Source organism: Perna viridis, chromosome 10 (assembly GCF_037379345.1).
Source record: "Perna viridis isolate PV_CMFRI_1.1 ecotype Kerala chromosome 10, ASM3737934v1, whole genome shotgun sequence".
NCBI lineage: Eukaryota > Metazoa > Mollusca > Bivalvia > Mytilida > Mytilidae > Perna > Perna viridis.
The window spans coordinates 2,860,269-2,932,357 of NC_142454.1; the positions used below are offsets into that span (position 1 = coordinate 2,860,269).

The window sequence follows — 72,089 nt, forward strand, 5'->3', positions numbered from 1 at the left end:
CAAAGGAAATAAGGCCCCTTTAAAATGTACATTTTTTTACATTAGTTGCATCATATTATGTGTATTTGATGCAATGAAGTTCAGTTTACTCAAGTTCAAGCAGCTTTAAGGCCAAAAATTGGATTTTTATACATGCAGCCATGGTCAATACACTTTAAGACCATGTATAGGGGTACACATATGAAAACTCATTTTTTGATGCTGACAATAACTTAAATTGATCTCAACATAAAACATAAAGTGGTCTACACATATCAAATGTACACTGAAAACAATAAGAAGTGGATTCAAAGCTAAAACTGTCACTCCAGATCAATTTAAACCAGACCTGTACAGAGCTTGTTCAAGTGTGATTGTGTCCGATATTCAAAGTTAGCCTTTGTTTGTGTTTTGAATTCTAAAAAAACTGAAACAAATGTAAAATAATATAAGGTTCTAACCTTATCAGGTACGTAAGCAGACAGTCAGCTGTATTTTTCCAGTTTTTCTACAAAAATTTTTTTTTCGAAAACCTTACAGTGTATGCGTTACTCTAAAATTAGGCGTTTTTAAGACATCACAAGGTATATACATGTAGTGACTTACACCAAATTCATTTCCAAAGTGCTTTAGACACATTATATGTACTTTAAAAACAACCAGAGGTTGTCTTTTAGAGTAAACTATCAGATGAGGTAATTAAAATCAAGCCAGGATCAGGGTTGTAAAACTGTGGGTTTTGGTAAATATGCCATTTGCACTAATATTTCACCACTACAGCCACAAAATAGTGAATTTTTTTTTTAAATGCATGTTTTGATGCTTATGTAGTACATATGAATTCAACTGGATGTTTCTTTATCATATCAGGTCAGATTTTTTTTCTTTTTTGCTTTGAGGCTATTAAGTGTATGACTGGCTCCAAAATAACTGTTTTTATCTACTCTGCAGGGCTTTTAGTGGCACATTTATTGAAAATATATGTAAAAGAATGGGAAATCATGATTTTTTTTACATTTTAAAGACCTTTTTCTCTCATTTTTCAGAATGTCATACCAATGCAGTGAAAGGGAGTATTCCAAGAGGTTGAGACAATTGACATACACCGTATTTTTGCCAAATGACCTTTGCCGCAGATGAATGGTGTTTATTTGCCGTTATGATGACACTATGTGTGCAATAATCTCAAAATGAGAAAGTAATTAGTTCATTCGCCCAATTTTACCTTGATGCCATAAGCAAAATTTCATGAGTTTTACATTGAAAATCCCATAGACACCCATTTTTGCACTAAAATGAAAGAAAAATTAGAAAAGAAATAAGTATTTTTGCCACATTTCATGTTCATTTTATGAACTCTGAGAAATAAACCCCCTGAACATATTAAAATAGCATGTTTTACAAAAATGTGACCTCCCTTATAGGTACAAGAACACAATTAATTTTGTAGTGCATTCCAGCAGACCCATTTTGACATATAAAACAAATTTCAACCTCTTCAAACTCAATAAAACTTCACCAATATGGAAATATGTATAGAAGCAGGTATCTATAAGAGTGCCAGAAAAATTCAACATCATTTTTTTAAATTTTTAGCCCCATGCTTTGAAGACCTTGTGGACATAAAATGTGACCACTGCCAAATGTCCTTAATTTTGACCTTCTTCCATAGGACCAAATCACAACTTTCACATAAAATTACAGAATGAAAATTTTTACATTGTTGCAGCAAATACTAAGCAATAAAGTTTAGGACAGAAAAGAAAAAAAAACAGGAAGAAACACACTAAAATTAAAGGAACTATATTCGTATACAACAAAAATGCAAGGGGAATTAATTGTTATCTCATACCATCAGATGGCTGATTTTCAAAATACTTTATTTCGCATAAAATTTTGAAACTAGAATGAATCGAAAAAGGTCTTATTATTTTTACTTTTTTTCTACCTATTCTGTACGTGCTTTTATGCATTGGTAGTGTCTAAGTGCCTGATATTTTATATAACATAGTATTTGGCTGTTAGTTTTGGAAAGGCACCCTTGCTTACTCAGTAGTATTTTTTTCAATATGTTACCATGGCTACTGGATTTTATAACAATAATCACTAAATTACTTATAAATGACTTGAACCTCCACACACCAAGGATTTTAAAAACATGCGCTTTTTTATAACAAAACTCTAGAAATTTCTTTGCGGACTGCCTCAAAACAGCTTTATTTCAACAAAATTTAACCAAATTTCAGAAAAAATACCTAACTGTATTGCAATAACTTATGGCAAGTTTTCAAGAACCCTACAAAACAGGATTTTCATCATAGAAACCACAATTACAATTCGTTGTGTAGGCATTGTAGGCTAAGGTGAACAGAGTAAAAAAAAGTAGTTTGTGTTAAGAAATTCAATTGTTTAATGCAAATTAATTCTTAGAAACCAAATTTTCTGAAGTTTCATCATTTCAAATGTGACGTCATAGAAGATATTCTTGTATCGTCTTGCGATATGTGCTCTTCTAACCTTTTTTAAGTAAAAAAAATGTTAGTTCTTTAGCTTATGATAAGTAAAATGGATAACCAAACCAAACTTTGTCTGTGCAATTAAGTATTGCAATGCTGAAAAGAAAGTCAAAACAAGCCTTTTGATACTTAGTCCTAAGTTTTTGTAAAACTCTATGATTTTCTATACTTTCATCCTTATATGTTATTTTTGGGGTATGAAAACCAATGATGAGATCATAAACCTCAAATAAAAACTGTTTTAGTGCCCAGAGTGTGAAAACAATCTGTGTCTTACTGTGTTTTCTCATTTTTGCCATGTTTACAGCTTTTTTCATTATGTGAATGCATGTAGCAGAAAACAAGACAGAATTATCCCCAATATGGGGGGGGGGGCAGACCAAATATTAGATTTGCTATAGAATCAATATAAACACACACATATTCAATATATAAACCGGAAGCGAATGTCAAACGAATATCGAACAGAAAAGGATAACCGTTTGATATTCATTTTGATATTGAAAAGTTTGAAAGTCGAACATCGAACATCGAATATCCAACATACTTGATCTCGGTATTGACAGTTGTTTAATCTTGTTCTGGATGATTGAAACCTTTCGGGTCTTAACGGTTACGAAAGAGTACGCAATAATATTGAGGGAACCAAGATTGAATTTATGTATGTATACATATATAAATATAATCAATAATTTTACTTCATTTTTTTTCGTACACCCAGTGGCAAAATGAGTAAAACTGTCACTCAATTTTTGAAGGACGATTACTCTTTTAAATGAAAATATTTCTAGATTAGTTTATATATAGAACGACTATGGGTAGCTCTTCTATATCAGCGTATAAACTACATGTAGTACATAAAACTCATCTGGCAATCGTTTCACGAATCCTCGTAAACTACTTGCGGCCGAAAAGTCCTTACATATACTTTATGTACCAACTTTAACCGTTTCACAAAACCAACGACCAAGCTCAAGCTAGCGAACAAGAAAGCCAGCGAACAATAAGCCCGATCAAGCCAGCGAACAATAAAGAAGCGCGGGGAAACTCCAATATCTAAAACCCATAGAACATAACAAACCCACAACGGACTTAGCCATTTTATGACATATTGATTGGATATTTCGTTATAAAATTTTTGACAGTATTTTGTTTATGCACGCACTTTTAATGCATTTCAAATTGCTTTATTGAAACTGAGTTTGAAAACTTTTTAAATAAATATTTAAATGCTTTTTATATACGCAAGATAATAGTTTGCATACTGATATGATTAATTAACTAATTTTGGACCCTGGTCTTGGCCCGATTTGTAAATATCTGGCAAATTAAATTGTATAACTCAATTCAGTTAAACAGAAACATAATAATGTTAAAAATAAAAAACAAATTATGTCCCACAACTGTTAAATTTCACTCCTCCTCGAAAAAGTAATTATATAAATAGTCAATTCGTAACAAGAATGAAAAAAATATAATGTGTTGCGGGATTCTGATTTGGGAGAACGATCCATATGCACAACCTAGAAATTTGATGATTAACTAACCAATATATTGGGAACTCAGCCTTTAATTGTTCTTTAAAGTGCATGTACCTTCCCTTACCAAATCATTTGATCGCCAAAAAATAAACTGAAGCATTTTTTTGTATTTTGTGGGCACTTTTTGTACGTCGTAGAGGCAAAAATCCATTTTTTTTTTTATTCTTTTAAGTTCTACTTTCTTCAGAACGAAGGACATTTTGTCAGACAGCTAAATAGATTAACTTTTAATTGCTTTCAATTGGTACCAAAATGTTGCAATTAAAAAAATTATGTACCCCTACCCCATCGAAAAATCGCTTAAATTGACACATTTTTTTCAATGATATTAAACCCATAGAGTATTTATGCTTCAGTAAAAAAAATGGCTTATTTACTATTTTCTGTTAAGTATTATCATATTCAATACTTCTGGAGTTCTTTTTATAACTTGTGTTGATTTTCAAAGTCAAAATTGATGAAAAATTGTAAAAAATGGGATTTTCGATTTTTTGGACTATATGTAACCTATTGCTTCTAGATATTTCTTACACCAGAGACAATGAATATCATAAATACAAAGTACATATGTAAAACCATCATATGCGTGGCGGACACCGATTTATACCAAAGGGGAGCCTAGGGTGTCCCAAAATGACGTAAAAATGGGACAATGACTGTAATGACCGGGTTCACCGGAAACGTTAAAAAAAGCATCAAGTCGGTAAACAGGAATTAGAAGCGCGACTGACCTGAACTCGCATTCCAGGATATGCAAATCGAATATGTAGTGGCTGTGATTTATAGTCGCTAAGACAAATGTTACGAAAATATTCTGATCGAAAATTGCCAAACACCATTTTATAAGCCATTTTGCACGAGTTCAACCCTGCCAAAATATACGCGTAATAATGTATTTTATAATACATGTAAAGGTCCCCTTACACTATAACGAATTAAGGTAACGAAGGTCTAACGGATTGAAAAAAAAATTGAAAGGTCAGCTGTCAATCACCTATCAAATGAAGAGTTATTGTTTTGAACGAGATAAAAATGAATATACAACTAGTATACCGCATTCAGAACAATTTCTAATGATTGAAGAACGAACATGAAAGCGAAAATGGATTTGTATACGCATCATTAACGATCTAAACGCATTGAAAACGGGTAGCTAACAAATGGAATGAACGCATAGCGGAAGGATAACGAATGTAATTGATTTCATTAAATTTTGGAATGATAGAATACATAAAAATTAGTACGTTAAAAAATTGAAGCAGTATAAAAGGACGGAAAGAGCAACACTTTTATTTTCTTAAAAAATGTGAATAAGGTAATGGAAGTTGCAGGACCGTCAATGCATGTCGCGCGAAATCTTGTTGTATGTAGAACTCGATTGCGGGAGTTTTAATTGATACTTTGGCTTTAATCTCTTACAATGATATTATCGTTACAACTCTACCATATTAGACACTTACATACATGTACATCAGTGTTAAAAAAAACAGAAGTATATAATTACTCTTTCTTTCTCGAGTTCCGATAAATCTTGATTCTCCAACATTAATTTGTGCGTACACTACTTAGTTGATATATTTCAATTTTATGCATTGTTTCCTTCATATATTTGAAAAATGAAATGGTAAATCAAAGGGAATCGGCCATACTAACCAAACTTTAATTTGAAGTCAATCTATCATGAAGTTCGATAGTCTCACCAAAGTGGTAAAGAGGTAAGTAAGTTTCATTGATTTCTTTTTTCGTTCTGCTGAATTTTAAAATTCAAGATCTCTAATAATATCATGAGAGATCTGCAGATAACCATAGTCAAAATCAGCTTTTATTGAAATTTTGTGGTTGCTTTCGATTATATCAAAATAAAAATACCAAAATATGCGTCTACTTGAATTGAAATTTGTTAAAGGCTTACACATACCTTGAACGAAAAAAAGCCCATTTCAGTGGTAAAGGTTTTTTTATATCAAAATAAAGATACTGAAATTAACCCATATATTTCTAAAGTAAATTTTTGTTTGTTTGTTTGTTGGGATTTAACGTCCGAACAGCAATATTTCAGCTATATTCAGACGATGAACATGAAAATGATAAAATGAACATGAAATGATAATGAAATGAAAAAAAAAGGATGGGATACAAGGATAATATGGTCGACAAATTCTGATTGTTACCAGAAAAAGAGGGGATGGGTAAGGTCGGGTAATTTAGCCTCCTGTGGCGGAGATCAAAGATTCCTACTCCTATCGAATACCACAGCAGAGGTTCTTTAACGTGCGAGGAACGTGACATCTTTCCCAACACGGTGCACCACTGTGGTTGCGGTCAGGTTTTCCGTATTATAGTCTGACAACCCCAACAAATAACATGCCAGGGGTACCCCATTCCACCACCTGGGGCACACATCCCAGTTGCTCTGTGGGCAGAGTGCCTAGCCCCGGCTAGGTTTCTGAACACTATTTAGTCGCCTTTTACGACAAGCTAAGCGCTGCTGCAGGCCTATTCTTTTAACACCCGGACCTGCACGGCAAAGTAAATTTTAAAGATGGAAACGAATGTTAACCGTACAGAAAGCGCTCTGAAAAAAAAAGGTTTGATAATTGCAAAACGGTCACTGAACGTTCTCAAACGAAAAACAGCGAATAAGAGCAAATGCAAAATGAATCGAATGCTAAACGAGCGTTTAACAAAATTGCAGTTCGTTCCCATTTCGTTAACCAATTCAAGCACCTTAACGAACTTGCATTAATGTTTGTCGAACTTTACTGCTGTTTAAAACTGTTTCAATATATAAATTAAAGAACACACCAATAAATCAAAATACTCATGTACTGAATAAATTTATATCCATAGTTTGAAATTTTACGCCTCAAATAATAAGAACAGGGGTCGAATTCAAACGTATCTAAACACAAGATTATTGTTTTAATGTTTTGAATACACCATTCTGATTACAAAGGACATTACAAAAAAAAAACAAAAAAAAACGAACACTCAAATTCATGATACATGGTAGCGGTGCGCCAAATTTACGTGATATTCATGTTCGATGTCGGTAAAACAAGAAACAGTTAATTATAAATTATTAACCTGCTGTCTTTGCCGACACTTAAATCTGCATGACTACGAAGTTCTTTTTGGTGGAATATTTGAAAAATATGGAAATTTATAACAAAATGTTCAGGGTTCCTTAAGGTTTAGTAGAGTTTGGAATTTGTCTCATCACAAAAGAAGTGACTGAGGATCAGCCGTTAGTCGTTATCTATTCTATAACTTTCACAACCTTGTTATGAACTACGTTGGTGTCTAGTTAGTAAAAATATGGCAGATGATATCGATTCTAGATGGTGAGCATAACGATATCTCGTTACAGCCCAGTAAGAACTGGTTAAAAGTTGAGTTTTGTCCTCGCATCGAAACGGAACTACAAGACCATTACTTCTAGTAAAAAATCTAAACAAAGCGCCAAGTTTAATGCATATAAAGGGAAATCAAGGAAGCCAGGATTCGAACGGCGACGAAGAAACATCAATGAGGGACAAGAAATTAAAAAAATATCCACTTCTCACAAGAATCGTCCAACCTGGAAATTTGTATAGGAAGTACATCTATTTATTTGCAATTGATTGATACAAAGTTCGAAAAAAAATCCTCTTACATAATGAATATTTAAAAGAGATATGTCCCCTAACCGTCTTAATTGTTCCACCTGGCAATTGATATGCATTGTATCTACTTGCGAAACAATATCTTTGTATTGCATGTATCACATGAATTTGATCCACGTAAAATTCACTGAACGGAAATGTTGATGAAGGGTTGGCTAAGAATATTTCTATGTTTCAAGAGCACGTTATCAAGAAATATGTCGTTCAGTTATTATAGTCCATGGGCTGGGAGGGTCCTCAGTGCACCCCACCCCACTCATCAACTTCATGGTGATTTTTAGATACCTTTATACCTCCCATTACCGAATCTGTCGCCAAAGAATAAGCCTATATTCGTACCCCACTGGGTCAAAAAGCCAAGATTTTTGTGACTCTATTGTTTGACCATCTAAGTCTTCCTGGGATAGCATGTGTAAACAAACTAAACATATGTAGGTATTATAATGTAGTCCAATGTCTCAGCTTTAAATGATACCAAACAATTGCGGCAGCACTCAGAGTTCAGAGGTAAACTGAAAATAGTGTACCCCTACCCCGCCGATAAATCGCTTAAATTGGCATATTTTTCAATGCCAAAACCGCTCGAGTATTTATGCTTCAGTAAAAGAAGGCTTATTTGGTATTTTCTGTTTAGTATTATCACAATTTATGATTCGGGGTTCTTTTGAAGGATTTTGCCGATTTTCGTTGTTAGATTTTATCCAAAAGTGCAAAAAATGGGATTTTCGAACTTTCTGTAGAAGTCAGATAAATTCTACTAGATACAAGTTATTGCTCAACTGAAACGTCAAAAATTAGGTATCATTCGATAGATAATTTTATTTTCTACATAAATAAACCACAAAAAAACTAATTTTCAAGATATATTTTTCAAAAAATGGTATAAATATTATCCCTACCCCTAGAAAACTGGTCACAGTATCAAACAGAATTCTCATTCACGTCATACCAACAGAGTTGAACTCATATTTTTAGCATTCATTATTAAGATAAAGGTATATAAAACATATCTGATAAATTCATGGACTCATTGTTTTCCTTTTAGGGTGACAATTACTATGAAATCGGAAGAATGGGAAATTTCAGAATTTTCTTCTATATCACCCGTTATTTTTCTTTTTTTCAAAATTCCGTAGTTTTTACAAGCTTTAATGTGGTACAGCACATTAAAATTATGTCTAAGTTTCAAAATTAATCTAAGCAATAAATATTTGAACTTTTTTCATGTTATGTTAGGTGGGAAAATGCCACCCTTACCCATGAAAAAAAAATGCCTCAACGTGAATTTAAATGTTAATTTTTGGCAAATAAAGGGTGTACAATAGACATGTTGGATTCTTTTGTTAAAATTAGCGATGTATCTAACATACCCTCTCATTTCAGTTTCAATGTAACAATAATGAGTTCTTCATAAAAAGAGGAATTTTCGGAATTCAATATTTTCCTCAATTTTACCAATAATTGTCAGTTTTTTTTTTCAAATACTGTACTTCAAACAAGCTTTTGTATATTCAGACACAATTAAATATTGTCTTAGCTTTTTTGAACAACTTGAACAACTTTATTCAGAAAAACACTCAGCCGTAGTTCATGCTACGGAACAGGAGCGAATATATATATACAGTTTACAATGAACTATAAGTCTATAAGTTTACGATAGAAATACGGATCAAATTGATACAGGGAAGATAACGTAAACTTATAGAAGGGTCTGAAAAATTCCCAACGATGTTAGAACTGTCAAATTTGCGATGCAAATTTTTGGTCGTTCCCTCCGCCAGACTCGAACTCGTACCGCTGTGACATCTATGTCAACACCGCCTGCACTAAATCCAGCGCCCTAGACCACTCGGGCATCGCAAATTTGACAGTTCTAACATCGTTGGGAATTTTTCAGACCCTTCTTTAAGTTTACGTTATCTTCCCTATATCAATTTGATCCGATGGAGCAGTGTAGCGAATAGAGTCGTCACATTCTGAGACGTTGTATATTATTGATTTGTTGTGACATGCATCATTAATTTGATCCTCTATCTTACATAATAACACCTAGATGAACTGTCCCGTACTACCATACATCGTGTACTAAGTTACAGCCCTAGATTAATCCTACGAGAAGGAATGACCCGGCCAGCGAAAGCTATATTTTTATACAGCCTAGCTGGCCGAGTGGTCTAGGGCGCTGGATTTAGTGCAGGCGGTGTTGCCATAAATGCCACAGCGGTACGAGTTCGAGTCCTGCGGAGGGAACGACCAAAAGTTTGCATCGCAAATTTGACAGTTATAACATCGATGGGAATTTTTCAGACCCTTCTTTAAGTTTACGTTATCTTCCCTGTATCAATTTGATCCGATGGAGCAGTGTAGCGAATAGAGTCGTCACATTCTGAGACGTGGTATATATATATAAACTTCGTAGAGTCAAAATACTCAAAAAAATTATTTTTGCCTCAACGAGGTATAAAAGAGTAATCAAGGGAACAAGGTTATAGCGGTAACCAAAGGAATGTAATCCAGGAACAAAGACCAGACATGGAAAATAGACATACACAACAAAGAACATGAAGTAACTAAAATCTATCAGTGGCCGTTTATGTCAAAATAGGGATATTTCTATCGGCTTACATATTTCTATCGGCTTACTTTCAACAAGTACCGGCTTACTTTTCAAAAGTATCGGCTTACTTGTTAAAAGTATCGGCATACTTTTCAAAAGTAAGCCGGTACAAAAACTTTATGCATAGTGAAAAAAGTATCGGCATACTTTTCAAAAGTATCGGCTTACTTTTCAAAAGTAACGGCTTACATTTTGTTTTAGATATTAACCAATCCAATGTTCCGTTACATCTGAGCATTTTCTCACCTAAACCACGCGATAGCTTGAACGCCAGGGATCTGCCTATAAACTATGTCTGTCCCATCAGGAGGTCATTAATGATGCTTAGTGAAGACTTTAAAATTAGTAGCGTTTCCTTTGATTAAATAAACAATCTCTCTATATATTGTACATAAAATCGCTTGCCCACTTTGGGCATGTGACAGTTAAAAATTCAGCTATAAATAATTAAAAAGATCAAATTAAAGAAGCAATAGCAAACAATAAACAATTAATTGTATAATTATGAATCAGTCAAGTAAGGCTGACATATAATAATTAACTCATTTTATTAGTAGCAATAACGGCTATAATAATTGGTGCCTACATGTAGGATGTATTGCACTAATTCAATTAACCATAATGGTATAAAATCTTGTCTCCTTTATTTAATCTATTATCCTGATTATATCCTTATCCAAAAGTCTTAACATAGTCACCGCAAATTTCTTCTTTCTCTGAAAACCAACACAAATGATCTATGTGAGGCTTTCGTTCAAATTCAAGTAGCAAAGATGACGACGATAGGACTTTAAAGACCTGTATATACCCCAGTGACTCTGTATGGTCGACCCTTTATCCCGCTTTAATATTGTAATTTATAGTTTAAATATATTATATAATTTAGAAGATTGAAATTGATAACCTAACAAAATAAAGAAAGAAAAAAATATATATACTAATGAAACTATAACGAACTAAGTGATAATACAAAATATACAAAAATCATAAAAAAGTTAAAGAAAAATAAATGTTCAGCGTACGAGGAAAAGCACTGATAAAAATCATACATACAAAAAAACAAAAGCAAATGAGCAACTAGCCGAAAAATGCTTCAGTGAAATTTTTTTGGCGACTAGGGGTATAAGGGTACCTGAAAGTCATATTTTGGTTGATGAGTGTGGGGTGCATGAACTTTACAAATATCAAAACAGGAAGATAACGAGGTATAGAAAGAAAATAGCAGCAAAATAATCATTATGTAAGAATAAATAAGTAGGCGATGAATCGAAAGTTCTTCGGTCCTCTCTCGGGGAAAACCATCTCTAAAATCATTGCAATACCTTCAAAGATGTCAACAAAAAAGCCATTTGTTCTTCATAACCTTTTTGATTTGATAATATTGACAACTTTCCTCTTTTCTACTTAATTTGTCGGTTTGATACAGTAAAATAAGATCATAGGGATGTTTCCTGGTTGCAGAAGCAACTACTGAATTTAGACTTATGCAGAAGCTCTTTCCTATCAACTAATACCACCTTTTTCATTGCTAAGTTTAATTATGACAGGAATGAAAAAAAGTACCGGCTTACTTTTCAAAAGTAAGCCGGTACTTTTGAAAAGTAAACTCATACTTTTGAAAATTAAGCCGATAGAAATGTCCCTATTATGACATGAACCGCCACTGATAGATTGTACTGGTTGTGCATGTCTAACAATGTATTCAATATCGATTCTACATCAGCGATTTTGAAAAGGTAACGAATGCTTTACAAAGCAATCAAATGTAATACAAAGGATTTTAGTGACTTATACATGTATGAGCTTACGAATTGTGGTATCGGTGAGTCGATTGATGCTGGCCGACAACCTTTTGCAAAACTGCACGATTTTATGGATACTATAAGCCAGTGTGAAGCTAGCCGTCAATAATATTCATAAGATTGGAAGCGTTCAAACATTTATTTTTAATTTGAAATGCACGAATCGATTTCGATATTCTTAATAATTTGTGTGCAGAAAATAAGATTGATAGATTGTAAGAATATTAATTAGAGTGCTAAGTATAATAAACAATATTCAATATCTAATTAGTTTTGAATGATAAGAAAACAAATACTTTGACCCTTGGAACTATGATAGTTTCGCTTATTGTTTCCCTTGAAGGCCATTTTGCTTATAGAAAAAAAACTCGGTCACTAATAACAAACTTCAAAATTTCTTATAAATATAGATTGATTGATTGATTTTTTAGTTAAACGTCCGAACAGCAATATTTCAGCTATATTCAGACGTTGAAATGGATGATAAAATGAACATGAAATGATGATGAAATGAAAAAAAGGGATGGGACACAAGGATAATAGAAAATGTTGATTGCCACTAGAAAAATGGAGGGATTGGTAAGGTCGGGCAATTTAGCCTCCTGTGGCGGAGCTCAAAGGTTCCTACTCCTATCGAATACCACAGCAGGGTTTTCTGACGTGCGAGGAACGTGACATCTTTCCCAACACGATGCACCACTATGGTTTGCGGTCAGGTTTTCCGTATTATAGCCTGAAAACCCCAGCATGTAACACGCCAGGCGTACCCAATTCCACCACCTGGGCCACAGTTGCACTGTAACTTATTGTGCGGCTTTATCAGAATTATTTCTGAAAACTAAACAGAATTATGAATAGAATATCAATATATCTACTTATTTTATATCCTATTCAACGTTTTCATTATAGAAATAACTTAATTCACATTTTGAACGCATCGCTCATGAATATTATTGACGGCCAAGTTATTGATGGCTGGCTACCATGCGGGCTGGTATTGACGGCTAGATTCACTTTGATAATTATAAGGTCGAATACACAAATCAGAAAAAACCAAGAGTGGCTACTTCAAAAGATTCGTGTCTAGCGAATTGATACCTTCATGTGTATGTGGAGTAACTTTCAAGCAATATGTGCTGTTGTCTGTTTTACTAAGTAACTAATATTTGGAAATTTTAAAATATACCCAAGCCGCAATCTAAATCACCGAATCTTTTTAGATGGGTAGACAAAAAAATGTTGTCAACTGTCCTATTTTAGGGACAGATGTTATCAAATTTTTCCAAGGGTTAGTTAGAAAACATAATTGTGCAAGGTATTACTTTTGTTTTGAACAGAACCTAGCAATGTCTTAAGCTGTGTCCATTTCAGGTTCCTGACATATTTATTCCATAATTTGATTGCATGTACCAAGACATGACCATTACCAATAATTTATGATTTTTTTTATCAGTTTTCATTTTAAATAAATTACTCAATGAATTTTGTTACATCTTTGAAAATACTTTTAATGACGATGATACAATTTATTTAGGTCCTGCTGAGCCTTTATATTTGGTAAGCAAAGAAATTAATGGTATCATGTTGGAATCTGCTTTTTAAAAGGAACTTGACAAATATCATGCTGATGTTAGATACCTAAACACGAGGTATTTCACTTTTCAGTCGTTTTATCAAGAAAAAATCATTCACTTGTCCTTTACTTATCGATGTTTAATATCATTAATCTTTTATTTCTTTAAGGTTATAATAGCAATAATACAGATGAAGTATACACAGAATTGGGTTAGGAATAGACACAAGTTTGTCTTTAATAAAAGTACATGAAAATTTGTTTGTGATCAGAATGCATCATTTCTTTTTGATATAGACAAAAAAATTCTCACACAATACTAAATGCTTTATACGTGTTATAGTTAGGCTTATCTTCCTTTGTTCTTCCCTTTTAGACGTGTTGTGAAAATATCAGGAACCGCTCGCACATCCAAAGTAACTGTTAACCCCGACTCCATTTGGGATTCGTGCTGTCCATTTGTCTGTATACATTTATGTAGTATGTGTTCTGTGATTTCTTATTCGTCTGTTTCCATTTTGATTTCCATTTGATTTGGTATAATTTTCATTCGAGTTCAATACGTTTGTACATTGTCATACATGTAACATCTATCATATGGTTTTGTTAATGTAAACGGAACAACTATTAAATAGTAACAAATAGTTACTGCATGATCAAAAGGAAAAAAATGATATAGGAAGTTGTTTTGGTACTCTACTTTCGCGTTCACAAATAAATTATATGTAAGAGATTTGAGCACCAAGATACAAAGATAAAGCAAAGTTTACATCGGGAGGTATGCATAATGAAAACATAAAAACAGGAAAACTGAAAAACTTTAACATAATTAACTGAACACCAGAATTAAGAAAATATTTTCGAAAAAAGAATACGTTCCGAAATGTTTTCTACTGTTTTGATCGTTATGCCCTTTGCTTAGTCATAAAGCAAAGGAAAACAAATATGACGAGTAAAATTTATCTTGCCACCTAAGTAATAAAATTTAAAAATCGTTTGACCTTGAAAACAGTCAATATCAAATGTATTCAATTTTGCTCCACAACTTAAATGAGTTTATTTTTGAAAATCCAGGAGCAAGTTCCTTTAAAAAGAAAAAAAAAAGAAAAAAATATCTAAAAAAATCTTTTCCATACTCAAAATTTAAAATCTAATTGATTACTTGCTAAATGATGGGCATTTTTTTATTTTCATGGAATGTCATTTGGATTCATTTTTCAACCAAAAAATATTCATGGCTTACTTATGACCCTATATAACAGTATAAATAAATGTATTTTTGCTTAAGTTCTTAAATTGCCTATTTCATTTTATATTTAATTTTACTTTAAGTAAAGCGTCCAAGTCCAAGACGTTTATATAATTATGTTTATTAGTTGTTATATATACATAACTTTAAATCCTTCTTGATTTACAGAAGATTTGCAGTTTACAAATGCATTACACGACAAATGCACAAGCAGAAGAGGTTTCAGACACATTGTCAGATGAAAAATACAAAAAAAATCAATCAAAAGTTATTGAAGATGGTGTACATTTTATTTGTAAAAATAATGCTAGTTATTATAAACGGTTGAGATTTGTTTCATCTAATTTGAAGTCAGGATCACATGACAAAGCTGTTGTAGTAAACATCTCAGGAGTCATATTGTCTTAATAAACTTTGAAGTCTTTTGGGTCTATGCTGATCAGTTCTTCCCATAGTTGTTTTCTGACATTGCTAAATTTATTACAGGAGCATGTAATGTATTTGACTATATTTGAACAAAAACAATCGTCCACAGTTCTCACATAGCAGAGAGTGCAAGGGAACCAAGATTCTAACGGAAGTCAAAAGAATGCAATTCATTGACAAAGCCCAGACATGGAAAACAAACACAACAAAAGACATAAAATAACCAAAAGAATACATACAAAGTAACAAACGCAAATAAGCAACTCGGACTTCACTAAAAAGTGGGAGCATGGACCAGGTGCACAGGTAGAGTAAGCGTCTTCTGTTTTTCTAGAAACCAATGGAGTCTCTTCATATTTGACCAAAACACACAAGCCCACTTCATATTTCGCAGGTTGATAAAGTGCTGGACAGTTTTTAGCGAAGAAAGATGCACGATGCAGCACATGTTTTTGAGTCAGTCTAAAAATATCAAAATCAGGGTCCGTAGAAATTTGCTGAAATAAATACTTTTCTTCAGTATCCATGATGGTTTTATTCACAATTCTAGTCCACAATGTCTCTCACTAAGAATTTTACGAGCTAAAACCACACACGTGATCAAGTTCTACTTCGTAATTATATGCATACTTCGGGAATAAATCCAAACTTTTGACGCACTCGTTTTTAAACTCCAAAAGTCGGATGAGGAAAATACGTTATGTCATCAAGCTGAAATCCATTCTGCAGAGTCTACCGAGGAATAGTAATTTTCATTTGTCTATATAGCACTCGGTTGGAAGTCAACCAAGAAAACTCAACCATTTATCGGAGTATGTCATCCGAGGTACATTTTGAAACTATAGTCCCTGTAAAGTTTTGCAGGCATATCCATGGAACGTTTTAAATATGTTTGCGGGTAAATTGTTCAACAGCTCACATCCAAAAAAATGCTTTGGAATAACACAAATGAAAAATTATTTTGGTACATGTCATTCGATTCAGAAGAAAAGGGTGTATGGTAGTATGGACAGTTCATTTGGATGAACTGCCCCGTACTACCATATATCCTGTACTAAGTTACAGCCCTAGATTAACCCTACAAGGAGAAATGACCCGGCCAGCGAAAGCTATATTTGATTATATAGCCTAGCTGGCCGAGTGGTCTAGGGCGCTGGACTTTGTGCAGGCGGTGTTGCCATAGATGTCACAGCGGTACGAGTTCGAGTCCCGCGGAGGGAACGACCAAAAATTTGCATCACAAATTTGAAAGTTCTAACATCGTTGGGAATTTTTCTGACCTTTATAAATATATAACTATCATTAGTTGTGAAACCTGAAGAATGTAGCGAGTGGAGATTTGTCTTTTTGACTAGATGTAGTTATATATTTAAAATCGGTAACATGTAAAAATATTGAACTTGTAATGGATAAATATACATCAATATATCATGGGTTATTTGTATATCAAAAGACATACAGACCACGTGTCATGCAACTGTTTTAAATGTTATTGGTAGAACCTGTAAATTGAACGAAAGCGAAATTTTGTATTTTTTTAATAAAGGAAAATCACAATGAATTTAACAACTGTTTTGCAATTTTGAACAAACTATACAACATAGGTATTTCAAAGATAAAGGGTGTTACTGTAAACACGCAAATCTAATGTTTAAATTTAGAAAACAAACGCAGATAACTTTGTCAGATGTTATATCAATACAGTTTTGGAGATAAACATATTTGTGGCTTCTACTTCCTTGTTCTAATATTGTTGAATCAACTGACTATGAGTCTCTTTCTTATATTCTCTTGTATATTGTGTTATTTATCAAGACCGCACGGGACATATATATATACAAAAAAAGTACGTAATTAATTCTAAATAAGACAGTAAGCTAAATTTATTTGGATTCGATATCACATTTGAATGTCGTTTACCGAATCAACATAACGACATTCCTAGAATGCGATTAATTAATTGACATACATGGATGCGAAAGTTCATTCTATTTTTAAAGGTGTCGAATTTTACAAATACCTATTAAGTGTTTTGAATGTTTTTAATGTGATTAATATGTTCTAGTGCCGTGATATTATGTTTGATTAAAGTCGGTACTTAAATAACAAAACAATTTAAACATAATGTAAAAATACAAAATTCCGAAAATTCGTGATCATTATTTTTACAAATAGGGACAGTTTTTAGGGAGCAAGGAAATGGAACGTGTGAGCTTTATAACTTATTAACGGGTCAAAAGGTGTTTCAATTCTCATACATAATGTTCCTATATAGTCGATCAATCAGAAACTCTGCATGATTTTTATTTAGAAGAAATTGCATAAATTGAGTTACTTTTCATTTATCAGGTTTAGGTTGTTACTACCCATACAATAACGGATCTAGTTATAATGGTCTGCAAAGCGTCACAGAATCAGGAAGACCGTGTCTAAAATGGAACGATGTCAGTTCGATGTTCTCACATTACACTCAAAACCATTCTTACTGCAGAAATCCTTTACCGCTCGAAATTTCAAAACCATGGTGCTATGTTGGATCCAGCTTTCAGTATGAAAAATGTAACATACCAATTTGTAAGTACATTTAACAAAGTTTAATCAAATGCACTGACCAGATTATGGACGAGTTGATTGTGTTATGTATAAATTTGTTTGATTTATATAATAAATTCCGTTTAGAGCTGTATATTAATTATGTTATGACACACTTTAGTATGAAAAAAGGCAGAAAAACTGTACTCGTAAATACTGTACTGAATATTGTGTTTGATTTGTTGTATCTGGTTCATATGGTATAATTCACTTATTAACACTTTATATATAATAATGATAAAGAGATTCCTCAAACTTAAAAAAAAAAACGATTCCAAAAATATGAATATCATTTGGCTAGATCATTTAATCTCAGTTTCAGCTAAATAGATGACGTATTATCGATAAACATTCCTAGTTCCGGGGATTTGATACATCGCATCTACCCCCAAAGAACTTGAGATAAAAGACACTACAGACACTAAGAAGTTAGCCTCATATCTAAATTTACACTTAAAGATTGATGGTAAAGAAAAACTATTGACCAAATTTTACGGCAAACGTGATGACTTTTCATTCAGAATTGTCATCTTTCCTTTCTTTGGCAACATCCCTTCAGCACCTACGTATGGAGTGTTCATATCGCAACTCATACGTTATGCCAGAGCTTGCCGAAACTACGCAGACTTTTTGTATCGCACTAGAATTCTAACAAATAGGCTTCTGGAACAGGGTTATGTTGCTACAAGATTGAAGTCATCACTACAAAAGTTTTATGGTCGTCATCATGACCTCGTGGATCGCTACGGTGTATCCATCTGCGCCATGAAAACTGATTTGTTCAACGTATCCTAGTTTCCTTTCCTCTTTCGTCTACCCCGGACATAACTGATTATGAACAACTCAGCGTGTGTTTCTAGAAAAGCAGAGGACGCTTATTCTACCGGGCACCTGGTCCATGCTCCCAGTTTTTAGTTGAGTCCGAGTTGCTCATTTGCTTTTGTTACTTTGTATGTATGATTTTAGTTACTTTATGTTCTTTGTTGTATATGTCTGTTTTCCATTTCTGGTCTTTGTCCCTGAATTGCATTCTTTTGATTTCTTCAGCATGGACCAGGTGCACCGATAGGGTAAGCGTCCTCTGCTTTTCTAGAAACACCAAGTAAGATCATGTCTGGTCTTTGTCCCTGGATTACATTCTTTTGATTACCGCTATAACCTTGGTTCCCTTGCTTACTCTTTGTATAAATCTGAATATTTTGAAAGGACGACATCATACATATCATTACTTGGCTGCCTTATTTTATTTTTGGTTTCTCGTCAAACACAGGAAATGCAGTATTTTGTATTCCTTAAATTTTAGATATTTTAAATTTTTAAGATAGGTTCTATCACTAAATAGTCCATAAAGCTATCTACCATCATATCTCAAGAAAATCAAATTTGAAAACTACAGAATATGTGTGTACTTTATATTTCCTTATGTGGTTTTCTTTTCTTTTAACGATTGTGTTAATTTTTTTGTAAATGTTAATACTAGAGCTAAACAGTCCAAAGTCGTCTGTCTCAGCTGCTAACTTAAATCGTAACCCCTGTACATGTGAAAAACAAACAATCATCTGGGAATGTTCCTAGAGGTAAAAATCGCCGCTTCATATTGTTACAAAATCTGTTTTGAAATGTCAGTTTTAATCTATTCGACATATTTTACATTTTCAGGTGTTGATTGCTTAAATAAGGCAGACAAAGGTGCATCTTACGGTGGAAACATTAGCACAACTGAAAAGGGTAAAATGTGTAAACTTTGGAAGGACAGTTACTTTTTTAAAGAACAAGACCAAAATTATTGTAGAAACCCTGACAATTCATCGCGACCATGGTGCTACACAATAGATAATAATCCCCGTTGGCAATATTGTACTATAATGCAGTGTTGTAAGTATTCAAATTACTGATTTTATATTATTGTTGTTAAACATTTAACTAATTGACGAAGTAGCAATCATATGATATATATTTTCTCAACATAATACATCCTCATCTGCAGTTTATACAAATTTGTTTTGAATAACAGGTTTTAAACTATGTTTATGTGGTGAAGAAAATAATGAAATAAATATTGTAAAAATGTAAATTTCAGTACAAAATACAAAACTACCAATCATACATATTGAAAATTTCGATAAACTGCATATGTGCTACAAGGAGTATCCTCTCATCAATATCATTGTAGTCCAGTGCATAGGAAGATCAAAAACCAAGTATTAATTGTATACAACTAGTACTCAAAACTAAACCTATCAAAATATGAATTAAATCCATCACCGAGAGATTCTACCGTGTAAAAACAATAATTGAATCTTCAGTGTTTTAAGTATTTAAAATTTGTGATAACGCAATTTGTTTTATAAATATGATAAAAACATTTCTGATATAAAACGTTAATTTTTCAAAAGAAATGTTCTGGTTCACCACAAAATACTATGTTTAATTAAATCAACTAATATAATATAAATTAAACTAGATTATGGATTGAAACTAATAAAGAAATATTTTATATTTTGATGATAATATAAATACTTCAAGAATAAAAAGCAATGAAAAAAAAAGAAATATCATCACCATCGTACATATTTTGTTGTTTGTTAGAAACGTTGCAAAGTATCCATGTGATGTCTAAGCTATGCCGATACATACAAACGATACGACCGTTTTAGCGCTATTGCGTTCGATTGATTTTTAAACCAACTTATCAACCCTGTTTTGTACATATTTTAGTGTAAATTGCATTTGTTTTATTTACTATTTAGTTGTCGAAATATCAATAAATGATGCAACGAAAAGGAATACTATTTAGAGAGACATCATTATGTTAGAAAAGATGTAGAATATTCTTTCATGATAAGAAAACAACTCATTAAATGCAATAAATGTCTTATAGTCTTTGTTTGCCTTTTTAAAACTGTCAGCTTAAAAGTAGAAATACAACTGAAAAAGTTTTTCTGCACTGTTTTCTACTTTGAACCTTAAATCGTTTCATGTTGGACAAAATATTCAATCTTTACAATGCATTAACCTATAAATACGAGGAAAGTATTTTGGACATGCTAATATCGGTTTTATATTTGAAGACGCTATCTGTCATGGAAGTGTTATGTAGACAAGTTGTACGTTTTCATATTGTACAAAGGCAGATTTCATTACATATAATGATCTCGAATCAAGCAATTTCTTAGTTCATAATACTAACTGCTTACTAAAGCACGCTATGAAAAGCAAACAAAAATTGAAAATGTTAAAATGTGTTCAGTAGTTATTCTCTCACACTTCCACAATTTATTTCAGCCAAAGGAAGAAAATGTTCAAAACCAATACGAAACAGTACTGTGTATACTTTACAACCACAAAATGTCCAATACAGCGTCAATGCCAACGTTACTGTTGGTTGTCAACGTGGATTTACAGGAAATCAAGTTACAATACGATGCATGGTAAATGGTTCATGGTCCAAGAATAATCCAGTATGCTCACGTAAGATTGTAACTTCAAAATACAAGGAAATTAGGTGAAATGGGTATTTAGCATGGATCATACGACTGTGTGCATAAAATATACACAAAATAAGCTCCGCCTCCCTGTTCCCTAACGTTTATAAGATTGGTGTCACATGTATGTTTCAAAGGTGATATTTGAAAACTTAACAGCGATAAATCAATTTTCACATCTAGCCTCACCATGATGTACTGCACCGCGTGGGAGAACTTTATCTGGTCAGTGTAAGGCATTTTCCTTGTTAGTCGGGCATACACTGCCAATTATTGGAAAATGAGAATTTGCCAGATGATGGAAGAATTTTTCTCACTAATGCATGAATTTTAGATCGTAATATAGGCGTTAAATATTCATATGGGGATTATGATTCTAGAAATGGAATTGAAAACACTGAAAGCATATAAATGCGTAAATAATGAACAACTAGCCTCATAATAAGTGACATGACATTCCAATATTTTCTCCATTGTAAACATGCTTATATCATAAATCAAATACTGATAACCAGCAAACAATACATGCATATAGTAACACATAACCAGGGGATGTAGAGGATGGGTGGGGGTCACTGAAATTTGTTTGGGGTCCAACTGCCTCAGCCTAAAAAATTCCATGACATCATGCATAGGTCATGCGACTTGTGCATGTCTATCTAAATATAACTTTGAAGTTAAGGGAACCAGGAAGGGGAGAACATACGTATCTAAACCTACATTAAAAATGAACATTCAAAATGAGACCAATAATGTATATTTTTCTTGGTCTTTTTTCTTTTTAAAGTAAGTGTTCCTATATCTGCTTTTGCTTTCTTTTGTTTGTTTTTTTTTTTTGTTTTTTTGTTTTTTTTTGTGTATTTTTTTTCCGATTTAGTTTATTTGAATGTAGGTCAAATATCCATTTAACTTGAAAATAACACGATCATTTGAATACCAATAATATCATTCCAGAAATAACATGTTCATCACCGATATCAGATATCAATGTATATAATGTACAGCCACCACACCATCAGTACATCTATAATAATCAAGTAACTGTGAGTTGTAAACTTGGATACACGGGAAGTTCGACAATAAGAAGATGTACCGCAAGGGATATATGGTCAAACACTAATCCAATATGTTCACGTAAGTTGAAAATTGCAGGATACTAAAGTCAGTTAAATTGAAAGCTTTGATATTAGGCTACTAAAACACATTGTCGTAGTCGAACTTTTTATCTAGATTTTCGTAATAAAGGGTTCATGTGAAACAAAACAATATTGAACTAACAAACTCTAGACAAAAATGTACTGCATTGTTCTAGGCTGAAATTCAAATTAAACAACAAGAATAGTTTCATATGAAAATAAAACATCATCATGGTGTGTTTTGTAGCATAAACAAACATTTTCTGGTCTTGCAACTCGGCAGGTGTTTCTAGATTAGTAGAGGACGCTTACCCTACCGGTGCACCTGGTCCATGCTCCTAGTTTTTAGTGGAGTCCGAGTTGCTCATTTACTTTTGTTGCTTTGTATGTATGGTTTTGGTTACTTTATGTTCTTCGTTGTGTATGTCTGTTTTCTATGTATGGTCTTTGTCCCTGGATTACATTCTTTTGATTACCGCTATAACCTTGGTTCCCTTGATTGCTCTTGCAGCTTCAATAATCAGAACACCTTTACAAACATATTCGGGAATTTAAAGGCATACGTTTTATGAACATGTATCTCTTAAATTCAAATACATGTATATAAACTTTTATTCATTGTCGATATCAGGTAAACAAGTATTTTTGTCGAGCTCAGTTGGTGTTTGTTATTATTACCAATAACTGTCCAACAGTCATTAAATTGGAAAACTACATATTGAAAGATCATTGCAAAACATGAATATAATTTTACGGAGAACATCAAGACCACCAATGATAGAAATTTGGTAAATATGATAATTGCCTACAACACAATTTTGCAGCATTTTTATTTGGGAGATATTTATTTAAAAAAAAAGAAGTATACTGCATTTTAACCAATGGCGATATTTAGACAGAAAACTTCACAAAACTGATTTACCTTTAATAAAAACTAATCATAATGTTTATTTGCAGCTTGTGCGACATTTTTTGTTCAGCTTCAAATCCATACCTAAAAATCAGAACGTTTCAATTAACTAATTTGGAGGGTAAAAACATCTGTTATGTGAACATATGTACACAAAATGTGTATATATTCGTACAAATCTGTAGTCGATATCAGGTCAATATTTTTGTCTAGTCTTTTTAATTGTAAGGTTGTCCTTGTTCATTTATTTGTATTGCTCCTACTGTTGGTCAAGAAACCTTTCAATAGGAAAATAAACAAAATTAACATAAAATGAATATATCCCAGTAATAACATGTTAATCACGGTATCAAATATTAGAGTCGATAATGTAAAACCATCAAACCATAGAAATTTGTAGTCGATATATGTTAAACATTTTAGCCTAGTTTTGATTCAATCATTTAAAATGAAATATTCTCTTTTTGTGTTATTTCATTTTGTTGTTGTTGTTTTTTTGTTTTTTTTTGGAGGGGGGTTTGCTTTCCTATATCAGCTTTTGCTTTGTTTTGTTTGTTTGGTTCTTGTTTTTCGATTTAGTTTATTTGAATGTAGGTCAAATATCCATTTAACTTGAAAATAACACGATCATTTGAATACCAATAATATCATTCCAGAAATAACATGTTCATCACCGATATCAGATATCAATGTACATAATGTACAGCCACCACACCATCAGTACATCTATAATAATCAAGTAACTGTGAGTTGTAAACTTGGATACACGGGAAGTTCGACAATAAGAAGATGTACCGCAAGGGATACATGGTCAAACACTAATCCAATATGTTCACGTAAGTTGAAAATTGCAGGATACTAAAGTCAGTTAAATTGAAAGCTTTGATATTAGGCTACTAAAACACATTGTCGTAGTCGAACTTTTTTCTAGATATTCTTAATAAAGGGTTCATGTGAAACAAAACAATATTGAACTAACAAACTCTAGACAAAAATGTACTGCACTTTTCTAGGCTGAAATTCAAATTAAACAACAAGAATAGTTTCATATGAAAATAAAACATCATCATGGTGTGTTTTGTAGCATGAACAAACATTTTCTGGTCTGCAAGACTTGCAACTCGGCGGGTGTTTCTAGATTAGCAGAGGACGCTTACCCTACCGGTGCACCTGGTCCATGCTCCTAGTTTTTAGTGGAGTCCGAGTTGCTCATTTACTTTTGTTGCTTTGTATGTATGGTTTTGGTTACTTTATGTTCTTCGTTGTGTATGTCTGTTTTCTATGTATGGTCTTTGTCCCTGGATTACATTCTTTCGATTACCGCTATAACCTTGGTTCCCTTGATTGCTCTTGCAGCTTCAATAATCAGAACACCTTTACAAACATATTCGGGAATTTAAAGGTATACGTTTTATGAACATGTATCTCTTAAATTCAAATACATGTATATAAACTTTTATTCATTGTCGATATCAGGTAAACAAGTATTTTTGTCGAGCTCAGTTGGTGTTTGTTATTATTACCAATAACTGTCCAACAGTCATTAAATTGGAAAACTACATATTGAAAGATCATTGCGAAACATGAATATAATTTTACGGAGAACATCAAGACCACCAATGATAGAAATTTGGTAAATATGATAATTGCCTACAACACAATTTTGCAGCATTTTTATTTGGGAGATATTTATTTAAAAAAAAAGAAGTATACTGCATTTTAACCAATGGCGATATTTAGACAGAAAACTTCACAAAACTGATTTACCTTTAATAAAAACTAATCATAATGTTTATTTGCAGCTTGTGCGACATTTTTTGTTCAGCTTCAAATCCATACCTAAAAATCAGAACGTTTTAATTAACTAATTTGGAGGGTAAAAACATCTGTTATGTGAACATATGTACACAAAATGTGTATATATTCGTACAAATCTGTAGTCGATATCAGGTCAATATTTTTGTCTAGTCTTTTTAATTGTAAGGTTGTCCTTGTTCATTTATTTGTATTGCTCCTACTGTTGGTCAATAAACCTTTCAATAGGAAAATAAACAAAATTAACATAAAATGAATATATCCCAGTAATAACATGTTAATCACGGTATCAAATATTAGAGTCGATAATGTAAAACCATCAAACCATAGAAATTTGTAGTCGATATATGTTAAACATTTTAGCCTAGTTTTGATTCAATCATTTAAAATGAAATATTCTCTTTTTGTGTTTTTTCATTTTGTTGTTGTTGTTTTTTTTTTTTTTTTTTTTTTGGAGGGGGGTTTGTTTTCCTATATCAGCTTTTGCTTTGTTTTGTTTGTTTGGTTCTTGTTTTTCGATTTAGTTTATTTGAATGTAGGTCAAATATCCATTTAACTTGAAAATAACACGATCATTTGAATACCAATAATATCATTCCAGAAATAACATGTTCATCACCGATATCAGATAACATTGTATATAATGTACAGCCACCACACCATCAGTACATCTATAATAATCAAGTAACTGTGAGTTGTAAACTTGGATACACGGGAAGTTCGACAATAAGAAGATGTACCGCAAGGGATACATGGTCAAACACTAATCCAATATGTTCACGTAAGTTGAAAATTGCAGGATACTAAAGTCAGTTAAATTGAAAGCTTTGATATTAGGCTACTAAAACACATTGTCGTAGTCGAACTTTTTTCTAGATATTCGTAATAAAGGGTTCATGTGAAACAAAACAATATTGAACTAACAAACTCTAGACAAAAATGTACTGCACTTTTCTAGGCTGAAATTCAAATTAAACAACAAGAATAGTTTCATATGAAAATAAAACATCATCATGGTGTGTTTTGTCGCATAAACAAAATTTTCTGGTCTGCAAGACTTGCAACTCGGCGGGTGTTTCTAGATTAGCAGAGGACGCTAAACCCTACCGGTGCACCTGGTCCATGCTCCTAGTTTTTAGTGGAGTCCGAGTTGCTCATTTACTTTTGTTGCTTTGTATGTATGGTTTTGGTTACTTTATGTTCTTCGTTGTGTATGTCTGTTTTCTATGTATGGTCTTTGTCCCTGGATTACATTCTTTCGATTACCGCTATAACCTTGGTTCCCTTGATTGCTCTTGCAGCTTCAATAATCAGAACACCTTTACAAACATATTCGGGAATTTAAAGGCATACGTTTTATGAACATGTATCTCTTAAATTCAAATACATGTATATAAACTTTTATTCATTGTCGATATCAGGTAAACAAGTATTTTTGTCGAGCTCAGTTGGTGTTTGTTATTATTACCAATAACTGTCCAACAGTCATTAAATTGGAAAACTAAACATTGAAAGATCATTGCAAAACATGAATATAATTTTACGGAGAACATCCAGACCACCAATGATAGAAATTTGGTAAATATGATAATTGCCTACAACACAATTTTGCAGCATTTTTATTTTGGGAGATATTTATTTAAAAAAAAAAAGGAAGTATACTGCATTTTAACCAATGGCGATATTTAGACAGAAAACTTCACAAAACTTATTTACCTTTAATAAAAACTAATCATAATGTTTATTTGCAGCTTGTGCGACATTTTTTGTTCAGCTTCAAATCCATACCTAAAAATCAGAACGTTTTAATGAACTAATTTGGAGGATAAAAACATCTGTTATGTGAACATATGTACACAAAATGTGTATATATTCGTACAAATCTGTAGTCGATATCAGGTCAATATTTTTGTCTAGTCTTTTTAATTGTAAGGCTGTCCTTGTTCATTTATTTATACTGCTCCTACTGTTGGTCAAGAAACCTTTCAATAGGAAAATAAACCAAATTAACATAATATGAATATATCCCAGTAATAACATGTTAATCACGGTATCAAATATTAGAGTCGATAATGTAAAACCATCAAACCATAGAAATTTGTAGTCGATATATGTTAAACATTTTAGCCTAGTTTTGATTCAATCTTTTAAAATGAAATATTCTCTTTTTTGTGTTTTTTCATTTTGTTGCTGTTGTTTTTTTTGTTTTTTTTGTTTTTTTTTTTTGTTTTTTTTTGGAGGGGGGTTTGTTTTCCTATATCTGCTTTTGCTTTGTTTTGTTTGTTTGTTTCTTGTTTTTCGATTTAGTTTATTTGAATGTAGGTCAAATATCCATTTAACTTGAAAATAACACGATCATTTGAATACCAATAATATCATTCCAGAAATAACATGTTCATCACCGATATCAGATATCAATGTATATAATGTACAGCCACCACACCATCAGTACATCTATAATAATCAAGTAACTGTGAGTTGTAAACTTGGATACACGGGAAGTTCGACAATAAGAAGATGTACCGCAAGGGATACATGGTCAAACACTAATCCAATATGTTCACGTAAGTTGAAAATTGCAGGATACTAAAGTCAGTTAAATTAAAAGCTTTGACATTAGGCTACTAAAACACATTGTCGTAGTCGAACTTTTTATCTCGATTTTCGTAATAAAGGGTTCATGTGAAACAAAACAATATTGAACTAACAAACTCTAGACAAAAATGTACTGCACTTTTCTAGGCTGAAATTCAAATTAAACAACAAAAATAGTTTCATACGAAAATAAAACATCATCATGGTGTGTTTTGTAGCATGAACAAACATTTTCTGGTCTGCAAGACTTGCAACTTGGCGGGTGTTTCTAGATTAGTAGAGGACGCTTACCCTACCGGTGCACCTGGTCCATGCTCCTAGTTTTTAGTGGAGTCCGAGTTGCTCATTTACTTTTGTTGCTTTGTATGTATGGTTTTGGTTACTTTATGTTCTTCGTTGTGTATGTCTGTTTTCTATGTATGGTCTTTGCCCCTGGATTACATTCTTTTGATTACCGCTATAACCTTGGTTCCCTTGATTACTCTTGCAGCTTCAATAATCAGAACACCTTTACAAACATATTCGGGAATTTAAAGGCACACGTTTTATGAACATGTATCTCTTAAATTCAAATACATGTATATAAACTTTTATTCATTGTCGATATCAGGTAAACAAGTATTTTTGTCGAGCTCAGTTGGTGTTTGTTATTATTACCAATAACTGTCCAACAGTCATTTAATTTGAAAACTAAACATTGAAAGATCATTGCAAAACATGAATATAATTTTACGGAGAACATCAAGACCACCAATGATAGAAATTTGGTAAATTTGATAATTGCATACAACACAATTTTGCAGCATTTTTATTTGGGAGATATTTATTTAAAAACAAAAAAGAAGTATACTGCATTTTAACCAATGGCGATATTTAGACAGAAAACTTCACAAAACTTATTTACCTTTAATAAAAACTAATCATAATGTTTATTTGCAGCTTGTGCGACATTTTGTGTTCAGCTTCAAATCCATACCTAAAAATCAGAACGTTTTAATTAACTTATTTGGAGGGTAAAAACATCTGTTATGTGAACATATGTACACAAAATGTGTATATATTCGTACAAATCTGTAGTCGATATCAGGTCAATATTTTTGTCTAGTCTTTTTAATTGTAAGGCTGTCCTTGTTCATTTATTTATATTGCTCCTACTGTTGGTCCATAAACCTTTCAATAGGAAAATAAACAAAATTAACATAATATGAATATATCCAAGTAATAACATGTTAATCACGGTATCAAATATTAGAGTCGATAATGTAAAACCATCAAACCATAGAAATTTGTAGTCGATATATGTTAAACATTTTAGCCTAGTTTTGATTCAATCATTTAAAATGAAATATTCTCTTTTTGTGTTTTTTCATTTTGTTGTTGTTTTTGGAGGGGGTTTGTTTTCCTATATCTGCTTTTGCTTTGTTTTGTTTGTTTGTTTCTTGTTTTTCGATTTAGTTTTTTTGAATGGAGATCAAATATCCATTTAACTTGAAAATAACACGATCATTTGAATACCAATAATATCATTCCAGAAATAACATGTTCATCACCGATATCAGATAACATTGTATATAATGTACAGCCACCATACCATCAGTACATCTATAATAATCAAGTAACTGTGAGTTGTAAACTTGGATACACGGGAAGTTCGACAATAAGAAGATGTACCGCAAGGGATACATGGTCAAACACTAATCCAATATGTTCACGTAAGTTGAAAATTGCAGGATACTAAAGTCAGTTAAATTGAAAGCTTTGATATTAGGCTACTAAAACACATTGTTGTAGTCGAACTTTTTTCTAGATATTCGTAATAAAGGGTTCATGTAAAACAAAACAATACTAAACTGACATATATAGCTAGACAAAAAAATGTACTGCCTTTTTCTAGGCTGAAATTCGAACAAAACATAACAATCTAGAGTTGTTTACTCAGAGCTGTCATGTAGTTTTGATGTCGACGGAATTTAAGTATTGTATACTGGGGGTATATTCGTCTCATCTTGATGTTTGCTGAATTTTAGATATGTCTTGTTTAAACGATATCAATAATCTTTGACAAATCATGTTTAGACTGGTTTGATGGCAAAACGGGAAACACAGTGATTGAATAGAAAGCAAATATTATACAAAAACCCGTTGAAGCGTGAAGAAAAGTTTCAAAAGCAAACTACCAGCCATTCTACACAGGGAAAATTACATGACAATTCGTGACTGCCCAACGACTTATATTTTTTTTTTATTTACACTGGTCATCGATGAAAACACGAATATTTTAATGCCTAGAAATACGAGTTATTTTGATATGATTTACGCCTTTATACCAGCCTTTATACCAGCAGACAAAGCCCAAAACAACATTGTTTTTGTCTTCAAAACGTTTTACATCCCATGTTTATTATCAGAGGTAGATGTAGAATATAATAGCTGTAATAAGACCTATACTGCTACCACACTCTCCAAAGAAGAGATTGTGGAAAACCATACGATGACTGTGATTTACCGTCTATGTACTGGATTCCTAAACACCTCAAGAATACATACAAACAACGTTTCATAGCTGGATTTGCAAAATGTACCACTAAACCTCTTTCAAAACTTTTGACTTCTATACTCATAACTGTCAAAGAAGGTCTGTAGTCCTACCACAACACTTGTTACTTTCGTAGTGGTATTAATTCAATGTGGATCATGAAAAATTCGAAAGATCTTTTGGAGACATTCAGTTCAAGACTATTATCTGAATATAATAGCATTAAAACCTATGATTTTTCAACACTGTATACTTCTATTCCCCATACTCAGTTAAAATCGTTATTTTTCCAAAAAAGATAGTACACCTAGATACAAATATATAGTTCTTTGTAGAGATTCCTCATAAGTTGTAAGAAATAATTCCAAATCATCTTCCAAATACAAAAACGATCGGCATTTCAATGGGAACAAATTGTGCTCCTTTACTTGCTGACCTATTCCGTCACTCTTATGAGGCTGACTTTATAGCTGATCTGATCCGAAAGAAAGAATATCGTTTGCCTAGATCCTTTAATCTCATTTTGCCCTATATAGATGACGTATAATCTTTAAACAATCCTAATTTCAGAGATTTGATACATCGCATCTACCCAAAAGAACTTGAGATAAAATATACTACAGACACTGTAAAGTCAGCTTTATGTCTTGATCTACACTTAGAAATCGATGGTAAAGGAAACTATTGACCAAACTTTACGACAAACGTGATGACTTTTCATTCAGTATTGTCAAATTTCCTTTCATCTGTGGCAACATCCCTTCAGCACCTGCGTATGGAGTGTTCATATCACAACTCATACGTTATGCCAGAGCTTGCCGAAACTACGCGGACTTTTTGTATCGCACTAGAACTCTAACAAATAGGCTTCTGGAACAGGGTTATGTTGCTACAAGATTGAAGTCATTACTACAGAAGTTTTATGGTCGTCATCATGAAGTCGTGGATGGTTATGGTGTATCCATCTGCACCATGAAAACTGATTTATTCAACGGGTCATAGGTTTCCTTTCTGGTCCATGCTCTCAGTTTGTAGTGGAGTCCGAGTTGCTCATTTGATTTTGTTGCTTTGTATGTATGATTTTAGTTACTTTATGTTCTTTGTTGTGGATGTCTGTTTTCCATGTCTGGCATTTGTCCATTGGTTACTATCTTTTGATTACCACTATTACCTTGATTCCCTTGATTACTCTTTCTAATGCTTGCTACAGTATGAACGAACCCTGCACGATTTTTTAAGAGTGAATACGACCAGTTTACATGTACGAATGTATAACTATTGCAAACACAATAAGAAATACTACAAGAATTTACGGATAATTAATAAATGATTTTGTTCGAATATAAGTGGGAAATATAGGAGTGTTTTACTAACGGTAATGATTTTGTTAATGGGGTTGCATTTACCCGAATAAATTGGTGCCCATACTGCCTCGGCATTCTTCAATTGAACTTTAAGTTTTGACAAGTTGCCGAGAGAAACAAATAGTTTTTTACCTCCTCAAAATGACACGGTAACCCAACCCGCTTTGTCCTGGGCAAATTCATCGAATAAACGAACGTAACCTACTTGAAATCATTCGTAAACGAATCGTACAATTACGACTTCATGTGATCGGTTAACGATGCATTACAAATGGTTAAAAGTGGTATGTAAGCCCTTTACGAACCAAAAAAACTAAACATATGACTCGTCTAATCTCCTGTTTACGAATCGATATTGTCTTCGAATGTTAACGAGATATTAACAGATGTCGGCGAATGATTACGAATTAATTGATCGTGAAGATCTGTAAGGAAAAACCCCGTTGAAATGAATTTGGGCATTCTGACATTGACGCTTCTTATAACAATATTCTGGAAGAACCATAAAATGTTAACATGAAGCTTAGGTCCTAAATATAAAAAAAAATCTTATTATAAGAATATAAAAAAATCTTATTATAAGAATATAAAAAAATCTTATTATAAGAATATAAAAAAATCTTATTTTCTTAGATTAGAACTATTTACAGTTAGTTTGCCAAAACCATATATTTATTTCTCACCGATACTTAATAACTAGTGTAACAAATGTTAACAATGGTGTATGTAACAAAGGTGTTATTGTTTTATACATTATTCAACGCATACAGACGGATTATAGATATCTTTTTTATGATTAATTTTTCGTAAACATAAAAACATTTTAATTTTTGTTTTATTATTTTTAATAAAATATTTGCGATAATGATAAGCATTTTAAAGGGGGATGATTTCATTTATTCTAGTAGGTGCTGCTGAGCCTTATGTACCCTCATCCTTTTATAGTTTTAATCAAAGGAGAAGGAGCAAGAAAGAGTCTCATTAGCCTTAAATACAACTGAAAATAAAATATAAACATAAAATCAATTTTGAACTTCTTCTTTAGTGTCAAGGTTTGGCCTATTATTTTTTTCTGGCAACTAACCTGGTTAATGCCAAATCAATTTGATAAGTTTTTTAATCAATTATATCAAATGTAAACTCATATCATGGTTTAAGAGTTTTCTGAAATAGATAACAAGTACTACAAGATAAACGAGTACTACTGTATAATTGATGTTACTTGCCTACAAAGTGGATGAAAAAGAACTGACAGAAAAAACAAAGTGTTTCCTACAATGGCTGCAGGAAAAAGGTTCAAAATATATTTTAGATTCGTTGGCCTAACTTATACCATAAACTGCTAACATTAATAACGTAATACACCAGTTACTAGAAGGTATATTAAAAAAAACAAAAACAAATACAAAATACAACGCTAAACCTACATGATTTTTACGGATTCAATGATCGATGTTGTTTGGAAAATTATATATACAAATATATATAAATCTTCCTAGCTGCCTCCTTCCCCCTCATTTACCATATAGCGGGTAATTTTCTCGGTGGTGCTAATTTATGTGTGTTTAAGCGGGTTGTCTAAAAAGTATAAAATAAATTCTGCGAAATATCAGCATCGATTTAAGCCAAAATGTTGATAATTTGTGACGTAATATCATTTTATCGAAGGTGAACACTGTGTTCACAAATCGCTATAGGAGTAGTGTTCTCTAATGTCGTAGAAATATGTACATAATTAATTTTACTGTAACTTTTTTTCTTTATTTGTAGATCTTTCCTGTCCGTCATTGAGAAAGTATGATCATTTACAGTTTTTAAACAAAACATTTTATTACCTAGATAGGGTGACTTTCAAATGTGATCAGGGATACAATATATCTGGTCACTCATCTATTAAATGCAGTTTGAATGGAAATAATACAATTGGACGTTGGAATGCGAGGCAGCCCTTCTGTCAAGGTACGTTCATGTCTGTTAAAAAATACAGAGAAGGATCCTCTTGCCCCTACTGTAATCGGATGTAAGCTTCAGAGACTATGTTGAACATAACAGCAATCTTGTTACAGAAATATCCTGAAGAGGACCTTTATATGACGTTAGAAAGAGTAATCAAGGGAACCAAGGTTATAGTGGTAATCAAAAGAATGTAATCCAGGGACAAAGACCAGACATGGAAAACAGACATACACAACAAAGAACATAAAGTAACTAAAATCATACATACAAAGTAACAAAAGGAAATGAGCAACTCGGACTCCAAAAGTCAAGTCCGGGGTAGACAAACGAGGAAAGGAAAACTATGACCCGTTGAATAAATCAGTTTTAATGGTGCTGATGGATACACCATAACGATCCACGAGTTCATGATGAGGACCATAAAACTTCTGTAGTGATGACTTCAATCTTGTAGCAACATAACCCTGTTCCAGAAGCCTATAAAAATGAGTATAACTTTGAACCTTTATTTCAGTCCCTTTATTTGGGAATAATATGTTCATATAAAACAAATATTTATAATTTCATATGACTACAAGGATGGATGTAAATCATAGTTGTCAATTGTAATTTAATGCCCTTACCATTATTGTTTGGTAGTGTTTTATTTGTTAGAATATCTTAAAAAATATCTTAAAAGAGCAAAAAGGACCAGATTGCAGAGGACACCATTTAATATAAAAAAAATAATCAAAATTGTTTTTCAGGGATAATCTGCGATCCTCTACCTAATGATGAGCATCGATTAAAGCCAAATAGCAACAAAAGTCATCGTTATCCAAACCAAATATCTATAGAATGTGAAGAAGGGTTTACAGCGAATGAAACATCAAATATAAGTTGTCTTGACACTGGGCATTGGGATATTCCTTTACCATATTGCATAGGTCAGTATAGAGAACGATTCGTGTCCTATCTTCTTTAACATTTTTTGGCTCTCTGTGGATTGTTCGGCTGTATAGTTATATTGAGCTATATATGTTTGTGTAAAGATGATATTAAGAAAAAAGTTACTTTTTATAGCTTAAATACTAATGTAATAATATATTTCATTTGCAATAAATTTATAAAAATATGTAAATATTTTAGACTTCTCTTCTTACGAGAGACAAAACTCGAAAATTAACGGAGGTGCTATTGGTGGAGGATTGTCTGCCACAATCGTCATCATTATCATGATAATGCTAATTGCCATCTTAGTGAAAAGGTATGTGATTAATTTTATAGATCGAGGATATTGTCAAATAAGCGTTAAAGGCAGTGATAAGTTATGTCCGAGTTTCATCATTATTACATAAGTTCCGTTTTATTCACGTCATCACAATTTAATTGCACGATATGAAGTTTTTATCTTGAGATATCTGAGACAAGATCTTACGAACTTTAAGTCCCTTTATGGGCTGAGGATGGACTGATTGTTTGTTAATGTGAAGTACCATGAAATGCTCTCCTTAGATTTTCAGCTTATTTTTCTCGAGTGTTAGTCTCATATCATTTAAAAAAAATATAATATTCCTTGTAACTCGGCGGGTGTTTCTAGAAAAGCAGAGGACGCTTACCCTACTGGTGCACCTGGTCCATGCTCCCAGTTTTTAGTGGAGTCCGAGTTGCTCATTTACTTTTGTTACTTTGTATGCATGATTTTAGTTACTTTATGTTCTTTGTTGTGTATGTCTGTTTTCCATGTCTGGTCTTTGTCCCTGGATTACATTCTTTTGATTACCGCTATAACCTTGGTTCCCTTGATTACTCTTGTAAGGTAATTGTTTTTCTGTATCAAATAATGATGTTTTGACACAAGAGATTTCACTACGCTAGAGGAGTCAAAGTACCGAAGAAGAATATTAGTGTTTAGATGTTCTATGACATCAAAGAACCGTATATTTAAACCACTAAAATATTTTTGCACTTCTAATTTTGGCGGATGCTAAGTTGTGCTCGAAATACATAAGCTCAGAGTAAATATTTCGCAGAATTTATTTTATACTTTTTAGACAAACCTCTTAAACACACCTATATTAGCACCACCGAGAAAATTACCCGCTATATGGTAAATGGTAATAATTTTTCATCTAAAACAGTTTCTACAAAACAAAATAATATACACATCATATATAATTATTGCATTATTTATTTAATATTTGTTATAGGAGGCAAAGGCCACACAAAGATGACACATCAGTTAATGTAAACTATAAATCACCAACCGCAAGCAAAGAAGAGACAAATATCTATTCGGAAATTAGAAAAACAGGTAAAACAGTTTGGTTGATTAGTGATAAGTAGCACTCAAAACAATCATACTGTACAAAAATCACTTTGTGGCTTAAATTTAGGTACCATCAAATAAAATGTGGATTAACGTAATAAATATAATCAAGGGAACCAAGGTTTCAGCGGTATTCAAAAGAATGTAATCCAGGGACAAAGACCAGACATGGAAAACAGACATACACAACAAAGAACATAAAGTAACTAAAATCATACATACAAAGTAACAAAAGTAAATGAGCAACTCGGACTCCACTAAAAACAGGGAGCATAGACCAGGTGCACCAGTAGGGTAAGCGTCCTCTGCTTTTCTAGAAACACCCGCCGAGTTACTCATAAAAAGTCGTCCGGGGTAGACAAACGAGAAAAAGAAAACTATGACCCGTTGAATAAATCAGTTTTCATGGTGCAGATGGATACACCTTAACGATCCACGAGTTCATGATGACGACCATAAAACTTCTGTAGTGATGACTCCAATCTTGTAGCAACATAACCCTGTTTCAGAAGCCTATTTGTTAGAGTTCTAGTGCGATACAAAAAGTCTGCATAGTTTCGGCAAGCTCTGGCATAACGTATGAGTTGTGATATGAACACTCCATACGCAGGAGCCAAAGGGATGTTGCCACAGATGAAAGGAAAGTTGACAATTCCGTAAAGAAAAGTCATCACGTTTGTCGTAAAGTTTGGTCAATAGTTTTCCTTTACCATCGATTTCTAAGTGTAGATCAAGATATAAGGCTGACTTCACAGTGTCTGTAGTAAAGGAATAGGTCAGCAAGTAAAGGAGCACAATTTGTTCCCATTGGAATGCCGATCGTTTGTTGAAAAACACGTCCACCACACTGGACAAATATGTTGTCGATTAAAAATTCCAGCATTTTGTGAACATCTTCCTCTGTATATTTGGAAGATGATTTTGAATTATTTCTTACAAAGTATGAGGAATCTCTACCAATAACTATATATTTGTATCTAGGTGTACCATCTTTTTTGGAAAAAAACAACGATGTATAATGTTTTTAAGTCGGGATTTTAACTGAGTATGGGGAATAGAATTGAAAAATCATAGGTTTTTATGCTATTTTATTCAGATAATAGTCTTGAACTAATTGTTTCTAAACGATCTTTCGAATTTTCCAGGATCCACATTGAATTAATACCACTACGGGAGTAACAAGTGTTGTGGTAAGACTGCAGACCCTCTTTGACAGTTGTGAGTATAGAAGTTAAAAGTTTTGAAAGAGGTTTGGTGGTAGATTTTGCAGATCCAGCTATGAAACATTGTTTGTATGGATTCTTGTGGAGTTTAGGAATCCAGTACATAGACGGTAAATTACAATCATCGTTCTTGGTAGAGAGACCAAAAGAGGATAGCACAGATTTATGGTTTTCCACAAACTCTTCTTTGGAGAGTGTGGTAGCAGGAGCACATTGGTCTTTGAGGGTCCTATGTTCAAACCCTACCACCCCCACCCCATCCCAATTAATTTAATAAAATATACAAATTTGAGGGTTTTTTGTTATGACGTCGGGTAAGGGTTCATAATTTGTATTTTACTCAAATATTCTCAGTGTCACATTTTTGCTACCATTATGACGCTGAGATATTTGGCTGGCTGGTGGTGGCAATATATTTCAATTTACATCGTTTTGCATACAGTAGATTTTTGTTTCAACGAGGTATAAAAAGTGGCAAAACATTACGAAAATGCATGAATTTACTTTGTGTGCTTTAATTTCTTCTTTTTTGGGAAAATTTATTCGTAAATGGTGGGAATAAAAGTACCTCAAATTATATTGGGTTGTTAAGAGGGGTGGTGTGCACGGGGCCAACGTACTAGTAGTATTAACATCTTATGACTGATTTTTTCCACAAAATGTTTTGACTCTCACAATAACAATTTTTCAGCCTTAGTTTTGAAAATATGTGTAATTTTAAGTTTCGCCGATAAAATTTCAGGTATAGTTTTTGATGAGGACAAACAACATTACAGTCATGTTGAAATTAATCATCCTAATAAAGATAAAACATATAATAACGAACCAGAAGATGGCACATATTATGATTTTAGTGAAGGACTACAGATGTCTAAAACAGCTGTCTCGATCAAAGACTTCTATACATATGTTGAAAACGGCCGTGGAAAAGGAGGAAAACTTGAAACTGAGTTTTTGGTTTGTATTTTTTATTTTTGTAACTCAAATGAATTCATCCTGAAATATTTCGAAAACAAAATACTTAAGCACTGGAGCAAATTTTCATATCATTTTACAATGAAGTCCAATTACAAGCAATGTTTTTGATATTAGGGTTCGGCGAAAAGACAATATAACATATTCGTAAATTTGATAAGGGGCAATTGTAATATGAATGACATTTGACAATAGGAAATTATCATTTGCCAATGTCATTTCTTAGGAAAAAAACAAGGATTAAATTAACTAAAGTAACGACAGTAAAAATGAGATATACCAAAAGTACCGAAAAGTACGTATGTTTATTAGATTAGTAGTGCAATTAATTAATATTTAAAGTTTTGGATCGATGCCTTACATTTCATTTTGTTTATTATAGTTATTGCATGTAATAATGCAACAATAGGAAATCTCAAAATCATCAATTTTGTTTTCTTTTTTGACTTGTAGAAATTTAAAACTGGACTTCAAAATCAAACAACTGTAGCATTGAGACCTGTGAATAAAGTTAAGAATAAATACAAAAACCTGTATGCTTGTGAGTACGCTTCAGCAATGATTGTTCAATATGTTTTACTGTTTTCATTTCAAAGCACTAAAGACGTTACCAAGTCTAATGCAGAAACATCGCATCTAACCCAAATAACTTGAGATATAGGATACTACAGGCGCTGTGAAGTCAGACCTACACTTACTACCTTACAATTGCAAAGGAAAACTATTGACCAAGCTAAAGGACAAACGCAGACTTTTTATGTCGTGATCGTTACGCTGTATCCATCTGCACCATGTAAACTGATTTGTTCGATGTGTTAGTTTTTCTTACCTCTTTTGTCTACCCCGGACTTGACATTAGCAACTCGGTTGGTATCTAGAAAAGCACACGATACACATCTTACCTGTGCATCTGGTCCATGCTCCCAGTTTTTAGTGGACTCTGAGTTGCTCATTTAATTTTGTTACTTTGTATGTAATATTTTGGTTATTTATATTCTTTCTTGTGTTTGTCTGTCTATCAGTTTTGGTCTTTGTCCTGGAATACATTCTTTTGATTAACGCTTAAATCGTGGTTCCCTTGACAACAAATTTACAATATCAGAGATCTGCTTTTCGAAGGTTTATAAGACAAATGTGAGTAATATGATGTCTAAAACACGTTTCTGAATCAACTTGATAAATTGAATGTTTGCGCAAATAAAAGGTTATGCAATATTTTTACTTAAAACCAGTTTACGTAGTAATTAGAATGTTTATGGTTTTTCTCTACAATTAGATGATGAAACACGAGTTATCTTAGAGACATCCCCACAGTGTACATCTGATTATATCAACGCTTCTCATATAAATGTAAGTTTAGTTTTCTTTTAACTATATTATTATCGAACTGCAATTTGATTGACCATTTTATGGTTAGACATGTTCCTTTTTATATGGAAAAAGAAAGTTGGTGGCAGTATTCATGAACGTCGTTTTTTTATAATTATTTCTATATTTTGTTTGGTGAACAGAACCTTTGTTTACCGCAAAATATATATTATCCCGCAAAAAATATATTATATATATTATCAAATATTTTACCTAGAAGAACGATGTTCAATGTTTTATTGTAGGGTTATGGACGACTGAAGCAGTATATTGCATCTCAAGGTAAACTATCAACTCATATGACTTTAATGATATCAGTACAGCCTTAATTAAAGTGCAAATGACACATTAAGCAGTCAAAGTGACTTTTTTAAAATTCCATTACTTTTTCAACGCAACATTGAACTTTTTTTACCATTAAATAAATAAAACTACTTATAAGGAATTTGATCTGCATGAACATTCTATTGATCTACACTTGTTGATAATGTTAAAATCAGCATCTTAGCCCGAGCAAGTATATCGTCCAGTCAAAGGTTTGATGGATGTTTCTTCAGTAAATGACCTCAATTTCAGATATTTTAGTTTTCATAATCCATAAATTGTTTATATAACTCTTTGAATATACAGTTTCGAAGTAAGTCAGTTTCCTCTCTTTAAATGTCATAAACATTTTGTCAGATACAGTGTTACCATTGTTTCTACATTGTTAGGTATCGAAGTAAGAAAAGGTACGTCTTTAAGCATGGCTACCACGGAAATATTCAAAGAAATACGTGTGGTTTTTTCTGTGTTGAATGTAGTTCCTTTGTATGTAGGCTGAACTACCTTTGTGCCTATTTTGTATACATAAAGTGTAATAAAATAGGGATCTGATATGCAAAATACTCTAAACAATAACCAAAAAATAAAACGTTTAAGTAGCAAATGACAAAAAAACAAGTAAAACTGTAAATGGAAAACATAGGAAGGAAACGCAGTGGTTCAGGCATTTCCGATGAATATGAACAAGGTTTTAAATCTTTTTAAATTAAATTATCTTTATTACGGTTCATTGTTTCTGATACATTGCAATACAAACATACAGCACTACATTTGCCACCAGGCATATGAAGACACTCATTGGAAGACGATATCTACATATACACTGAAATGTTGTCTGACACTTTGTCTACAGGACGAAATTTACCATGAAGTAAAGAAAGTCTTGGTCTGCGAATACAGCAGAATTTCTTAATCTGTGAATTCAATGTTTCGAGATAGATGTTATTGATTTTTTTTTTATGATTAATCTCCTTTCTTTTTGTAGGTCCCCAAGATAACACTGTAAATGAATTTTGGAGAATGATATTGCAAGTCGACTGTGGTAAAATAGTTATGTTAACAAATGTGTTCGAAGATGCCAAGGTACAATTGAATTCATTACTCATATGTTTCGTTTTATCTGCTCCAATACTTTTGCCTTCTGAATAACAATCATATAAATATTGCAGACATCTGTATATTTTTCTCATTAGCACAACTTTTTTTTCGAAGTTCAAGATTGTAAAATAAAACTTTTACTCAAAATCAGAAATATCGAAATAGAACGTTTTAGCCCGCATCGATAAGTAATATACCAGAGCATGCCTGAAAAGCAATTAACATAAGTGTAGTCCCGCTATTAATGCACAGAATGAAACCTCGGTGTTTTAAGAGTTTTGAGCTTTGATTAACGGTACGTTTTTAAATATAACTCGTTGTCAGACGAATGAATGGTGAATACTCTCGGGGACCTTTGGTCTATCTACAGTGGCATTAATTCAGTTGTTTGAAATACAGTTATACCAACCACACGCGTCATCTGCGTTTCTAGAAACATTTGTCGAGTTGATCATGTGGGCTAGACGAAAGACGAGAAGAAAACTTTGAACCAGCATTACTACCTAATTACTTCTTCCCTGTTTAAAAAGTAGCAGACAAACATATATCGTTTAGGATCAGTTTATCGTCCGGTTTTTATTTGTTATCGGAAAACAGCATAGAAATATTTCATTCGCTTGAAAATCAATACATTTTTCGTATGAAACATGTACATAAATTCATATAAATTAAAATATCGTCTCATCTCTGTAAGTACAGCTTTAGACCAGAACTCAAATATCAACTACGGTATACACAGAGTGTAGCACGCATACTTTATTGGAACTGTGCATTGTTTCCATAACTCTTAAAATTCTTAGTTAATAGTTAAAAAGTGATAAGATTTAAGATGGTAAGGATACCCAGGATAGTAAAATGGCTTGAATTCAACATATTTTGTGTTATTTGTTTTTAATTAGGGGGAGACACTATACTTACATAATATACATTTGTACAATAACATTTTTGGGGGAATTGTGTAAAAACCAAAAAAACATAAAACTGATGAATTTTTTTTCAATTGGTAGGGAAATATATATGATCTATGACATAAGCACTTTGCAGTAATTAAAAGAGTAATCAAGGGAACCAAGGTTTTAGCGGTAATCAAAAGAATGTGATCCAGGCATGAAAAACAGACATACACAACAAAGAACACAAAGCAACTAAAATAATACATAGAAAGTAACGAAAGTAAATGAGGAACTCGGACTCCACGAAAAGCTGAGAGCATTTACCAGGTGCAACGGTAGGGTAAGCGACCTCTGCTTTTCTAGAAACATCCGCCGAGTTGCTCATAAAAAATCAAGTCCGGGGTAGACGAAAGAGGAAAGAGAACTATGACACGTTGAACAAATCAGTTTTCATGGCGCAGATGGATACACAGTAACGACCCTCGACATCATGATGACGACCATAAAACTTCTGTAATGATGACTTCAATCTTATAGCAACATAATCTTTTTCAAGAAGCCTATTTGTTAGAAGTCTAGCGCGATACAAAAAGTCTGCCTAGTTTCGGCAAGCTCTGGCATAACGTATGAGTTGTGATATGAACACTCCATACGCAGGTGCTGAAGAGATGTTGCCACAAATGAAAGGAAATTTGACAATTCTGAATGAAAACTCATCACGTTTGTCGTAAAGTTTGCACAATATATTTCCCTTACCATCGATTTCTTAGTGTAGGTCAAGATATGAGGCTGACGTCAACTGTCTGTAGAAGTTTTTTATCTCAAGTTCTTTGGGGCAGATGCGATGTATCAAATACCGGAAATTAGGATTGTTTAAAGATAATACGTCATCTATATAGCCGAGACTGAGATTAAAGGGTCTAGCTAAACGATAGTCTTTAAAACAACAAAATTAATACTTAAACAAAAACAATAAAATATCAAATGCAAAAAAAGAAACTTTCCTATTCTTATTACATATACTGTATGAAAATTATCAAAATCAATGAATTTATTCTGGAATATCCCCCCTTTTTATTCTTAAGTCCTTTTACTCGGTAGAGTGAAGATAGAAACTTTTAAAAAAGGAAAGTAATAGATCTATATATTTGAAAATGTCAGAGTGTGATCCACTAATAGACAGGAAACAGTATACCATAATATTTTTCAAATGTAGACACACACACAAAGAGGAATAACTCTAAAAAGCATAGCAGAATTAAATACAGATCAGTAATTCATTGAAAAACATGTTTTGATACAGTGGAAATCAGACTGATTATGATCCTGTAATATAAGAGTGTGAATTCATATGTTTACTATAACTTTATAACCAAATTATTTTTGTACTATCCTTTTTCCGTCTAAAATTGCGGTTGTGTTATGTTATATTGTCGTCGTAGTTGTTGTCTCGGCGACGGGGCCGCGTTGTAGTTATTTTCGTTCGTTCGTTTCTGTGCGATAACTTTAGTTGTAATGGACCAAATGGCATGAGATATCGATATATTGTAACTTGCTGATTGAGGAAGCTTGCTATTTCAAATTAGGTAAATAATTCATTTTGTCCTGTAAAAAGGGGTAAGATAGGTATTTAGTTAATTCTGATGTATAAGGTTTACCTCTCATTCAGTTTTTACAATTTTTTTTCTTTGATTCTTTTTAAAGATTGAAAAACATAATTTAAACAGCATTTAATTTTGATAGTCTATAGGGAATGAAGTGAGGCGACACCTTGTGAAATATAAATTTTATTTAAGGTCTGATATTGAAAAAAAATATTTGGTTCCTAATAAAAATCAGATATCTCTCGTGGTTTTCCAGTTATAAGGAATGCGATTTTTCTTCTTCTTCTTAGCAAATGTACTCTGTCATACTGGTTACTGAGACACATACATGTTTTTTTTTCAGTACACATTCTTTAAAAAATGACATATTCTTGCAAAATGTATGAATGATGCACTTCTGATTTTCCGAAGGGTCTAAAATTAATGATTAATATTTAAAACAAATAATAATCAGGATTTATATCATGTGTGACATTTTTGTCGAAATTATTAAAAGTGACAGATTATGACAGAGTTTGTATAAAGCCCTGATAGATCCTGACAAGGTATGTCTCGGGTCAATACAATGTCTGACAGTTTAAAACTGTTCTATAACAGCAATACCTAATGGAATCGAAGAGAGGCTAAGGAAGTGATCGCAAATGTTTCTCCAATTATAATGTCAGGATTACAAATCAATACCATAATGAAACTAGTAAAGAAAATCTCATAACCCATTCGCAAAATGTATCCTTGTGGTATTAGAACTGAATCAAATCTTCAAAAATGAAATGGTCGCCCCTTCCTCTTTACATCCACAAAATATCAAAAACTCGCAAAGCAAATACTCCGGAGACTATTTTCAACGGATGATCCATATGAAATACTAAGGAAGTCGAATCCCTTACACTTTTTACACAACTCCATAAAATATATAATTGAGTAAAATGTACCTGAAGTCAATTGACCCCATAGATTTCCTTTCTTCGTATGTCTACCCCGGACTTGACTTTTTATGAGCAACTCGGTTGGTGTTTCTAGAAAAGCAGAGGACGCTTACCCTACCGGTTCACCTGGTCCATGCTCCCAGTTTTTAGTGGAGTCCGAGTTGCTCATTTACTTTTGTTACTTTGTATGTATGATTATAGTTACGTTATGTTCTTTGTTGTGTATGTCTGTTTTCCATGTCTGGTCTTTGTCCCTGGATTACATTCTTTTGATTACCGCTATAACCTTGGTTCCCTTGATTACTCATTGAAGCTATTTTTGTCCATGTCAACAATTGAATTTAACGACATCTATTTCTGAAAAGGTACAAGAGAAATCTTTTCTTTTGGAAGTTGTAGGCTTTTCTTTAGATTTTGTTCTCATGATCCTGAAAAAAATTAAAATGGCCTAATTATTTTTATCCTTAAATAATGAGATATTTTTTTTTACTTTTTTACCTAAACAGATAAGCTTATGTGTGTAACAATCATAAAAAAAGTTTACCAAATGTAAAATTTAAAACAGCTTAAAACAATTAAACTGCTTATTTCCGACCCTGGAAATCAATACAACCCCATAAATAGAAAAAAAAACAGAAACAAACATTTTTCCAAAGTTTGAACTGGATTGCCATGGTAACCAAGAATTTTTTATTAGATGTGTAACATATTTTTTTCATTGTAAACCATAATGATGAACTCTAGAAGGTTTCATCAAAATTTGGTATATATGTGCCCACTTTTGTTGTTGGTTACAGAGAACTATATTAATATGCTTATATCCTCATGATGCGATTTCATGTTAATTGATAATGATTGCAATGATTACGGAAAGCGTGTTAAATGAGTATGGAATTAACATCTGTTAGTAAAACGTTGTTTTCAACTATTTTCTAGTTTGAATATAGTACTTTTGTAAGCGACTCACAGCTGAATGATTCATTATGTGGAATAATTCAGAACTTCCTTTTGGTCTTGAATCAAACGAACATTTATTAACGATATGTTTGATTACCATTTATAGTATGTACTTTTTTTTTTTTTTTTTTTTTTAATTAATGTAGCAAAAGTGCAACCACTACTGGCCAGAAACTGTTGAAAAATCTAATAGTTATGACGGAATAGATGTCACATTGATGAAGGAAGACATCTACTCTGACTTTACCATCAGGCATATCAAACTACAAAAGGTAGTATTCTGATTTCTTGAATAAACAAAATCGCGTTATTAACAATCATATATATATAACGAGAAAAGGTATGGTAAAAATTTCAAGAGACAACAATGTCACGGATGACCAAGTGATGGCTATTTAATCAAATGTGAATAAATTATACAACATTGAAAACAACATAAATTTAATAAACTATATACAAAGTTCACAATGTTCGCCAATAGAAAATATAAAAGTTACTTCCTTTGAACAAACGGCTTTACTGTAGTGCTGGAGCATCATATAACGGGTTTTCATCATGATTACGGTATTTAATGTGTACATTCACAATAACATCAGAGACAACGGGTGAGTATTCGCAAACAGTAAATCAGTATAAATCCACATACAATGAAGGTAAAGTAAGTTTGGACAAACTCCAGAATACGAATAATGAGTTACTGCAGTTATATTACGATACTGTATTACAAATTGCTGTCCATGCCGGACTACGGACTAATCAATACCACCATTACTGGACTAATATAATATTGCCATTACTGAACTACTGGAACACTACCATTACTGGACTAATGGAATACTATACTGCCATTACTATACTAAAGCTACGGGACCTATGAAATGTATAATAATTCCATAGCTAGAATGTTTTGAAATGTCTGAACGCTATAAATTACAAGGCACTTTAAAATATATAGAAATACATGTATATAATATACTGCGTACATACATCAGTACAAAAATAACAGTGCTATGTGCTGATGTGTTGCACATACTACTACTACTATGCTATACGCATGTTTTACATACAATATTACTCCGTGCATGTTTTGCACACTATACTACTCAATGAATATATGGTTTACACAAAAATATAATCTACACATACTTTACCGTGCGCTTTACAGCTTTACAAACTGTCGAAAATACTCCGAGCAAACTACACTCATCACACCTCGAAAAACATGCAATACATTGTGTATTTCAAAGCGCACAAAGCATAATTCATACGTATTATAAACTATACTGTAAATAGTTTGAATTTGTAAAACAAAATGTGCATAAAAAATAACTTTATAATACAAAAGGTTTCAGCGGAATGATGTCTGACAGTTTTAGCACCGTTTAATATTAAATAAATAAATAAATAAAACTGTGACTTACCATAGAAAGTCAGTGCCACGTTCGCTCTATGCACAAATATCACACACTACCCAGACATGTTGATTCTACAGGTGACCATCGTTTAACTGATGTCACAAAGTAGTAGATACTTTAAAAGAAAATTATTGTTACAGTCCGATGATTGAGGTATTGCAAAGGGTATTTAAATGAAAAATCGATAAATAACCGACACAGTAGAAATCCGTTCAAAACAGAAAATATACAATCAAAACAAACGTTTTGACAAACAATCCCATCGAGATTAGCATGTCAGCCAAAGGCATGGAAATCTCATACCACAGGAAAGGCTGCACATGGCCCCATAACATTAGTACACACATGTGCAGCAAAAGAGATGCCCTATATACTATGTAACATACATGTAAAAATAAACTAAAGGAGAAAACAAAACAAGACATACATAGTCCAGAAATTCGTGACTTGGGAAAGGCGCAAACAATGCGGCGGGGTTAAAGTACTTTGGCATAATCACAATCCTCCCTCTTTAAAATCTGGCCCCTGTGGAAAACTATAACGCAATTAAACACACATAAAAATCAGTTAAAAATGTCCGAGTTCCTTGTTACAACGTAAATAAAGAAACTGAATATAAAATACTCAAATGAACAAACTCAGCAATTTTTTTACATGCCAGCTCCAGACCAGTTTACACCTACAAAAAGTTATGCCCTATTGTATGTAAACTCAATCCCAATAATTCCCATACGGGGTCAAGAACCACGATATATCATTAGTCTTTCAATAAGTACACAGCCCATGTCATGCTTTAAACTTCTTTTAAATATAGTGTTTTAATTTCTATGTAAATATGGTTAGCTTGTTGCTGTGTCCGATTTCTGTTCATAGTAATTCCTAATTTTGTCGTTATTGTTATATATCTTATCATTATTAATAATAACATGCCGATCGACAGCGTCATGTAATTTCTTTTCTCATATAGGCACTTGTTTTAAGTGGTATTTCACTTTCTTAGGATTTCAATAGAATAATTTCATTCCTGAATTTTGTATCCTCCAACCCCTCTAACATCTACGTATTTTCCCGTTTCTTTTGGACTTAGACTTGGCGAATTTTACTCTTTTTTTTCAATTCCTCAAATATCGCGAATATACTCTCGAAAATTTGCCTCTAAACGGTATACTATAAAGCATTCAGTCTGATTACCAGCCCATAGCATACCTTTCTGATAAGTTTCAAATTTTATATAGGACCATCACTGTTTAATAATAAACTTTGCATTATCCCTGTATTGATGTTCAAAAGTTTTAACAAAAAACTCAAAAAACCAAATGAATTCAATGTCTGTTAAGGAAAACCTCAAGAAAACCGTTGTTCAGTTTCACTTTACTGCCTGGCCTGACAAAGATGTTCCAAAGTATTCATCATCACTGGTACACTTCCGGTACAAGGTTAACTCTACTGACGTCTCAGCGAAAGGCCCAACTGTCGTTCACTGCAGGTAAAATCAAGAAATAATAAAATACAATTTGTATAGAAAGATGTATCAAACATGACACTCTCAGATAGCATCATACATGCACTACTCGAATTTAATTAAAATTTACGAAATCCGAATTAAAACTTACAAGTTTGTAAATTCAAACTACTTTTCAATGAAATATTGAGGGAAAATCAAAGAAACCAAGGTTATAGCGGTTATCAAAATAATGTTATCCAGGGACAGAGATCAGACATTGAAAACAGACATACACAACAAAGAACATCAATTAAATAAATAATACATACAAAGTAATAGAAGCTAATGTGCAACTCGGACTCCACTAAAAAGAGCATGGACCAGGTGAACAGGTACGGTAAGCGTCCTATGCTTTTCTAGAAACACCCGCCGAGTTGCTCATAAAAGTTCAAATCTGAGGTAGACAAACAAGGAAAAAAACTATGACACGTTGAATAAATCAGTTTCATAGCGCAGTTGAATACTCCATAACGCTCCACGAATTCATGATGACGACCATAAAACTTCTGTAGTGATGACTTCAATCTTGTGGCAACATAACCCGTTCCAGAAGCCTATTTGCGATACAAAAAGTCTGTAGTTTCGGCAAGCTCTGGCATAAGGTATGTGTTGTGATATGAACACTCCATACGTAGGTACTGAAGGGATGTTGCCATAGATGAAAGGAAAAATGACAATTTTGAATGAAAAGTCATCACGTTTGTCGAACAGTTTGGTCAATAGTTTCCCTGGCATAGCGTAGGAGTTGCAATACGAACACTCCATACGCAGGATAGGGTAGTTATCTGCTTATTTCATTTTTTACTTTGATAAGGTAAGGAAGTTTCTAAAAGATTTAAGTATTACAAATGCAAAAAAGGAAGTGTACCTATCTGATATATGCTTTAAAGATGTTTTATTACGTATATATGTTTTCTTCTTTTCTTAGTGCTGGAATTGGAAGAACCGGGACATACATAGCTCTTGATTACGCTGTGACTGAGTCGAAGGAAGTCGATTATGTTGATATATTTCGTTGTGTTGAGACTTTGAGGAGACAGAGGGTGAACATGGTACAGACAGCTGTAAGTGAGATAGTATATAAATATATATATATAAATGAAAATACCGCAGTGCGAATGAAGAAAAAGATTACAGGGAGGCATGAGCACGTTCGAAAGACTCTAAAAATGACAAACAACAAGGAAAACTAAACATTGAATAACAAAAACGCAATGTTTTTGTGATACTGATTAGATGATAACAAATTTAATTCACAAAGATGTAAGAACTGTCAAATTTGCATGGCAACACCACCTGCACAACGTCCAGCGCCTTAGACAACTCAGCCAGCCAGGCTATATAAAAATATAGCTTTCGCTGGCCGGGTCATTCCTCCAGGTAGGATTAATCTTGGGTTGTAACTTAGTACACGATGCATGGTAGTACGGGACAGTTCATCTAGGTATTATTACGTTGGATAGAGGATCAAATTAATGGTGCATGTCACAACAAATCAATATGATACAACGTCTCAGAATGTGACGACTCTATTCGCTACACTGCTCCATCGGATCAAATTGATACAGGGGAAGATAATATAAACATATAGAAATGAAGTGTTATGATTTTTACTAAATAATTAACTAGTTTTTGTGTTAAAACTGTTTGACTGCATTTATTTCATATATATATATATATATATATTATAAAACGTGTTCTTTATTTTTCAAAGCACCAGTACGTATTCCTCCACGACGCAGTTTTGGAAGCACTAATGTGTCCTAACTCTGGGGTTCCATCCAAGGATTTCCCAGAGGTTTATAAGAATCTGATGAAGTTTGATTCTGTCCGAGAGAAACGCAACCTTAATGTTGAATATGATGTGAGTAAAAAAATTAACGACTGAATATCAAATGAATAATAATAAAAGATATTTGAATCACAAAAAACATACTGTATCACCATTCTATATCACAAAAGCTTTTATACAAGACGAGACTAATTTAAGACCTGTTTAACAATATTGCAGTTGCTAAACTCACTGTCAAGAAAACATGATGAAGAAGCTTTCGAGAAAGGCAAAAGTGTTGAAAACAAGTCAAAGAATAGATTCAGTAATATCATTCCAGGTAATACTTCCTTTTTTAGAATTAAGAATGCACACTTATAAAAGTGGACCCTAAATTAAAAGGTAACTGTTGCTTAAGCAATCTTGCAAAAACACTAAAAGCATTGAACAGCTATACACTTAATCTTAAAGAATGCCATAACATGGTATCATAACAAGATATAGGCATTAGCCTTTGAACAATGAGTAAAAAAATATCAGCAAAAATGACAAAAAGAAGGACAATTTAATACATGGCAAACAGAAACAAGTCTCATACACGTTCCTCACGTTCCCCAATTTATCACAGAACCCATGCATTGTAATTCAGTATACAACTTTTAGCCTATATACTAAGTTTCATAAAATTTGGATGAAATTTACGCAAGTTTCCAACTTTGACACCTTATTTTGGATGGCGGCCATTTTGATAGACAGCCATCTACAATAATCTAAAATATGAAACTCATTAACACTTTCATGCGTTTATTTTTATTTTTTTAACATGGCAACACATGAAACATTTTATGGTAAAATATTATAGAGATCATCAAATCCAACCGCCACACCAATTGCCACGTTGATGGTTACTTAGATTAATGAGATATCACCATGTCCTATGTTATAACCTACACCTCTTTTCAACTGAAGCAACCCTCCTCTTAAATTTGTTTTGTTGAATACAATACAATACAAAAGCTTCATTGAACGTCGATATTTTTAAAACAATACAACATAAGCTCAGATGAACTTTCAAAATCGACATACATGTACATGCACTACAATAAATAACATTTAGATCACAAGTACAAAACATGGCAACTATCTAGTCCTTTTCATGCAAACAAACATAAACCGTTAGTCAACATATAAGGCAAATAGTAGCAAATGTAAAATAGGATTAAAATGAAAGAGCAGCACTATAAACAGTCAACCATGTAAAAGCATAAAGCAGAGCTGTTATAAATAGCAAGCAGAACAATGACATGTCCTGTCGTTCTATGAATTTAGAAGATTATTATTGAAACTTTCAACTGCTATATTTCTAATTCTTCGTACTTTCAGTGATGGCATTTTTGATTTTAACAAAAGCTCCCCATATGTGCTAGTATAGTCGTTGTAGATGAATTTAAGAGCCCTTTCTTGATATTTTTTTTTCATTTATTAGTATTAGCCTCCCTACAGAAGTACCAAAATAAAATAAAAGAGTGCTAAAATGTTAACCTTCCTAGTTTATTTAAGTGTTTCCCTATTCTTTTTAAAACAATTTACTGTTTTGAAGCCTTTTTACTCAAATGTTGGCTATATGAGCATCAAATTTCAACTCCAATGTAGTAATCTATTGTTACTCCAAAACAAAAAAAGATTTACTTCATCCTCACATGTTATAGTATTGTCACCAAGATCGAAAGAAATGTTTTTTTTCGGCCAATTGCAAGTGCATGAAGTTTATCATTAATATCTATAGGTTAACATTCCCAACATTTTGAAATTATCATACAATTTTAAGCCAAAATATCAAGTTTCATAAAATTCTGATGACATTTACACTATTTTCCAAGGGGCACCTTATTTTGGATGGCGGCCATTTTTAAATGGTGGCTATCTGAAAAAAATCCGAAATATGTATTCAATCACATTTAGACACATGGCAACACAAACATATCGATTGCATAATATTGTAGAGCTTATCAAACTCTACCACCACACCAATCTTCGAGGCCCTGGCCACCTAGGTTTCCGAGATATCGCAATGTCCTAAATTATGACCTATCCAAAGCGCCCCTCCTTTCATCTTTTTTTTTTGCGGTGTGCACATCTGTGTGGTGAGGCCCAACTTCACAGCCAGGTTTGTTCCAATTCCTATTTTAGTTTCCGAGAAAAGGCATGGACAAGATCATCGGTAAAAAATAATAATAACAAGTTTTAAGTTGTGTTTGCATGCAAGTCACATACAAGTCCCCTCACGTTCCTAAAATGATCACAGAACCTAAATATTTGAATTCTGTGTACAATTTTAAGCTTATATACAAAGTTTCATGAAATTTGGATGACATTTACTGTTTTCAAGTTGGGCACCTTATTTTGGATGGCGGCAACTTTGAAAGCCAGCCATCTACAATAATAAAAAATATGAAACTTATGAACACTTAGATGGTTTTACATATCCTCTAAGTTTAGTGAAGTCATTTGTTACTACACAATAGAAAAACATGTGGAAAAATCACAAAAATCAACCAAATTTTTCACTTTTTTCGTTACCATGGCAACACATGAAATATCAATTCACTTTTTTTTGATAATATTAAAGAGATAATCAAACAGTACGGATTTTCAAGTTGATAGCTACTTAGATTTATGAGATTTTACGATGTCCTATATAATGACCTATAACCCTTTTCGACCGAAGCACCCACCCTTTTAATTTTTTGTGAAGTGAACATCTACGGGTTAACATTCCCAAAATTTTGAATTTATGATACAATTTTAAGCCTAAATATCAAGTTTCATAAAATTATAATGACATTTACATAATTTTCCAAAGGGGCACCTTATTTTGGATGGCGATTATTTCAAAATGGTGGCCATCTTGAATAATCCGAAATATGTATTAAATCACATTTAGATTATTATACATAACTTCGAGAAGGTGAACGTATTCCGATCAATTGAAAAATAATGTACTGTGAAAGTAAATTAATTCGTGGATACAAATTTTCGTGGATTCTTGAATTCGTGGTTTTGAAGTTTTCAGTATACACATCAATGGGAATCTACTATTCGTTAAGAACCAAATTTGGTGGTTTGACCTACTCACGAAAACCACAAAAATTGGTACCCCATGAACAATAGTACACACTCATAACACACTCGTTTTTATGTATTCTTTTTGCAGTTGGATCTGAGATGCCACGACTTATATCAACTGTTGAAGGTCATAATGAGTATATAAACGCTGTTTTTCTTCCAGTGAGGTTTAATTGTATAAATATTTCTAATAACTTTTCTACTTAGGAAAAAATATTGCAAGTTAGTATGTAATTCTTACCCTACCAAACATTCCTCGATCGGCCGAAATCAAGCAAAAAAATAACAAAAGTAATTTCACTTTAATGTTAATTGCATCGACTTATCCATTGATTTTAAGAATATTAGCGGGTAAATAATAAGACGTACACAACAAAGAAAATAAAGTTACTTAAGTCATACATACAAAGCAACAAAAGCAAATGAGCAGCTCGGACTCCACTAAAAACTGGGAGCATGGACCAGGTGCACTGGTAGGGTATGCGTCCTCTCCTCTGGCTTTTCTAGAAATACCCGCCGAGTTGCTCATAACAAGTCCAGTATTTAATGTCACTGACTGTACCTATTTTATATAAAAAAAGACGTTATAGTTCAAAGAAATTTCTTTTTTAATTTTAAGTTGAAAAAAGAGCTAACTACGTAGAAGTCCATATCAAATACCATAACATATATTACTTTAACATTTTCAGGGTTATAAAAGCAGTAATACATTTGTAGTTACCCAAATGCCGATGGAGAACACAGTTATAGATTTCTGGAGACTTGTTAATGACTACAGGATATCAGTTGTTGTCATGCTTAATTGGGAGTTTGAACAAAAGGTAAACGATGAAAGGTGAAAATAGAAAAGATATCAGTTCTGACAACATATTCCAACAAAAATAAATTGCATTCAATAAATAAAATTTATATTTATATTTATTTCAATTTAATATGTTCAATTCTGATTGTTCTTTCATAGGATGAATATTGGCCAAGAAAACGTAATGAATCTTTGTCATTAGGTCCTTTCAAGATCGAACAGAAAGACGTACTCAGAAAGAAGCACTGTGATGTAATGGAACTCTCCTTGACTTCGAATCATGTAAGTCGTAACAACATCATATCATTGAATTTCTAAAATTTCCACTAGTATCACTGGTTCAAAGGTTTGAAAAATGGTGTATTTTCTTGAATATGTAGTTTTAATACTTGCTTATAATTTTATGAAAGAAATTAAAAGTCCTTCATACATTAGTGTTAGCTACAACAAATAAAAGACACATTTTGCAATGTACATTTAACTCTTACATTAGCTCACATTAAACCAAACGGTCGTAAATCTCGCCGTCGGCTTAAAGGCTCTACAAAGCTTGTGCTATTTTGTTTTACTTTTACACACATGTGCAATCACAAAGGTTAAATAACCTATTTAAATTAAATACAATATGAAAATTTAGGATTAGAAATAAAGTTCGATTTTAACCTGTTTTGAAGGACAGAAATAAGGTAATAGTTTTCCAGCAAAGATTTTGGAACGAAGAAGATGCTATCCCAGGAAACATTGAAACATTCTTCTCATTTATTTCTGATGTAGAAGAGGCTCATGGGAAGGACAATAGAGATGGTCCTCTGCTTGTGCACTGTCTGTGAGTAAACATAAAGTACATATGCATTTCAGAACCTTTTTAACTAATTCATGATGACGTTGGTTCAAGTAATAGAACAGCCGATCATGGCGGATGTCTAAGGTTACCTTAGGTCGCAAATATATGAAAATGGACCGTAATTCTAGATTCTGTTAGAATCAGAATATTTTGCAGAAATTGTCATTATTAACACTATTGTTAACTATTTATTTCGGTTATTCTTTTCTCTCTATCGCGGATAAATTAAAGGGCAGTCCGTGATTGTTGAGACAATGATAAATTAGAGTTGCTGTGAATTATTTATTTTCAAACAAGTAAATTGTGAAAAATATTTCAATGATAATTTCTTTGCAGAAATGGATGTGACAAGAGTGGTTTATACTGTGTGATGGCGACTGTTATAGAGAGACTGAGAATAGAACAGGATGTGGGTATACAACACATTATCAAACAGATGAGGAACAGAAGGCCTCAGATCATACCCAACTATGTGAGTAAACAAGTCAAATACACACAAATACTTATTTACAATACATCACCTAACAGATGAGGAACAGATGGCCTCAGGTAATACCGTACTGATTGACTACCAACACCAAATAGTCAAACAAAAATATATACAATACATCACCTAACAGATTAGGAACAGATGGCCTCAGGTAATACCGTACTGATTGAGTACCAACACCAAATAGTCAAACAAAAATATATACAATACATCCCCTAACAGATTAGGAACAGATGGCCACAGGTAATACCGTACTGATTGACTACCAACACCAAATAGTCAAACAAAAATATATACAATACATCACCTAACAGATTAGGAACAGATGGCCTCAGGTAATACCGTACTGATTGAGTACCAACACCAAATAGTCAAACAAAAATATATACAATACATCACCTAACAGATTAGGAACAACAGGCGTCAGATCAAACCAAACCATTTGAATACACACAACAAATACACACTATCATATATATATAGCCTAGCTGGCCGAGTGGTCTAGGGAGCTGGACTTTGTGCAGGCGGTGTTGCCATAGATGTCATAGCGGTACGAGTTCGAGTCCCGCGGAGGGAACGACCAAAAATTTGCATCGCAAATTTGACAGTTCTAACATCGTTGGGAATTTTTCAGACCTCTCTCTCTCTCTCTCTCTATATATATATATATATATATATATATATATATATATATATGTCCATCGGATCAAATTGACACAGGAAAGATAATGTAAGTATAGTAGGGTAAAAAAATTCCAATGATGTTATGTCCATCGGATCAAATTGACACAGGAAAGATAATGTAAGTATAGAAGGGTAAAAAAATTCCAATGATGTTATAACTGTCAAATTTACAAAGCAAATTTCTAGTTGTTCCCTCCGCGGGACTCGAACTGGTACCTCTGTGACATATGTGGTAACACCACCTTCACAAAGCCCAGCGCCCTAGACCACTCGGCCAGGTAGGCTATATAAAAATATTCCTCCTCGTAAGATTAATGTAGGGCTGTAACTTAGTACACGATGTATGGTAGTACGGGACAGTTCATTTAGATGTTATCATGTAGGATAGATTAACAAGTTAATTATATATGTCACACCAAATCAATATTATACAACCTTGTATAACTTGTAAAAGCGGAGTGTATATAATGATCATGTCGGTCGTCCGTCCGTTCGTTTACAAATTTTTTCACAAATTCTTTATCACGTGATGCAATTGTGTATTTCTATTTTTGTTGTTTATTTTATTTATCTGAATGACTTTTTGGGTTTCTTCATACCAACTATGGACTTTGTTATCCCGGTACTCCTATAAAACTACTATATGGAATTCATAGCTTTCGTTCTTTCGTTTTCAAATGATAATGATGACTTCTTGCATCTTCCATTTTGTTTTTCATAAATTAATTCTGGGGTTTCATTAATAGTTTCTAGTTAGGGGAGTTGGTGTCTCACTATTTAAGCTTTGCTCACAGTTGTTTGTCTAGGTAATTAAAAAGTGTGCTAATAGTGAAATCTGTGACACACGTTAGACTTTTAAAATTCGGAGGCCAAAAATTTTCATGGATAAAGTATCATGTATGTCGGGAATCAATAGAGTTGTTATGTTTTTCTTATATCAGATTTGATAATGTGAATATTACCCCAACAAACAAACAAACAAACCTTCGTTTAAATATTATCGAGTCAGTGTAAAACTTTGTCTTCCTTTGTAACAAATGAAATGTTGTCTGCTTCCCAGAGAGTTTCATTTAAATTGTCTGATCAGAGGTCTTAGGGAAATTAGTTTAAATCTTAACTGTCTTGATATCTGATGATTTACTTTGTGATATTCCAATTTGTATTGACAGTATTGTTTTTGACACGTTCCATACCAAAGTCTTTGTATTGCCCATCGATGATCTTTTTTCGTAGGCAATCCATGCTAATTTCGTTCATTAAAAACCAATAGGTGGCCATGGGCTGACATTTTCATCCCTGTTGTGTTGTTGTCTCTTTGACATATACACCATACCTATTGTCGTTATAGATGAAAACTAAAAACATTTTGGAAAATTTCATTATATTGGAATCCAAAAGGACTGTAAGTATTATAATGTTTTATTTTCACATTTCAGGAGCAGTTCTGTTTTCTGTATGAGGCCGTAATAGAATACCTGAAACAATTTGAGACATACGCAAATTTCAGTTAATATGATTTCGAAAACAACAATTACTGTTCTTAAGCTTGCAATATGTATTATTATTATTAATTAGTATTAATATTATTTTTGTCTAATACTAGCTATATGTAAGCAGCTTTTAGTGTGTAGTATTTTGACATAATAAAATATTTTTAACTCATATTTGACAATTAAAATCGTAGATAGAAACCTTATTCATGCATTTTGTCATACTCATTCGAAAGCAATCATCAACGATTGATAAACTGAAAGTAGTGGTTAGCATACATATATAAACCAGATTCTTATATTCAATAAAATTCGTAACTTAGTTAAAGCTTTCACTGACCAAACCATTTACCAATTTAAAGTTATTAATGTTCATTAGTGTCAATATTGATTTTATCAAGTTCCTTTATATCTTACAATGACAGTCAATATCCTTGACAAAGACCGCAAGTGTGTTCAAAGGAACCGAGATTTTAGTGGGAACCAAAAGAATGCAATCAAGTAATAAAGATTTGTTAGAAAAAAACATGAAATAGCAAACATGATACGTACAAAACAATTAGCAACCCAGACTCCACTATTCGCATGGACCAGGTTCACCAGTCGGTTCAATCTAAGATTGAACCTAACTAAAATGTAATTATTGATAATCGTTGACGATTTCGAGTCAGTGAAGGTCATTCTATTAAGATTTATTATCGTGCGGAATTGAGTTCAAGAAGTATATATTTGATTCTAATGATGAGAGGTTACTCCTTAAAATAGCATATCAGAATTTGCGATATATATGTTTGGTATTTTTTTGTATCGATATTGATTCTTATTTCCAACATTTTAGTGTCATCACTGTTCTGTAAGCTTACTTTATCATCATATATGAGAAGAACAAAAAAATGGTAGAAATCCATACATGCAGTTACTATACATGTATTACTGCAAATGTTCTAAAATGCCTATTCTACGTCAGGACCATTGCGGTAGTATATTACCTTGATACCATGATTTCCTTTTTGAATGCCTATAGTATATCAGTTCGGTAGTTTTGTTATTATCCTTCATTTTTTTTTTTCAAATATTGGCAATGTTTCCTGATTCAGATTTCTGTGACTTGTTTGTAACGTATGATAATTGTAATATATCTATGGTTTACACATCTATTAACTTGACGGTTGAGTTATTGATATATTAGTGCAGCGGAGGGCTAATGATTTTTCGAACTTTTATGGGCCTAGAGGGTATACGGCTATATTATATGTCAATGGAAAGATAAAACAATATAGGTTTTGAATATTAATCTTTTCTAACTTGAAAGTGATAAAGTTTTCTGCTATTTTGCATTAATTAATGAAGAGGTCAAAAATTAATCGACCCCATTACACTTTGATAAGTAATTGAATTGAAATTGTTTATTGTAGGTGCAGGAAAACAATTCATTTTTCAAGATCACATATATAGAATTTCAAAAATGTAAAAAAAAGCATTCTTTCCGACAAAAGTTGACTATTTGATCAGAGAACAAAATAGCCTCTAAAAATGGTTGCATATAAGTGCATTTTCAATAACTATAAGATAACAAAATATTACAATGTATATCTAAATATTCTGTAGTGGATAACAAAGAAAAGAAAGACAACATTCTGGATTCGATCTGCGACATGAACTTTGCAAAATAAATTTGAAATTGCAAATTTACTCAAATTTTAACTATTAATTGTACTAAAATCGTATGACGGAATTGTTGAGGTACATGTTAAGTATTGAATTTATCTTACGTTTTGGCGAAAATACTTAAGATTTTGAGATTTGTTTTTGTACATACAAAAATCATAAACATGTTTTTGCATCTGTTTGAATATGCTTGGTCTTCAAATACAACGTTGAAGATTGAAGGAATAAAAGTAAATGAGCAACTCGGACTTCACTAAAACTGGGAGCATGAACCATGCGCACCGGTAGAGTAAGCGTCCCTGCCTTTCTGGAAACACCCTCCGAATTGCTCATAAAAAGTCAATATTGGAGTAAACGGAACAGGAAAGGAAAACTATGTTGAACAAATCAGCTTCCATGGTGCAGATGGATACGACTTTATGATGACGACCATAAAACTTCTGTAGTAATGACTTCAATCTTGTAGCAACATAACCCTGTTCCAGAAACCTAAATGAAAGAAGTCTAGCGTGATACAAAAAAATCTGCGTAGTTACGGCAAGCTCTGGAAGAACGTATGAGTTGTGATATGAAATATGCAGGCGCTGAAGGAATGTTCCACAGATGAAAGAAAAGTTGACAATTCTGAATGAAGAGGCATCACGTTTGTAGTAAAGTTTGGTCAATAGCTTTCAATTACCATCGATATCTAAGTGTAGATCAATATATGAGGCTGACTTCACAGTGACTGTTTTATCCTTTATCTCAAATTCTTTGGTGTAGATGTATCAAATAACAGAAGCTTGGATTATTTAACGGTAATACGTCATCTATATAGCGGAAACTGAGATTAAAGGATCTAGCTAAACGATCCAAAAGATAATGTGCACTTGCATTCAAAAGTTATATTAACAGAGTATTTATCCTACATAACAATTATACTTAAATAAAACCAATATCAGCTTAAGAAAATAGTTTCTTTAACTCAAGATTTTCAAAAACTAGACACTTTTATCAATTTGAATTTTCCCACCAATTTTACTTGAATGAAATCACTGCTCTTCACTTCCTGTGTATAAATGGTAACAACGGTCTTTTTTTTTTAGATCAGTTCAACTACAAAGTCAGTGTTATAAGAGTGACGGAATAGGTCAGTAAGCGGAGGAGGGCAATTTGTTCCCATTGGAATGCCGTTTGTTGATAAACGCGTCCATGACACTGGACAAATATGTTGTAGATAAAAAATTCCAGCAATTTGAAAACATCTTTTTCTTTATATTTGGAAGATGATTTGGAATTATTTTTACAAAGTATGAGGAATCTCTATCAAGAACCATATATTTGTATCTAGGTGTACCATCATTGTATTGAGACACAACGATGTATAATGTTTTTGAGTCGGGATTTGAATTGAGTATTGGGAATAGATGTATACAGTGTTGAAAAATCGCAGGTTTTAATGCTATTATATTCTGATAATAATCTTGAATTGAGGGCATCCAGAAGATCTTTCGAAAATTTTTCAGGATCTGCATTGAATTAATACCACTAAGGGAGTACCAAGTGTTGTAGAAGGACTTGACACCCTCTTTGACAACTGTGGGTATAGAAGTTAAAAGTTATGACAGAAGTTTGGTGGTACAGTTTGTAGCAGATCCAGCTATGTAACGTTGTTTCTATGGATTCTTGTGGAGATATGAATCCAGGTCATAGACGGTAAAACACAATCATCGTCTTTGGTAGTGGGACCAAAAGACGAAAGCACAGATTAATGGTTTTCCACGATCTCTTCTTTAGTCTATTGTATATAATACGTTTTGCAGACAAAAACAATGTTGTTTTGGGCTTTGTCTACTGGTACGACAACACATTTGTCATGTATAGTAGACAATGTTTTTGTTACATCGATATTTATGGGGAATCTCGTTGGTTGCGGTTTTTTTTTTTTTTTTTTGAGGTAGGTTCAAAAACATGAGTGCCAGGACTTGTTTTGTAACGGGAGTGTTGTAGGATGAGAGAGTAATCAAGGAAACCAAGATTCTAGCCGAAATCAAAAGAATGTAATCCAGGGACAAAGACCAGCCATGGAAAACAGACAAACACGACAAAGAACATACATCAACTAAGTAACAAATGTAAATGAGCAACACGGACTACACTACAAACTGGGAGCATGGACCAGGTGCATCGGTAGGGTAGGCGTCCTCTGCTTTTCTAGAAACACCCGCCGAGTTGCTCATAAAAAGTCAAGTCCGGGGTAGACAAACGAGGAAAGGAAAACTATGACCCGTTGAATAAATCAGTTGAAAAGTTGTTTGTATGGATTCATGTGAAGTTTAGGAATCCAGTACATAGACGGTAAATCACAATCATCGTCCTTGGTAGAGAGACCAAAAGATGATAGCACAGATTTATGGTTTTCCACAATCTCTTCTTTGGAAAGAGTGGTAGCAGTGTAGGTCTTATCACTGCTATTATTTTCTACGTCTACCTCTGATAATAAATATTGGATATAAAACGTTTTGCAGACAAAAACAATATTGTTTTGGGCTTTGTCTTGCATAGTCCTCGGCGGCATCCATAAGAACTATAAAGTTATAATTCCAATTTATGGAGCGTGGTTCACAGTACGTGGGACCTTTAGAAAGGATATTACGCAGAGATTCGTTTTCGATAATGGTTAAATCTCCCGTAACGTCGTGACCAGAAGGACCATATTTGAATGGAGAGGTTTTGCAAGAAGAGTCAAGTGGTTTAGCCTTATAGTGGCGATGGCCATGACTCCTTTCCCGTCTTGGATTTTTGTCAAATAAATTTATCACATTTATGTTATTGTTATATTGGCTTGACAGGTTTTCTATACTTTTGATGTTGTCATTGCATCCGTAAGGTATTGGAGTAGGTAGTCTGCGTATCCAGTACTCCTCTCTTTCCCTACGATAGTTTTTACTTAGAACGGGACTGTTCGTAGGATGGTAATTTTTTTCTAAAATACAAACTTTCATGGAGAGGATTGAATGATCTTGTTGATTAAAGTGTTTATAAATTGTCGGGAATTTGGTGGTGTTAATTTCCGAACAATGACCGCACATTCTTTTATTTAATCGTTCTTGCGTTTCTCCGACATATATTAAACCACATAAGTTGCATTCTAATCCATATATTAAGTTTGTTGATTTGCAACTTAAGTCATCATGACTTCTTGTATGAAAGGTTTTGTTTGTAAGGGAACTGGAGAAGTAAGGGTCGGTTGCATGTTTTGCAATTATTTACCACATTTTGATATGGTACAATATGGGTCGTCATCGTTGTAGTCAAATATATCGTTTAAAGTCATGGAACATGGCTTGATAATTTTAAAATAGTCAGAATTTTTGTACTGGAATAGATGGTCTGCAGACTGAACGTGTGATTGGGTACTTGATGCGTTGAATCTGCCGGTGGGTGAGGAGCATCTTGTGTCCACCGGATAGGTTGGCATGCGACAGTCGAATGCTCACGGGACATCCCTTTGTCGCATGCTGGATTTTTTCCACTTGACCTTTCGTCAAGTTCAGACCGTACTCTTGATAATCCATTTATTTACACCTCACGCAGATGGAAGCGGATGGTGAGATGCTCCCCTGGCAGATCGACGGGGCGACCGTCTTGATCGGTCAGATAAGTCTGCATGCGGTCGTTGGTCCTCAGGGTTATGGGTGAAAGGCCAGATTCTTGGGGGGTCTGGATGATTTTCATGCCGGGATCGACCGCGAGAAAGAAGCTATAGATGGATGACTGCTGGGTGCCGTCCACGTAGCTTCCGTGAATGATTTCGCTATTCACGAGGATGCTATTGATGCTGATGATATTGACGATGCGCTCACCCTACGCGTAGCCGTTGGTGCTTCGGTCGAAGGTATACGTCCGGCGTCGAATCCAAGCACCGTATTTAGGCTATTGGGCACGTCGATAATTTCTTGATAATTTCTGGCGAGGGTGAGGGTTGCTCTCAGAGTCGCGCGATTGGCATCGAGAAGGATCTTAGCCTTGTGCTTATGGAGCCGCAGTTGCCGACGGGAAACCAGCTAGCCCAATCATCGGGAGAGTAGCGGAAGAAAATATTACGAATACTGAGGACGAAGTAGTACGTCTCCAGATTCACGAGGGCCATCTCGTAAGCTTTCTCCTCGCACAGTTGGAGGGGTGTATTGAAGCGGGTCTGGCTATCGTTCCCAGAGACGATGAGGGAGAATCCATGCTTCGGCTCGGTATTGGTGGCGATTTTCCGCAAAAGTGGAGTCCATTTATCTAACCCTCCTCAGAAGACGACGCTCATCTGCATGGCGCCGGATTGGAATTGGAGGATTCGATCGGAGATGACCAGGGCGAAGGCTTGCGTATTGGGAGGAACGTTGCGCTCGAAGTCGGCTCGGATCTGGATATCCACCGTCGACTCTTTCAGGCGCTCGGACTGATGGCTCACGTCGATGACGAAAAGGGGATCGAGATTGATGAAGTCGGAGGGATTGATGCCACAATTGCTCAGCAGACTTTCCATGCTGTAGAATTTCTTGCGGAATTCGGCGACCTCCTTATAGACCCTGGTGACCCTGCATTGGGTGAAGCCGGCGTTGAAATCCACGGCGGGATAGCACTCCACATTGAGGGTCACGTGGATATTTCGCACTCGGCAGTGGTCGAAGACGGCGGTTTTATGCAGCTGGTAATTATCCCTTTCGGTATGAAAGGGACGATGATCCATCGCGGTTTTTCTCGGCCGATTTTAGCGGCTAGACGCCAGTGAAATTGCGAACTCTGGGGCACGGCGATTGAGTCGCACTCCTTCATGCGAAATCCGCAATCGATCTTGGTCTTGCTCTGGATAGTCTTATAGAGCCGCAGCTTCTTATAGAGCTAGAACTCTAACAAATAGGCTTCTGGAACAGGGCTATGTTGTTTCAAGATTGAAGATAACTACAGAAGTTTTATGGTCGTCATCATGAACTCGTGAATCGTTATGGTGTATCCATCAGCACCATGAAAACTGATTTATTCAACGGGTCATAGTTTTCCTTCCCTCGTTTGTCTACCCCGGACTTGACTTTTTATGAGCAACTCGGCGGGTGTTTCTAGAAAAACAGAGGACGCTTACCCTACCGGTGCACCTGATCCATGCTCCCAGTTTTTAGTGGAGTCCGAGTTTCTCATTTACTTTTGTTACTTTTTATGTATGATTTTAGTTGCTTTATGTTCTTTGTTGGGTATGTCTGTTTTCCAAGACTGGTCTTTGTCCCTGGATTACATTCTTTTGATTACCGCTATAACCTTGGTTCCCTTGATTACTCTTTCTTTTCTTCGGAGGGGATGACGTGGAGGACGAACCAGGAAACCTTGCTCAAGTTTATATTTGCAGATTATGGGTCTGACCGCCTCGTTTTGATGACAATCGAGGGCACATGTAAAAAAGACATAAGTATGAGACCAACATCCGCCTTTGACGTGTGATATACAGACCACAGAATAGTTGTGTGCATGTCACTTGATCATAAAACGATTGAATTTGTTAATGTTGAAAATGGTGAATGTATAAAAAGATTGTCAAAGTCAGCAAAATGTGGAGGTGTATCACACTACAATGGTACTATAATGTACGCCTTACAACACATCGGAGTACGGGCGTATTCTATTTCTGATGAAAACGAGGTTATCAGACCAATTAAGGTATCGAAGATAAATCATTTAGCACTTTATAAAAACAATGTTTATTTCACCTTGTATACGTCGACCAATATGGTGTATTGCAGTGACAAGCTTGGAAACATAATTTGGGAGTTCAAGAATACGAGTGTTCTTCTCCGACCATCAGCTCTCACCGTTGATATGTTTGGGAATATTTACGTCATTGGTGAGAAGTCTTGCAACGTTGTTGTCCTTTCTTCTGATGGGAAATACCACAAACAACTTTTAAATAAAGCTGACGGTCCTCTTCATCCTACTGGGATAGACTGTGATAGGCAGCAGAATCAATTACTTGTCACAAACAAAGACGGAACCGCCTTTCTGTTTAAAATTAGGCAATAAAGTGTAATAACCAAAGTAAAAAAATGTGGAATTCCTGCTTTGTCCAAAAAAAAAAAAATTTGATGTACTTTATATTGAAACCTACATTTGATCAGTTTAACCTGAAAAAGCTCATATCTATCGTTCCTTAATGACGATAGTATATATTATTATCAACTAAAATTTAAAAGAATATTTTCTTCTGATTTCAATCAATCAAATTAGAGGAAAATTAAGGGGACCGGGACTCGAACGGTCATCAAAAAGAACAAAATTCAGGGATAGCGACTGGAGAAAGAAAAAATGAACAAAGAACATGAAAAAAGGACAAACCACACATTGAAAAAGGTGTTCATGAGCAATCGGGCTCCACTAAAACAAGGTAGCATAAACCAAGCATCCTCTCCTTTTCAAGTAAAACCAGCCTAGCTGCACATTAATGTCATGTTTATGAAACCCAATTGTAAAAAAGTCTAGTACAGATTAAGAAGGCAATGTTATTTAAGTAAACTCTGGCATAACGTATGAGTTTGATATGAAAACTCCATACGCCGGTGCTGAAAAGATGTTGCCACACTGCTAGAAGTCTTTGCATTTGCCGAATGATTCAGCAGTGAAGAGTTGATCAAGTTATGAAGCCAGGAGAAGATGGTCTTCTTGATGTTCTTATGTCAAAGAACATTTTTGGAAAAACAAGAGTTTCAAATGATAAAAAATTAATGTCGTCTGTGGTACAAAAATTATGCAGATTTTTTTTTTGCAGAATTGTGTTAAAGTGTTCATTAGCTCATTTGAAGCATAGTTCTGTTTGTGTCATTTAGGACTTATGTATCCCATGCTTTGAAGCAGTGTGTGTATAGTGAAAACGGTGACCTTTTTTTTTCCATGCAATTACTTTGCGTGTGGTTAACCCATTGTTATGAAATTTGGACATTGTTTTTCTATTGACTAAAGGAAGGTTCCTACTACTTTGTTAAATGTTTGGTTTATTTTCAACTTTTTTTTAACTGATTCCTCATAAAAAGTCCTGCTGGTGTTTTTTCAATCAGATTTCAGATATCCCATTCAGTTTTTCAGTTATAAAGGGTAAAAGAGGCCCCATCCCAAAAAATTGACTCTTATTTTTGGTCAGATTTTGAAATATTTTGATTGAATTTAAAATTTTGTGCATATAGTGTCCAAACCTGTTCTGTCCATAATGAATTGTAAGTCCCTATGCTTAAGTGTGCCAAAAACTAATATTGTGTTTGCACTCTCAAGTGTTCAGGATTTGACCACTGCAGTTGTGTCATGCTGCACTCTGTGAAGCTTTTTATTCTTATTTGATAAGACGTGATCAGCTATAGCTATAAGTGTTTTGAAGGACTTGAATTATGTAAGCATGTTGATTAAATCATTTATTGCAATTGAGCAATTAAAAATTTCCTAAAATACTCTAGTTGATAGATACATTTGGATCACACATTTTTGTCATAAATTATTTTATTATTTTTATTTATGCTTGATAAATAATGTTGGTATTATAAATGCATGTAACTAGCCTTCTGCGTTGATTGGGTTCTTGCAAGACATTACATGACTTTAAACATTTGCAACTCGTGCTTTTATGTGATGAAAAGAATTATATGAATTTAGAATTCAGAGTATAGATTACTTTTAAATAAAGTATTTTATGTTTGTGCAGTTTTTGGTTATTCTGTGTATGCAGTTAGGATCCCGAGATAAGTGTTGAGGGAACCCTTGTTAGATTTGCTGCCAGGATGCCAAATATTTATTTGGCTTTGATATTGTCTGATTTATGAAAAAGAGTCTTCTAAACTTTTCTACAAACTAATGACCTCAAGAAATCACTTTGAATCGACAGGGAAGAAATCGTCATTCCTAATAATTAGGTTTTTAATTCCAACTTCACTTTTTGTAATAGTGTAATACCCTCGTGCACCATAGTCGCACATTTCTATATCTATAGTTTGGAATAGTGATACATGTAAATGCATATTTGCAAGAATATGAATTCCATAATACCTTGTGTTGGAGGTTGGACTTGACCATATACATCTAATGATATTTCTCAGGTGTAAAACTGTCAATAGCAAGGATCAGTTGATCAATTATTAAAAATATACACACTTTTGAGGATTGAGCATTAAAAGGAAATTGTTATCAGATTTTAGCCTTTAAGGTGACCTTAACCTTTAACCTTTTGGTTGTTAAATGTTTCTATTATGACACACTATCAAAGTTGTTTGCAAACTTAAAGTATTGTGAAAAACAAAAGAGATAAACTGAAACGAGACACCAAAAAAAATATATAATTGATTGCCAGTCTACATCTCACGACAATGACCTTGACATTACGAATCTTAATTCATAGAAATTGGCACGGTAAAAGTCTCCGAATTTTTTTTACAACATAAACAATAACTAAAGTTATTTTTAATGCAAATGTTGAGTGCCTCAAAAAATGTTGTATTTCTGGACTCCTTGATTTCTGAGGTTGTGCCTATTTAGCCTTTTCTTCTATTTCTATTTTTAGTAACAACAATACATGTCTAAAAATAGAACAACCTATAGCTGTGAGAATTTTATTAGTTTCAATTGATAAGAACATCTTTATGGTTCCTCTTGAGGTATATTGTATTAAAGTGGTTACTGTCATTTGAATATTTCTTGCATCCCCCAACCCCCCAAAATATGGCAAAAAGGGGGTGAACATCACGTGAAGGCTCATTTCACCCAAAATTAACATGAAATTCATGCGAATAACTTCACGTGAGATTCATGTTAGAGCTCGATACAGGCGAAATTCACGTGAATTTCATGTGAAATTTACGTGAATATTACGTGAAGAAAATTTGCCTGTGTACTTTCATGACTTTTGAGGAAAAACACATTAAATTGGTTGACACGGTCATTCTAGAAGAAATTAAACGAATTTCTGTTATTAAAAAAACGTAGTTTACAAATATATTTGTATAGATCGTTTGCAATCTAAAAGGTTCTATTAGAAAATACAAGTGCAATCAAAGAGCTATGTAACATCTTGTTCAGAGTGAAGATACTTAACTTTCTGATTGACTACTTCTTTACCATGCTTAAATAAACAGTGAAATGAACTATTAACAAGTTTATGTATGTTTGCAGTGCTATTACTTCAGAGTTTGATTGTAAAATCACGACACAATATCAATAATGAATTACCTACAAAAACACAAGTGATATATAATTGAAAACACACTTGTAGTGAATAATTACACTACACTTAATGGGTTGAATTGAATGCTTGAATTTAATATTTCATAACATCTTGTCAAATTTGGAATTGGTAAAAATATGAAATGTAATACTAGATCATGTTGGAATGATTAACCATGGGCTTATATTCGAAACAGTAGATAATGTATTAAAAGTGCTCTTGAGCCCTTCTCCTAAATTTCACCATTCCTCAATTTTTAAGAAAGTTCTCTGTTATCACCAAATTCCAAATTGTGTGCGCCTCTCTTTGTGATTTGAGAAGAATGAAAAGTGGAACCTATTTTATCCAGAAAATTTGTTCCTGTGGTGGGTATTTTCCTCACGCCCATGTGTACATTGATGGTCATTGTCATCCCTCTGAAAATTGAGGAATTCTATATCATGGGAGAACTAAACGAACCACTGTCTGGCTGTTCCACCGGTGATGTCGTTTCGCTCCCTATACTAAGGTAGCGCCCTCTATCGCAAGGCAGGAATAAACAAGGATAACTTGTCATTGCATACTTGATTGTATGAAAGAATAAAAAAACATTGACGAGCAAATCAAATTTGTTCATTTAAAATGAAATTGAAATAATCCCTATAATTGTAATGCTTCTGTACATCAAAGACTAACTTGGATTTAATTAAGAATTGTTGAAAATAAGAGATGTAATATAAGATCTTGTTTATATTCGAAACAGTAGATAAACAAATCGGCTATGAAAAGAGCAAAAAAAAAGTACCAAATGGTATACCAACAACTTGTCTGTATACTGTATACGATGCTCCAGAAATCTCCTTAATGATCGGTGACTCCCTTGTTACTACATTGCTGTTCAATTTGGTAAAAAAAAATAAATATCATCCACTAATACAAATGCAGCTGCCGAAGTCAAATACTTTGTGATCTACAAAACAGATCAATTCAAGCCGTACATGTAAGATACATTCCTTATCAAAGCTACCATAAAAAAACATAAATTGTACATGTCAAATATGTCAATTTTCCCTGATAAATACCAATAACTACTGAAAGATTTTTATTGCAGACAAATTTTATAATAATATATATAAAATATAATATAATAAATAATATAGCATTACAAAGGCAATTTGAAAAGACTATTCTAACACTTTATTATCATTCTTTTAGAGTATATTATTTCACGCCAGTGACTCCTGTTATAAAATAAATTATATTGTGCTGGTTTTAAGGTTTTGCAAAGTATCTTTATGAAATTAAGAACATCGTATGATTTATTAAGAATTATTCTTAGTGTATAAAGCATATTATTTTGAACATTCAGTATTTATTTGTGCAGACAATAAAACACACGTTATCATTTTGGGTGCATACATCTTTTTTCTTCTGATCGGCGAAGTTGTCTAAATTTTATGTTTGAATTCTAAATGATATCTGAAGTCATTTTCAGATTCTATCAAGTATTTCTATATCTAAAAATATTTTACTTTATTGAACTGACATACTTTTTGCATAATAATAAGCATTTTTACAGGACATGGTACCTTCGGAAATATCATTGTCGACTTGGAACACTTCTGTGAGTTTCTATTTTTTTTTGTATATTATTCCTTCCATACTTGCTTTCCCATAAAATACGGTGTTAGAATTTGTTTAACAATGTGTGTTTATTTAATTCCGATTTAGTATTCGGCATCCTAAATGTCATATCAAAGTAAGTTGATCATCATGTTTTTCTACGTAAAGTTTTTTATTTTCTTTTTTTAATTTTCAAAGGCAACAATTTTTAAACTTTTTTTTCTTTAAGATTTCCCTTCTGTATCTCTTTTACAAGTTATCAAAGTTGGATCCAGTCGCGACTCATTAAAACTTAGAACCAGATTTTCTGTGTTTTTAATGTATCAAAAGATCAGCAAATTTTGGCTACGGCCAATTAAGAAATTTTGATCTCTGATAAATACAAGACAAGTAATTAACCAAGCAGAGACAGATTTAACAACGCCCCTCTGATGAAAATAAGTGTAACATATTGCAGCTTTTACCATTATTGTTTATTGTTGCAGTGCTTACAGTGCTTGTTTAGCACCCTTATGATTTAATCTTTCCTGAAGCACTACATATACTAAACATATTATTACAGTTGCACGTTTCAGATTAAATGATTGTAAAATGAGTTTAATTGGGTAATTAAAAACTATATCATAGCCGTTGTTAATACATGTACTGTAAATGTCCATTGTTTAATTGGTTGTGTATTACAATCACATAAATATTACAAAAGTACCATCATTACAAGTGTCTATGTATTAATAGTTCCATTCATATTTTATATTAGTTAAGTTATTGTCCTATGATTGATATTACATCAAGGCACGTGGATAGAATAATTCTTAGTAATACCCACAATTTGTCATTTTTAGAAGTCGCGACATGTCATTGCAAGTAACAAGGGGAATTACTTATGAGTTGGAATCTAAGAATCAGGCAGAATTGGAAAAAAAGGAGACCATTGTCACAGGCATTTGACAATGTGGGCACACCGTGTGAGGTCTATTTAAGACGAATTTAAAGCAATTATTTGTTGCTGGTCCTTCTGGTCACGTCGTTACGGGTTTAACCATCATCGAAAACGAATCTCTGCGTAATATCATTTCTAAAAGTACCGTGAACCGCGCTTCATAAATTGGAATTATAACTTTAAAGTTCTTATGGATGCCGTGAAGGACAATGCAAGAAAATGGATAAAACGAGAACTAGAAGACATTGATTCTCTGTCAGAGTAGTTAAAATTTTCCAATTTTTCAAAGACTCCGATGTAGCAAAAACATTGTCTACTATACATGACAAATATGTTGTCGTACCAGAAGACAAAGCCCAAAACAACATTGTTTTGTCTGCAAAACGTTTTACATCCAATGTTTATTATCAGAGGTAGACGTAGAAAAAAATAGCAGTGATAAAACCTATACTGCTACCACACTCTCCAAAGAAGAGATTGTGGAAAACCATAACTCTGTGCTATCCTCTTTTGGTCTCTCTACCAAGGATAATGATTGTGATTTACCGTCTATGTACTGGATTCCTAAACTCCACAAGCATCCATACAAACAAAGTTTCATAGCTGGATCTGCAAAATGTACCACCAAACCTCTTTTAAAACTTATAACTTCTATATACTCACAGCTGTCAAAGAGAGTTTGCAGTCCTACCACAACACTTGTTACTCCCAAATCATCTTCTAAGAAATCGATGGTAAAGGAAAGCTATTGACCAAATTTTACGAGAAACTTGATGACTTTTCATTCAGAATTGTCAACTTTCCTTCCATCTGTGGCAAAATCCCTTTAGCACCTGCGTATGGAGTGTTCATACCACAAAGCATCAGTTATGAAAGAGCTTGCTGAAATGAATACCAAATCTGTCTGTTAGATCACAAAGTTTTTATTCACGGTGTTGTTTTTTTTTTCAAGAGAATTATTATAAAATTGATCAAGCCAGATTCATCAGTACATTCAGTTGATACATTTATGTTGCGTTTTATAGAACGTTAACAACGGCCAGAGCGATTTACCCTTCAGACATAACCAATATCAGATTCACGGAGTATTATTTCGTCATGTA

At 33.3% G+C, this 72,089-nt stretch overlaps 1 protein-coding gene and 1 long non-coding RNA gene across 7 annotated transcripts; one reads left to right on the forward strand and one right to left on the reverse strand.

Moving 5' to 3' along the window:
- The first annotated feature begins 17,058 nt into the window (after positions 1-17,058).
- LOC148604152 (receptor-type tyrosine-protein phosphatase kappa-like) lies at positions 17,059-57,731 on the forward strand. 6 transcript variants are annotated; one of them, XM_088547864.1, is made up of 29 exons: positions 17,059-17,214; positions 17,718-17,942; positions 19,620-19,835; positions 21,246-21,431; positions 22,400-22,579; positions 24,148-24,327; positions 25,908-26,087; positions 27,691-27,870; positions 29,434-29,613; positions 33,572-33,760; positions 34,504-34,683; positions 34,886-35,003; positions 35,947-36,050; positions 38,031-38,245; positions 38,717-38,804; positions 39,540-39,613; positions 39,877-39,913; positions 40,941-41,038; positions 45,580-45,705; positions 48,186-48,334; positions 49,281-49,416; positions 50,067-50,216; positions 50,364-50,463; positions 53,338-53,411; positions 53,939-54,070; positions 54,211-54,333; positions 54,726-54,877; positions 55,232-55,367; positions 57,506-57,731. In XM_088547864.1, exons 2-29 carry the CDS (start codon positions 17,822-17,824, stop codon positions 57,578-57,580), a joined length of 3,879 nt encoding a protein of 1,292 aa, XP_088403990.1. In that variant the 5' UTR covers positions 17,059-17,214; positions 17,718-17,821; the 3' UTR covers positions 57,581-57,731. The 6 variants fall into 6 exon arrangements, with proteins under 6 accessions (XP_088403990.1, XP_088403991.1, XP_088403995.1 ...); XM_088547865.1 differs by lacking the exons at positions 55,232-55,367; positions 57,506-57,731 and having other exon boundaries at positions 54,731-54,870; XM_088547866.1 differs by lacking the exons at positions 22,400-22,579; positions 24,148-24,327 and having other exon boundaries at positions 17,072-17,214.
- On the reverse strand, positions 45,858-47,105 carry LOC148604153 (uncharacterized). Its single transcript, XR_015915783.1, has 2 exons — positions 46,855-47,105; positions 45,858-46,304 (listed from the first exon to the last, which is right to left on the reverse strand). It is a non-coding gene; the product is annotated as an uncharacterized LOC148604153 (long non-coding RNA).
- Positions 57,732-72,089: the final 14,358 nt, after the last annotated feature.

Coding starts and splice junctions, on each gene's coding strand:
- LOC148604152 (XM_088547864.1), top strand. CDS start 17,822: ATGTTCTCACATTACACTCAAAACCATTCTTACTGCAGAAATCCTTTA. Junction 27,871..29,433: donor CACTAATCCAATATGTTCAC/GTAAGTTGAAAA, acceptor ATATCATTCCAG/AAATAACATGTTCATCACCG. Junction 45,706..48,185: donor GGCATATCAAACTACAAAAG/GTAGTATTCTGA, acceptor ATGTCTGTTAAG/GAAAACCTCAAGAAAACCGT.